Source organism: Cucurbita maxima, unplaced genomic scaffold (genome assembly GCF_002738345.1).
Source record: "Cucurbita maxima cultivar Rimu unplaced genomic scaffold, Cmax_1.0 Cma_Scf00043, whole genome shotgun sequence".
Taxonomy (NCBI): Eukaryota; Viridiplantae; Streptophyta; class Magnoliopsida; order Cucurbitales; family Cucurbitaceae; genus Cucurbita; species Cucurbita maxima.
The window spans coordinates 843,074-910,570 of NW_019272059.1; the positions used below are offsets into that span (position 1 = coordinate 843,074).

Below are 67,497 nucleotides of genomic sequence, written 5' to 3' on the forward strand. Positions count from 1 at the left end.
ACTCCTTGTCGACCTGTCGTCCCAACAATGCTCATAGCCATACCGTGACAACAGTCACAGCCCCTGCATGCAGCCAGTGACCGTACCCAAACCCAGTTTCTAATGGCCAATAATGAGAGATATTGGTAGTTTTTTTAATGAGAGATTGATAGTTTTTTTTTTCATTTTTATAGTACTATAATATATATTTTTAATATAATTTTTTTAAATTAAAAATTGAATATTAATGAAATAATCTTCTCTTCCTCCTTATGTTGTGACCCTAAAATCAAATAAAGAGAGTTATTAATCGTAATATTAAAACCCAATAATCAAAATTAAAAAAATATAAAAATATAATATAGATTATTTATTTTAAAATTAAATTAAATTAAATTAAAGTTTAATTTTTTTTAAAAAAATTATATTAAATTATAAGATATTTCTATAATACTTACCGATACTTCAATAACACTTGAACCGCGTAATGCAAATAAAATAAATCCAATATCATTTGTTAGCCGTTGCATCTATAAAATAAAATAAAATAAATATTAATAAAACAGAAATAATAGCATAATACAAAATTTATAAATCATCAAAATAAAATTAAAATATAAAATTTTACTCACCCTTGGAAAGGTAGCTATTAATGTAATAGAAACCCATCCATGCTTATTCATGTGGCTCCTTAAATGAGTATCTTTAATTAAATTTTTATCACTGCATCAATAATAAATTTCACTCAATAATATTCTTAATAATAAATTTTATTAAAATTTGAAATGTAGTTGATAAGTATTTTTTAAATAAAAAATCTAAACATATATTTTATAAATTAGTTTAAAATTTAAAATTATCAAATAAAAAACAAAATAAAAATTAATATTTTTAAAACTAAAAAAATATAAATACAAAATGGTTAAAAAATAATTAATTTAATTATAAAAATAAATTATATACTTACCTAAAATAATAATTAACTTGATTTATTATTCTCCAATATAGTCCTTCACAAAAATTTATTGTTTGATAGGACTGCGGTGGCGGCGGTGGAGGTCGTGAAGGATTATACATGTTATGTGAACAAATATAAAAATTCATCGGTAAAAATTCTGAGAAACAAAAAACATTAATAAATATATAATTATGAAATGAGAAAACGAATAATTATAATAAAATGAACTATTATTTGAGGAAAACTTACCTGGTCGAGGAGTGAAAGAATGACTAAATTGAATTGGTGGTATAAAAGATCGATGGGTAGTGGAAGCACCAATTCTATTAGACAATTCCATGACGATAATTTGTATATTGAAAGAATGAATACGAGTAGAGAAAAAATATTGTGAGAATGTTAATATGTCAAAGAACCTATTTATAGGGAAAAAGAAAATAAATTTTTATTAAATTTTAATGAATATAATATATTCAAAATATTTAAAGAGTAAAAATAAATCTAAGATTTAAAATTTAAAATGATATCTTAAATAATTTAAAATAAATGGATTACTCATATTTATAAATTTATTTTTTAAAATTTATTTAAATGAGAGTTATTTAATTTTTTAAAAATATATAACAAAAATTAGAAAATTATTTTTTATATTCTAAAATAGTGTAATAAATAAATAAATAATTTTTAATAATTTACTGATTTGATAATAAGAGATTAAATTATAATTATTAATTTTATGATTTATGTATAAAAAAAATTCTAAATTTAAAAATTATTTAAAGATTTTAATTGGGATATTTTGGATTTTAAAAATATATTTTTTTTCTAAGATTTTAAATCTTTAAAATATATTTTTTTTTGTTAGATATAGATTTTCGAAATTAAAAATCTTAAATTTATTAAATATATTTTTAATTTAAAATAATAATAATAGTTATTATTTTAATATATATTTTAAAAATTAAAATATTAGTTTACGACTTATATATTTATTTACTTCAAATATTAAACATAAATATTTATTAACAAATTATTTATTTTTTTATTTTTTATTTCGTGTTTTAATATTATAATTGTATCAAATTTGGAACATTAATATTATATAAGGAGGAGAATTTATTTCTTTTCTTTTTTATTGGAACTTTTCATCTAATTCACAAATTTACTCCCAACCATTTCTATCGGTTGCTGTTGCTGCCATTAAACATAGAATTTGCATCATTTTGTTCATACTCTTGAGTTGAGTGAGTGTTAGAACTATGATTTCTGCCAGCTACGCTCGGATCCTTCAAGGCCTTCTAGTCTCTTGTTCGGTAATGGAAGCAACTTTGGGTTGACTTTCTTAGCCTCTTCTTTGAGCGAGGGAAAGTATGGTGGATACCATCAGCTTATAGTCGATTGGCTTTGTTAGGTATGCATCCATTCCGACCTCCAAGCATTTGGCTTCATCAGATGACATTGCGTGGGCTGTCAATGCTACAATCGGAACGTGAAGCCTCGATCCCGCTTCTAGCTTTCTAATAGCCTTTGTTGCTTCATAGCCATCCATCCTTGGCATCTGTTTCAAAAAAAAGAAGGTTTTAGAAACTTCACGTAGCCTATATATCTCAATCTTGGTTCATGGAAGGTTATCTGTAATATGGTACTTACTTGGCAGTCCATTAATATCAAGTCATATCTTGCGGGGCATTCCCTTCTTTGCTCTTCAGCACTGAGCATGGCAGTTATAGCTTCTACAGCCTGCAGTCCGTCTCCGACAGCAATGGCCACGGCTCCCATCTTTTCAAGCATTATCGTCGTTACTCTTTGGAGAACCGGTGTATCTTCTGCAAGCAAAATGCGTAACCCTTCAAGAGATCTTTTACTCGGAACGTTCTTCGAATGTGATTCTCCTTGGCTTGTAGGATAGTTGCATCCCAAGTTCTGTCCACTGGATTCCGAACTTTGACATTGAGGCTTTGACGAATTCTGCCTCGTGTCACGTGGATCCCCAGTCCTCATATTACTCTCGTTTGAATGTACATGAGTTAGCTCAACTAAGCTATGGTTAACGGGCGAAAATGGCGACTGACATGGTTTCGCTATCGGTTCTTCTAGAGTGTCTTTGACTTGAAATTTTGCACACTGAGAGTTGCAATTGCTAAGTTCAGATATATCAGAATCATCGGAGCTGGCAGTTTCAAACTGAGTGGAATCAATTTCAAGGCATTCATGATAATTCCCTTCCTTTGATGCAATTCTTGAAGCGCTTTTCTTCTGCAACTCAAGATTTCTGTCCTTCATAGCAGCTTCCAAAATATGAACCATTTTTGCTTTGTACAATGGCTTATTGTTCAATATAATGTGCCCTTTTCCCCGGAGCTCCATCTTAATGGCGTTGGACGTATCGTGATTTAACATCCACGCGAATTTTGCTTTTCCAGAGTACTTATCAAGGAAGTAAAGTTGGTCCTTCCAAATATCCGTGCTCAAGTCGAGTATCCCAATATCGGCAACGATGATGAATATTTGGCTTTTCATATCTTTAATTCTCATTAGCTCTGCTCGTAATGGTTCACCTAGTGAATCCTGTGGACTAAATCCCTTTTTAGTTTCTGAACTTCTGGCTTGAAAGAGTTCCTGAAGGATTAGTGTTAGTTCATTCCACTCTGAAGCTTCTAATGTGAGAAGTCCGATTTTACGAAGCCACTGTGACATGATTAATCGACTCATGCTGCCACGGAGTGCAAGCAGTACCTGCATTTGTACGTCATAAACATAATACTAACGAGCAAATAATTTTTGTTCAAAGAAATAGATTTCTTCACTCACCACTGCATTATGTTGTGTGAAATCAAGCTGACAGTGATTATCCATCGAATCTACAGGCGTGCTAAGAACCAAATAAAGTCGCATCAACGTTCCCGGGCCGTTCTTCTTTACAACCTTGATTTCTCCACCCATCTTGTTAACCTGTTATTAGCTTCATAGTTAGTAGTTGTCTTTGTAAAAGCTCTAAGCATGTGTATTATGTAGCTGATGCTCACCAAGGTACGTACGATGCATAATCCAAGACCCGTTCCACCATGCCTAAAAAATGTAACGTTTTTAGAATCGCAAATCATATGATATATAACTTTCTGTTTTTGTGAACGGTAAGAACTCTTGTCAGCGTACTTGAAAGTTAAACATTATATTTAAGTGCATTAATTACTTACGTTCGGGTTGTCGAGGGATCTGCTTGCTCAAAGCTCTCGAAAACAGATTCCCATTTTCTTGGATCCATCCCTATACGGGGCAGGGAAATAGTTTTTCTTAGCATCTAGAAATAAACAAGAAATCACTCTTTATCTGAGTATGTTTCTGATTGGCTTTCGACATACCACATCCAGTGTCATCAAGTTCAAACCACAAGGTCATTTTGTTATCTTTTTCGTTCTTTGTGTGGTCTCCCTGTTGTTTCATCTTTGTCCAATTAGGAAATCGTGATTTCTTCCGATCGGTACAGAAATTGCCTACGTCGTTGAGATTATTCGACATCTCACACCACCCCCGAAGAATGATGTGGCCAGCTGCAAGATGTATGAGACCGTCAATCCAAGCACACTCTTCATAACACAACAATACGTCAATGTGATAAGCGATGCCAACGAAAAGGAGGAACACTTAACAGGTTGTGAATTTGATAGAATTGCTGATCAAGTTCGTGAAAATTTGAACAACTCGACCCGAGTCTCCTCGAACTAATTTTGGCATATCATCTAAGAAAAGAGTATCGTTTATTAGCACTACACACATTGTAGTCGAGTCACTCAGTGATGAGAAAGCGTACCAGAGAGATCCAATACAGTCTCCACATTATGGTTAATGCACTGCACAGAGAACACATCAACAAGCCCTTCAAGTTCTCGTCCCAGGTCAAACTCGGCATCTTCCAAAACTAGCTTTCCGGATTCAACCTGTATGGTTATTGGGGTAATAATAATTAGGCCATTATATTTTCACATTCATAACTGCACACTACCAAACAGATATGTGTTGGGACTCTCCTAATATCAATAGCCTTTCGAGAGGGCTACACCTTCCAAAGTCTCCGACTCGACAATAACCGAAACCATTCCTCCCCTCTAGCCAAGACAACCCGAGCAAATTATCACTATGACCTCGCTAATATCCTACTGGTAGAAGTAAGAAAATAAGTTTGAGTTACCTTGCTTAGATCTAGAATGTTGTTGAGAAGTCGGAGTAGAGCGGTTGAGCATTTTCGAATTTGAGTAACCGTTGCAAATTGTTCATTATTGAGACAGTCATCACACATTAGAATGTCCAGTAATCCAATTACTGCTGCCATCGGTGTCCTCAGTTCATGACTGCAGTACCATGTGGGGGGAAGCTATGGTCAGTAAAGTAAAAGCTGGAGATACTGTTTCGTGCTAAATAAACTCACCTCATATTCGCTAGAAATTGACTCTTGTAATTACTAGATGCCTCTGCTCTTCTTCTTGCATCAAGATGGCTTATTAGTTCTGCCCTTAGCTTCATTTCCTTAGATACTCCTTTCGTCAGAATCAAAATGCATAGACATCCAATAACTAAGATGCATAAGGATGCAGAAATCAGTATAACCAATGTTTTGACAGCTCTCTCATCTACCTTTCCCATTATGTATTGTCTAGGAATGATGACAACCCCCACCTACAGAAACCAAAATGCAGTCGAGTATCTGATTAAGTTTGTAAGTACTCTATGAGTCGATGGATAGATGGATAAAGATACTTACAATAGGAAGCCTCTTCAGATTAAGAAAAAACGAGTCGATGTAATATTGCTGATCACCAAGCTTGACGTTCTCTTCATGAACCTCATGTCCAGGAGGAAAATTGTTTCCATAGGTTTTCTGTAACCGCTCTGCTCCTAATCGAATCACATCGTCCTGGGAATCAACAGCCATCGTGAGCTTTGGACCACTTGACGTATTTCTTAACAGAGGAGCATTGGCTGAAGTAGCAAGCAAGTAGCCCTCTTGAGAGGTTAGATAAATATGTCCACTATGGAACTCAACAAGCTCCTTCATTAGTTGACCTACACTATAAAGTGAGGTTGTAACGCCCACCACCGCAACTATGCTTTCATTCGAAGCATCAGAAACAGGCAGGGCTGCAGAAAGCAACGGTGTATCCATGTACTTGCTCACAGTAACATGCCATGAGGCAACACCATCTGCTAATTGTGAAATGCCAGCAATACTAATCAAGTCCTCTGGTGGGATTTGCTTTGCTTTCCCGATCTTCTGGCCACTAATAGGATCAAGTGGTTCCCTATACCATTTTGCAGACATATTTCCGTGTATGTGTGGCTCTGACCACCCTTCACCCGACGAAAGCCGATTGATATTATGTGATTCAGTGGCACTAATGGTATAGTTTGTAAGATCTGAGTAAATATAAAACGTATTGTTGCTTGTATGATCTCGATGGAATGCCTGGACAAAGCCATTCTTGTAATTGATGGTTATGGCATTAAGAGCTTTTCGACTCGCAAACATCGCCCACGTAACATCCCTCATTGCTTCATACAGCTAAAGAAAAGAATTAACACTTGAAACATGGATTCTAGGCCAAAAATATGAAAGGTAAATCAGACAAAGGATAAGAAAAAAACCTCAACTTGCTCTGCTTGATTAGTAGGCTTGCTGTACTTCCTCATTACATATTCTGAGAGCTTAACCTGAGCTGTGGTTATTTCAGCCGTGGAATTTAAGACACTCCACATCCGTAAGATCGGGCGCTGCAGCAGTTCATGGCGAAGACCATACGCCAAGCTATGTAGTGACTCTGCTGTGTAGCTCTTTGTGAAATGCCATGTGAGAACTGTCAACAGCCCAATCAAAATAGCAAGCATCACCTGTATTTTAATGCAAAAAATCATCACTTCTTCTACCAGGGCACTGCCAAGACTTATAATTGAAAGCCACCTATATGTATAACTAGAACCCAAACAACATAAACAAAAAACTGCAGAGAATCACAAGTGGGTGAGAGAAAAACTTGTGTTTAAGGACTGATCAGATCATAAGTGGGTTAAGCTTGAATCAGTTTCAGATCATTTCTGAAAAATAAGACTAACCATTATGGCAAGACGAGCAACAAAGACACTGTAGTAAGAAGAGAGGCAATGAGAGTTAGCATATTGAAACTCTTGCTGCTCAACATCTCTGTGAAAGATTCTTCTACTGTGAGGGGCTGTGTTTCTTCTCAGAGAACTTGCAAGGCCTGAAATTCTACAGAACACCTTCCTCAAGGGAGTAGACATTGGAGAAGTGAGAGCTGAAGAAGACGAAGAAGATTCAGAAATTTCAGAGAGGGTATCCTCTTCTGCCATTAATACTTGAAGCTACAAAATAATATCCATTTTTTTTGCAGAAAGGGTCTGGTTTTGGTGTCAAGAAGAGAATATGTGCAATTGGGTGGAGGTTTTTAAATATACTGCTCCTTGTGTCACCTCCCACTTTTTCAAGGCAATATCTGCTAGAAAACTCTTTTATTATTACTTTTTTCTTCTGAAAGTGGCAGAGGAGGTGGTGGATTTTATCCGATTATTATATTTCAAATTCACACACCCATTATGAACAAAAAAGCTTGGAAAAATTGCAAATAATGGCCACAAGGAGATATAGCAGAAGATTTCATTCCAGCAATCAATGAAGAAAAAGGAATACGATCTGTTGAAAGGATTCTGTAGAGCTTAAAAAGGGCATTCCCTGTTTGAAACTCGATTAGCTATTGGAATTTGTTAGATTCCGGAATATCAACGAAATACGTGTCCGATTATCAATCTACTCTTTAAATCCACAAAAGAAAAGTAAAAGGAGAGTTCAATACTGTTTGATTCAGCTAACACAACTTTTGACTTCATAGAAAAAGATTGGGATGGCTTTGTGATGCTTAAGCATCGCCATTGGATCAAATTTGGGGAAAACTTCGAGCAACCTGGAAAGAATCGTACTAAAGTAAAGAGAAAAAGATGAACAAGTTACTTTTTACCTAAGATGACGATGATTGAGTTTTCTTCACCTCTGCCGCTTTTGTGTCGGCGAATGGTGAAGATTTGTATCTGCGGCGGCGATTCGTTGATTGAAAAAGTTCATCAAATACATTGAAGATATAGAACAATGAGAAGAAGAAATCTTCAAAGCTCTGGAAATGGATCACTAGAACTGCTACAAGGAATTTATGACATGAACATCGTTCGTTTCCTTTTGCTCAATTATCAATTTTTCATGACATTCCCACATGCACGAGGGACCTATCTTACAAGCTATCAACTTTCATGGGGGAAGAAATTGAGTTTTTCTTGTACTATCATAGCTTCAAATTTTATCTTTTTCCAACTACTCTCGTTAAAGTTGACTCGGGTATAAGAGATATTTCTCGACTTGACGGTTAGCCTTTACGAGTTTCAATCATACCATATATCAACGATGATATAGTCTTTAAGTTTCTAGTGATTTTTATAAGCTCGAAAAGACCGCACTCAAACCGAACATTAAACAGAATGTTATGATAAAAAAAGAGAGGATTAATATAAGTTACGAACCCATGAAAATGATTGATATAGGTTAGATTATGAACCTCTTAAAGAATCAGTCGAAGGTTGATTGTTTGGTTCTCACCCACGAGAGGACCGTTGTAGTAAAATACAAAAAACCAAAAAAAGAGTTTTGAGGAGTGAAGTAGAGATTTTTGATCTCGAGTGTTATTTCTGTTCTATACTCGAAATTTTAATTATACTCTTCAATTAATTATATCTTCAAACTATAATTTATTTAATGGTAATTAAATCCAATAATAATAACTTAGGAACGTTTGAAGCTATGGTTACTAATCAACATGACTATAGCTCAATAGTTAGATATTAGTAACATTTCTTTTTTGTAAGTTAACTGATTGAATATAACAACTTGAAACTCATGCTTCCTTTGTTAGACCTAATTGAAGATTTTTTCCCACTTATTTATCGCTTCATATCTCGAAAGGGTATATTACCATATTATATTCCACTTACTTTTTATTTAAATTAAATATTCAAATATTGTACAAACTTAGAATCTAAACCTAATGATAAAATTGAGTTCACATTACTCATATAACTTTTTGTAGTGAAAGGATAAGATTAATTAATTAGTTTAATCAAACTTTTTGAAATAATGTATTCATAGTACTAATATAAAGTGGTGGGATTACCATAAAAATATAGTAATGAACTCATGCTATGTGGGGTTGCATTAATTAGGTTACTTGGCTTGATAAAGTTGAGCCTTTGGACCCGCTTCATGTTTACCGTGTATATATTGTATATCTTTCCTGAACCGTGCTTGACGAACATGTAAGATATTAAAATTCAGGTAGGTGGCTACCATATATTGAATTCTTTTCCTCTTGTTTCTCGGAGACTCTTTCGATCACGAGACCAACTCACGATAGATGTCCACATAAGTACATCTTTTCTAGTTCCTTCCAGATACTAACGGGATAAAAAAATGACGCTTTGGATCATGGGAGAAAGGGATGTTCATAAAGTGTTTGATATCTATTTCCAAGCACGATTTACATCATCATGTTTCAAGTGCCATAAATTATTATTTAAAAAGTTACTTTTTGGATAAGTTTACAAATCGATCTTTCAAACTAAAATGGATCAAAAACATGTTTGTGAGAAAAAGAAATGAAGAGATATGATTCGAATACCTTTTAGTGGAAGAGATTTCACAAATCCCGGAGGAACATAACCTCATTTCTAACCCAAATTCTTCAAATTTCAACACAAAAAAGAAATCAAATCTTAGCTCTTTCTTTAGTGGGTAAGAATTAGTGCCTTTTCATTCAATGTTTCCCTCTTATGAGATAGCATTTGATTCCATATGGGCAAAAGATCTTATCAATATAATGCTACTAAATATAATACTTCTAAAGTGACAAACAGATATCTTTTCGATCCTTATAAGATTGTGCCTAATATGTCATTGCTACTAACTCATGTCATCGTAGTGACATCTATCCTTAATTTAGGTTTTAACAAGTTTCTAAGCTTTCATTTTTATGTCTAACAGGTCATTGTCATTAACTCGTGTCATATATTTCAAGATAGCCGGATGAACCTTCACACAATCCAACTAATTTTATAGGTTTCTAAATTTTCACTCTTATGTCAGATGGGTCGCTATTAACTCATGTTATATATCCGTGAGGGGGTTTGAACCAAATTGCGTGCAGCTCACACCGCAACTATTCTCACGAGCGGTAGGATATTAAATTCTAGGTAGGTATACAAACTCGGGCCTTTTAATTTCCAATAGAACTTGGCTATATAATTGGCTGGTTTAGTTGCTTTACCAACCTTAACCCACTATCTAACAGTGTCCTGCCACAATCCCAGATCAAGTTGTTGGAACAAGAAGACAAGAGCTCAATTTATTAACTTCAGGAAACAATAATAAAGACATTAAAGCTCAAAATCCTACCTGCTGATGGAGGAAGATCCTGTAAGATGTTCATCTTCAAGAGAATAATTTGGAAAGCTTTTGTCCTACCTACACACTGTGCTGCCCATCACGAAGTTGGCCTAATAATCAATGGGACCGTTAGTGGAATCAAATATCTTAAAAAGTCAGTGAATTCAGATCATGCTAGCCACCAATCTCAAACATGATTCAATGACATCATTCAAGGTGAACAATTTCTAGACATTGATTTTTCTTTTAGAGTTATAAGAAAATTCGAACTTCTAAAATCTTGATCCATGGTATATGTTTCTTGACAATTTCTAGACATAGAAATAGTTTTTCAAGGTTTATCGAGCTGAACAAAATGACCCGAACACTTGCAGATATAAAAGAGAAAACAAGGGGGTTGAATTTGCTGCAGACACCTGATTGGAAACTGGCAGCTTGTGACCATTATTTACAGACTGACTTGTATTATAACAACCCAAACCCACCGTTAGAAGACAGGACAGACAATATTTGCTAGCGGTGAGTTTAGGTCGTTACATGTATCAAGGGAGGGGCAAAGTTTATCCATTTTTTGGGTTCTTGATGGAGGAAGGGAACCATTGTTGGAAGGAAACAGAAACCAAACATATCATTCTTTTCATGATCCATGTAATTGTGTACAGACAGGAAATTTACAGTAACAATGATTTGGATAAGGAATCCAAGAGAAGCTCATACCTGATATTAACCAATATAAAATAATTTCCAACACTTTACTTGGAGTTCTTAGCCTTCGCCTCAGCAGCTGCGGCTTTAACAGCTGATTTTGTTAAAGTGGTTGGGTTGAGAGCACTTTTTGGATTTAGAACTTTTCGTATCTTCAAAGCAGCCCATGCTGTCCCAACAGCGTGTCCAGCAGCATCAAGGCCTTCATTGGTTGCATTCGCAGCTTGCTCCCCGTACCTGCAATAACAATATAAGAAATTCATTATAAAAGCGTCATAAAGCATGTGAGATTGCTTTCGAACTGCATCTTCTGGCATGAGAATTGAAGTGTGAGTGACTATAAACGATTATGTTATCGAGGTTTTTCCCTACAAACTGGTTGTGAATCGTGCAGATTTCCATTTGACCGAGATGTAAATCTTTCAAGCAAGAAGCAGGAAGATATCCAGAAATCTAGAAAGCAAGCATAGTAAAATAGCCTCCCCTACTTAAACCAGTTGCTAAGCTAGAAGTGTACCAAATTCAAAGTTCTGTTCAGTCCTGTCATAGACCTGGAAGGATATATGTCTTAACTAGTTGAGCCGTGCTTTAGTTGACTTATGATTCTACATAAACCGTAGTCCGGTAGGTACGAGAGATGGGAAACTCGGCGTTTCTCTTGAGCTGTATTCTTGATTTTCTTTTTGAAATTTAGTGGATTCTACTATCCAGTGAGTAGGTGATGGTTTACCTTTTGGTCACAAGTTCAGTTGTCACAGTGGAAGATGTAGCCATGACATTCTTTCCAGCAACTTCAACAGCATCAAAAACTTTGCCTGATTAACAGAAGATGAAATCAGTAATCAACCAAGCTAAGATTGCGTTCTTGTGGGAACAATTAAAGAGAATGAAATCAGTAAAGGATGAAGCAAACTGAAGTTAACAAGTCTCTCTCTCAAACACACAATTCTTTTGTAACATAGATACAGATATATCTAATTTCTTTCTAGACTTTTGTTGATTGGTTTCTATTAGGAATCACGACCTCCACGATGGTAAAACTCTCGCGGCTTTGCTTTGGACTTCCCCAAAAGGCCTCATATCAATGGAGATGTATTTCTTACTTATAAACCTATGGTCATACCCTTGATTAGCCAACGTCAGACTCTCTCTCCCAACAATCCTCAACAGTTTCAACCGACCCAGCTGTTCGTTTTCTTCGTTCTTCTTCTTCTTCGCTAGAAGATTTCATACAGATATTATCAAGTTTGATTAAAGAATCATCAGCTTCTTCACTTTTTTGGAAAGAAAAAAAAAAAAAAAGGTAGAGCTGATGACATACCAAACCCATCAAGAGAAGCTAGCACCATTTCCCCAGGGAGCATTCCAAAAAACTTCTTGCCAACTTTAGAATTAGCCACTGAACTTGTAAAGTATCCAGAAACTTTAATCATTCCAGAGAGTACTCCATTTGCTACTTTCTCCGACATACTTGTAACCCTCTTGACCCTAAATAAATGAAGGGTCAGACCAAGAAAGTATTTGGCAAGTGTTTCCATGCAGTTTGTAGAAGAGTTACAGCTCAAAAAACAAACCAAGCTACTGCCATAAATGCAATATGAAACCCATTTCAGAAAAATGCTCAAATATCTACTTTGGATGTAGCTTTCATGTCCAGAGGTGGCTGCTGCTGCAACAAAAGTATGCACCTACAGCGTTTCTTAAAACATGGGGTACAATAAATTGTAATAAGATAATGAATAGCTACAAAAATATAAGCATTAATAATGAAAACTCAAGAACAAGCGTGTAAAATTCTAAAATCTAGAGACTGAATGAAAACTAAACTCAAAACCTCAACGATGAGACTACATAGAAACTATACTAAAAGCTCTATAACGAGAAGGCTTATGCACAATAACTCCTTGGGTTTAAGCTATAGACCTAATTAAAACAAAAAAACTGAGCTTAGTGCAGAAAGGTCCATCTTCTTTTTCTAATATTCGTGAGGGTTCAGGCCAAGCTGCAACTGTTAGGAATCACGACTCTCCATAATGGTATGATATTGTCCACTTTGAGCATAAACTCTCGTGACTTTGCTTTGGGCTTCCCCAAAAGGTCTCGTACCCATGATCATTCCCTAAATTAGCCAACGTGGGACTTCCTCCCAACAATCCTCAACCGCAACTACATAGCCGCCTGACCTTACTATGTTGCAAAAGTAACTAGTATGATATTAAATCTTGAGTAGGTGACTACAATGACTCGAATCAATTTCCTCATATATGCAGATAGAGTGATGCATATGCCAATTACCATTGCCTAGCGACCTCGAAAAACTCTACATGATATGATACTAGAGAACTTGAATCAAATGCTAACAACATGATAGTGAGAGCAGAAAAACAGAGGAATTAGAGGGAAAAAGAACCTTTTAATCCTCCGGAGGGTTTCAGGGCTGATTTCTGTGTTAGAACAGGGGCTCATCCTCTTCTGCATAGCCTCATTCCCCTGTTTCAACCTTTCTACAGTCACATCACCACACCACAAAATCCCTTTAACCAATTGCCCTGATCCCACTGCAATCAACTTTGCAGCCATTCCATTGTAATCTTCCACATTTGGAGCCAATGTAGTCCAATACGCTGCACATTTGCCTTCCATTTCCTGTTTCTTCTTCCCCGTCTTCAAATCCTCCAGCGACATCTCTTTGGCCAGAGACTCATCCAGAACCTCCACTTTTTTTGCGCTCTCCGATACCTTCTGCAACGTAAAACTACTGTAATTCTGCAAAATCCCATCCAGATCCTTCAATAATCCCTCTTGACCTTTTGAAATAATCGTCAATCCATAGCTCAAATAATCATCCAACCCGTTTTTCTCATCTTCATCATCACTGGAATCGGAGTCCGGACCGCGTTCTTTTGGAGCCCGAAATGAGAAGAAGTAATGCGAATCGTCAAGCTTCACCGCTGCTAAATCCTTCGCCAATGGCCATTGAATGTCGTCAGCGACACGGGCAAACACCGCAACGGCACTCTCGCCTTGGCGAATGAGGACAATCGTCAAATCGCCGCAAGCGAGCTCAACACTATACTGTTTATCAATGAGGTTGAGAATGGCGCCTGGGATTCTGATGATTATTTCTTCCGCCGCAAGGGGAGGAGCCGAAGGAGAATGGCGGTAATCCACATCGACGGGAAACAGATTCTCCACCAAATCTTTCATATCAAGAGTTGGGTAAAGGTTCCCAGTTGAAGATGGATTGGGATTCGCAGAGGAAGGAGAAGGGCATTCGGGATTTGAATGAATCACTTGAGGGTAAAGGGAAGAATTGTTGGTATTGACACTGTTACGATATGGGTTCTGCGAATCCATTGCTACGGAAGAGGAAAACAGAACAAGAAGGGATGTGAAGGAATTGCAATGGATCACAGATTCACATCAATGAATTTGAGAGATGATGAGGTAATTTCCCGCGTCTTGATCGTGGGAGAAGACCCAAGAAGTTGACTAAATTGAATAAATTTATGATCGTCATCGTTTAGACGTCAGACACAGCTCCGTCGCCATGGTTGAAAAATTCTGAGAGAGACAAACAACAACTTCTGGTAGCCGGAGATTTAGCCGGAAGCCAGAATCTTCTCTGGCTTATCCAATTTTTCTTTTATTATATAGTGGGAATTGCGCGCTCTTTATTGTCTCCATCATTCTTTTTCGTTCACAAATAATTAATTGTTTGGTTTAAAGCAGTTTTTTAAAGTCCCGAATAAATTTTAAATAAGGTCTCGCATTTTTACTATATGATATCAATTAAATCGTTCGTCTCCTTTCAATTTTATTTCCTTTGCTTTCGATCTATGACCCAAACAATTCGTTAATTTTGTGTTTTTTTCCCTCGATTATTGAATACCATCTTCTTTAAAACTCTCACTTCTTATTTATTATATTTGCACATGAAAAAAAACGAGAACTCATTTTTACTCAAAGTTCTAATATATTTATATAAAGAAAAAAAGATAGCATAAAATAGAGGGATGAAAAAAAAAAAAAAAAAAAAAAAAAAAAAAAAAAAAAAAAAAAAAAAAAAAAAAAAAAAAATTGTTAAAGGTGTAGTCCAGTTCTTTTAGCCTTGATAAGATTAAAACGAAAAAACAAATAATATTACCAACGTGAGAGTGAGAATTGAACAAGTTTATAATCATACTAACAAAATTGACAAATTTATAATCATACATTAACAAATCAAAAGTAAACGTTAGGGACCTGATCAACAATTCTGAACAAGTTTTTTGATCAAAATGAAGTTTCATCAAAGTGATGCAGTCTTGTTTTCAGCCCAACCAAAAGCTAAGAAAGTGACTACTTTTGCAGATGAACGAACACAATGCAACACTTGGAGGAGGAGAAATACCTAGCACAATATTCAGCTTCGGAAGATGGATGGATGGATGGATGGATCATTTTTCCTCGTCTTCCTTGGGGGGGTTTTCTTCATTCTTCTTGTCCTTAAACAAGATTTCAAAACAATTTACAATTTTAATCTTCAGTGTATTTGTGTTTCAAGGCATAGAAGCACAAATGGATCAACCCCTGGTTAAAAGTAACTGCAACATCTCATGGTTTTTTTACTAATCACAAACTAACCTCTGGCTTTGACTGACTTTGCATGGAAGCCAGTAAATCTTTGACCGATGGATCATTTGGATCTACCCCTGGAAGCTGCAAAACATCTCCACTTGTGTCGATTAAACATAAACCATGTAGTTGGAGCCACTTTTTTGTTTCCCTTAGGGTCGGGTTGGAATGACTTTCGAGTTCAACACGTGGAAGTGAAAGATTCAAACCTTAAGTCGGTTGGTTGAGAATATATGTTTTAACTAGTTGAACTATACTCATGTTAATACCGGATATGAATCATTTGATAGTAATTCTATAAGCTCAAAGAAGTATTTGCGACTTGAAGAATTCATACCGATGCAAGAATGGAGGATACAAATGACTGGTCTGCCAGTAATTTACTCATATCAGGTTGGCTTGTTGAGTCTTTAGCATCCTCCTGCACAGACAACTTGAGGGCTGCAACCGCCCAAGCGGTAAACGAAGATGGAAAAGATAATTAGAACATACATTCAATACAAAGAATGGGTAAACTTAAAGTAAATAACCATACCCAGAGCTAACTCTGGATCATCTATTGTTGCATCTGACATTTCAGTATCCTGCATCTCATGACTCGAGACAGGATCTTCCATCGACATTGCAAGGGCTTGTTGTAACAGAGCATTCTCATCTTCCTGTAATCAAATCCAGATTGAATATCAAAACTTCGCATGTACTTTTATTTTCCATAAAGTTGTCAAGGCAATAAAAATGTCGCCATGAACAAAGTAGGAGCTATGTATGAACATTCTCTCCCCTCCAGAAAAGTGTGAGAAGAGAAAGCATAATAAGCAATGAAGCGAGTGTCACTGATATATTTGAAATAATGGACATTCTATTAGTCTATTGCAGCATTTGAACTTATGTAATTTAAGATAACCAACCATTGGATCACTTGTCTTTTGAGCATCAGAACATTCAGCACTAGCACGTTCGTTCATAGTTGTATCCTGTGCGCCAGATGGTTGTTCCCCTCCTTTTTCCTGCTTTGAAGTCTCCTCAGCAGATCTCTTAGCAGCTACCTCCTGTCTGGCCCTTTCCTCTTCCATTGAGACTCGAAGTGCAAGTGCTAGTTCAGGGTCTAGGTTGGGATCCACACCAAAATCAAAACCGGCCCCACCAGCTGAAGCTGCTGCAAATTCACTTCCTCCCTCCCCATCGCTGGTGAAGATTGGTGTACTGACATGGAAGGGGAGATTGTGAAAACAAATGGAGGGTACTATTTTACTATGTCCAACAATGGAAACAATAAGAAGCAACTGACCTAATAAGTACATCGGAAAGAGCATTTGGACCAGAGGGAACGTGAACAATGTGACTGGAATCATTACTATTTACAGCTGAAAGAAGGGCTTCCAGCTTTTCTGGCTTACAATCATCTTCTTCACCAAAATCAATGATATCAAGTGCCACATTGTTCTTCTTTAATTTCTTTCCAATCATCTCCAACAACTTTTTTTCATGTTTAGCAGGACTAAGAACACATAGGATAGGTACTTGAGAACAATCAATAACTGGGATGGCACAATAAACATGCATAAAGGGGATACAAGAGCCTACCTTCCCGCAAAAACAATAATTCTTTGTTGCTGCTTCTTATTCTGACGATGCTTGAGAGCCAACTGAGCTACCTGGATCCCAGCAGCCAAGTTTGTCTCCCCACCTATCTCTAAACCTAGTGTGGAAAAAATAAAAATGTTAAAAGTTTTATAGAGTAAGCGTAGTGAGAAATCTAGCAAAAAAGACTACAGCTCTTCACTGTAGATTAATTTACAACCCCCTTCACATGGCGTGTAATGTATCAAAAGTGTAAAGCCCAATAGTGTCAAATTCAAGAATTTAGGAGGATGTATACTTTTTTCGTAGGGAAAACTATTCAAAGAGAGGTGTATATATCATTAGTCATCAAAAATCTCATTATTCAGAAAAATTGACAGAACTGCACGGCAGAAATGAACAGTCTATCAAAAATAAAATGATCGATTTCTCAGGGATCAATGAAAAGGTTACATGTAATGCATCTAATAAGTTACAGAGAATGTACAAAATGCACTTTAAGATGTCCAAAATATCATTAGTCATGAGACAGAGAAAGTCACAATCCAGAAACGTGACAGAACTAAGGAGCTTGTTTAAAATTTTGCAACTTTTTTCAAATACAGAAACGATCACATATAAATATCTTGTGCCTAAGTTTTCATGTAATCTCCCATGGCATTTTAAGAAGCCTCAAACAAAAAAAAGGGAACTAACTTATAAGAAAAGGCAAGTAAAAGAACTAACCATGCATGCACCCTAGAATCTTGCCAAGATCACTTGTAGGAGTTACCAAAACCCGAACCCCTTTTCCAGCCATTGTAAGAACTCCCACTGTATTCTCTGGGTTAGACTGTAAGCAAAAAAGCAAACGAGAAAAGAATTTCCTCAAAACTAAGGAACCATAGCTTAAACAAAAAGAGCGAGACTAACAGATAATTCGAAGAAACTAATTACGATAGTTTCTATTTTGATAAAGACGGCAATGTGATATTGATTTTTCATAATAAAAGCCATTCACAGCTACTAACACAATAAATCTATCTAGTTCATAACCCCAAACGGCAACGGAGGCAAAAGAGACAGAAGAGCTAATTTCCCTCCAAACAGAACATAAAATGTAAAATCAAGACTCCACATTCCTTGATTTCGAAGCATCCAAACAATGAAATATAGTCAAACAAGAGAAATCAATCAATCACCTGAGTCTTCGCTCCGCAAATGAGATTAATGGCATCCGCTTGAGCTTGAAATCGAGAAGGAGCATAATCGCCGTTCCTCATCCATTCCGAATTGTCGATACAGATCATCGTCGCCTACCCAAAAGCCACAAAAAAAAAAGATAGTTTCATATCCATACAAACTCAAGGCCATTAAACTAAGTAGCGAAGAATAAAATTCCAAAGAAATGGGGAAAACTGGATGAAATTTGCAATCTGGAACAAGAGATCAGTAATCAGTAACTACCTCGAGCACCATTTTGAGAGATTGAAATCGCCGAGAAATCGAAGGAGTAGGAGAGAATCGCAGAGAAGGCAGAAGACTGAGGTTTCTTGCAGAATAAGCCGGAACGTCTGGAACTGAAGAAGCACTTCACCAGAGAAAACTCAATTTCCCTCCGTTTAAAGATGTGCATTTTGATAAAATAATAATAAATAATAAATAAATAAATAAATTGTTTATAATATAATAAATAAAATAACTCTATTATAAATAATTAAATTACAAATTTAGTTATATGCGTGCGTGTATGTGCGCGTGTGTGAATTCGAGGTTATTATTCATTTTTAAATAATATTATTAATAACATAGACATATGCTCAATTTGGTCATAATATTCAAGTAAGAAGTTGGCCACGTCTTCCTCGGATTTTTAGGGTAAAATGATCCCTGGCGCTATATGTCACAGTTGCACTCTTACGAGACAGGTAGCACTACGTAAAAAGTTTTAGCTTGAACGTCGAAGAGCAATCCACACCCATTGGAGGAATTTCTTTGGTTGATTCACCCCCATTTAGTGAGATTTGTGGCTCAAATCTTTCGGCTTCTTACTCAAAGAGACGAGGGGAAGAGATATAGACTTGAAATGAAGAAATTTCCACTCGGGCATCGGTGAAATCATTTGAAACAATATCCTTGAAGAAATGAGGGGTTGAAAACACTTAGAGGAAGGAGATCAACTTGAGTTACACATGAACACTAAACATTTGGGAAAGAAGTTGATAGGAAATAAACCGAAATCAACGTCATCAGAGCTGAGGAACGTTGTTGGAAACATTGTTGGTTTATGATATGAATTAGTTTTAGATAAACCACTAGTAGAGAAAGCTTTACTTGCGTCCCTTCATTCGTTGCTAAGCCATGGTCCCAAATCTTCGAGTTAGCCCATCTAGTTTGCACACATACCTAAATGATTCTCGCTCGTTAATACATTGAGTCCTTCAACTCATATGTTTGTACACAATATTGTTCCCATTGAGATAAGAATCTTCAATTCACTACCGGTTTCTCTCTCTCTCTGAGAGACACAAAAGCAGCAGTACAAAAGATGGGAAAACAAAGATGGCAGAACATAACTATCATACACGTTCACATGTTGTCTCAAAAACATGTCGTGGAGGCCAAATTCACAGGACACTACCTCCTTTTCCTTTTCCTTTTCCTTTTCCTTTTCCTTTCTCTCACTCTCATTCAACCTTGTTTTACCGTTTTTAAGCGCTCAAGCGTTGTTTCTCGAATGGTTACCGAACATATTTCTATATATATATGGATACAAAGCTGGAATATTTCGGTTAGAGATAAGAACAAAACCTTCTTTATAAGGGTGTGAAAACCCCTCCCTAATAGACATGCCGTGAAGTTGAAGGCGATACATGGGCTAAAGCGAGCGAACAATATTTGTTAGCGATGGGCTTGGGCTGTTAGTAATGGTATCAAAGTCAACCATTGGACATGGGAGACACTAGTCGGAGTAGGGCTAGATCTTTTCCATAGTAGACACGTTTTAAAACTGTGGGGCAGACAGCGATACGTAACAAATCATACTGGACAATATTTGCTAGTGGTGAGCATGGACTGTAACTAATGGTATCAGAGCCAGTCACTAGACGGTGGAAGGTAATAGTCGGAATAGATCTAAACTCTTTCCATAGTAGACACGTTTTAAAACCATGAGGCTGACGACAATACGTAAATGACCAAAGCGGACAATATCTGTTAGTTGTAGGCTTGAGTTGTTACTAATGGTAACAAAGTCAGTCACCAGACGGTGCGAGACACTGGTTGGAGTAGGGCTAGACCCTCTCTATAGTAGACACGTTTTAAAACCATTAGACTGACGACAATATGTAACATGCCAAAACAGACAATATCTGCTAGTATTGGGCTTGAGCTGTTACTAATGATATCAGAGCCGGTTGCTGGAAGTGCGAGACACTAGTAGAAGTAGGGCTAGATCCTCTCCATAGTAGAAAAGTTTTAAAACTGTGAGGCTGAACGGTGATTCGTGATGGGTCAAAGTAAACAATATGATCTACTAATAGTGAGCTTGAGCTGCATTATTGTAACTCAGTTTTGACGCTCTCTCTTGAACAAAATAGTATCGGAAAACCTCTCGAGTTGGATCGTAATAGATTCGTGTCGTCGGGTACTTAAAAAGAGCGGTTACTGCAAATAGGTACACTTAGAAGTGACCCATGCCAGCTTCTGAGTTGTAGAATCCTTACATCCTCCAGCTTGGGAATGACCCTCCATTCATCCCCCCCCCACTACCTCAATATTCCAATATCTCTGCTAAGCTATTAGCATGGGTTTGGCCCCGCCCCTTAGCACTCCAAAAACCCCACATCATCCACACACCCAAATGTACCATTCACTCAGCCTTCACAAACAACATCAAACTTAGGTTATTCAACATTAGGAAGCTTTTAAGTAATGGGGTTTCATCAATTTTGTATGAGATCCTCCAAGATCTAAGCTTCTTGTTGTTAGGTATATATTCAATGTGATATCATAATCTTCTTTTGTGAAAAAAGGCTATGATCTCACTAGCTATATGCTAGGTTTTAGTCTCGAAACCCGATTTACTACAGCTCTCCACGAGCCTTCGTTCAACTCGAACGAGAAAAATTCCTCTTTTTTTTGTTTCATTTTAAAGTACCGAGCAAATAAAGAGAGGAGAGAGTTTGAGATCCCACAGATCTCTCCCTAACATACATCGTTTTAAAAATCCAAGAAAGTTAAGAAAATAAAGCTCAAATAGAACCATATCTACTGAGTGTGAGCTTGAGTTGTTACTAATTGTATCAGAACTAGACACCGGAAGATAAGAAGAGACACATTGTACTTGAAGAGACATGTTTTCCTAGAATAGAGGATGAACAAAAATGTATGGTGTTCCTTTGATGTTTCAATTCAAGTAAAACCCTTTTTGTAGATCTGTCTTGTTTTTCCTTCGATTCCACAGAGGAATCTGAAATAATTTGATTTGAATTAATATTTAGCGTTGAATTAAAAAAAAAAAAAAAAATTGGTTGGATGTGATTCAAAGAGAGGTGGGAAGATATGGATAAGGGGGAAAAATACAAAATTAAAGAAATAAATATTTGATCGATCGTTGTTATTAATATACCCGTCACCGGCGGCCGGAATTTGTCGCATTTTTCCTTTTTTTTTTGGGCAAAATCAAATAAAAAAAAAGATGAAATAACTTCCATTTAAATTGAAATTATTACAGATGAAGATCCAAACTCACTTGCTCCGCCGTTTTTGCCTCGTAAACAAATCTGGTTTGGAGAGACCCGCCGGCTCCACCGCCGCCCACGGCGGCGGCACCGCGTTTCGTCATCTCATCTCCGGACAAAAGTGGCAACGGGTGCAGCGACGACCGCTCCGATACGTTATTTTGAACAGCAGAGATTCTCCACATCGCCAATGGGCTCCCGTTTATCGGCGTCGCTGTTGCTGCCGGAGAATATGACCCACCAGGGCTGCCGTAAAATCTTGTGGGGGGGGCGGCGGCGGAAGGTGAATTTCTATTCCAAGAAGGGTAATTGTTAAAGTGTAAGGTGGACGGAGCGGCGCCTAGGCGGTGGTAGTTCATGAGGCCATAGACATGAGCAGCATCGGAGAAGGGTCCAATTCCATGGACCATGGTGGCGGCATTGGACTGAAGGTGAGCCCTTTTTGCATGTTGGCGCTCTCTTTTGTGGGCGTTTTGGTGACCCCCTAAGGCTTGAGAAGTAGGGAAATTTCTACAACAAAAATGACATTCAAATCTCCGGTTACTTTCCCCGCCGTTGTTGTCGTTGTTATTATACTCCTTACCATTTTCGCATGCAACAATCGTGTCACCGGACTCCGAATCCTCAACCGACGAGGCAGTGGCAGCCGCAGCGTTTCGACTACCGAATTCTATCCCGAAAAGCCTAATACCCTTTTCTTTTGGCGCAGGACGAATGAAGGGAAGTTGAGAGAAAGACTCAACGTTCATGAAATCATGAGTCTCTCGTTCACTATTACTCTTGTCCATGAAAGTATGAAACCTGCGTCGATGTCAGAAGGACGGTCCGACTATTGATTATAGCGGAAGAGGAAGAAGAAGAGAGAGAGAGAGAGTATAGAAACGGTTGAGTCGGGTCGAGTCGAGTCGAGTCGATCGTAATATAAAAGGGAAAGGGGGAGAATGTGTGGGTCTATAAAGGGTGTGGGGGTGGTGGAGCTGACCCATCTGAGAGTGAACCCTGACAAAGCCACAAGTTATGATCAGAGAGGCTCTGGCTTCTCAAAGTACCATATTGGCTTCCTTCATTTTTTTCTTTATTTGATGTAGAAAGCTTCTCAAAGTACTTACTAGGGTTAAAGTCAATTTTATTTATCTTACCCCTTTAAACTATATACTAAACTTTACAAATTACGAAGCGACGAACCGAATATATGAATTATGCTTTATTTTTCGGTATGATTCGAGTGAAGAACACGCTCGAATTTGATATAAACCCTAGATTTAAAAAGATTTTGAGCCAAAATTTTCAGTTATTACTCATATGCTTTAAACCCAATAAAATTATTGCCCAAAAAGGAAGAAATTTATTATCTTTACTTCCTTTAGTTAAATAATAAATTATGTATTGAAGTTTATGAATCAAAAAGAGGGAGCATTGGTATATCTTTAGTTATTACCTTTGTTGGGAAGAAATCTATCATATCTTTTAAATCCAACCAAATATTTGGTCATTTAATTTCACTATTTGGTTGGTTTAACCTACTTTTTTTTCTCGACCAATTTGAACTTAACTCAACTAATTAAGACACTACATGTATTTATTTGTTTGGAAGCTCAGATGTTCAAGTACTTCATATTGTTGAAGTTGTAACACTCCATACCCAAATTTTGGATCAAGATTTAGAATTCAAATTTGGTATCTGATAGTCTCGAAGCATATTGTGTAGACAAAACATGCTAAAATGACATGTATTGGTCATTGGAGATAGTCTTCATTTGTAAAAAAAAAATCAAGACAAATAGATAACGTAACTATAGTGTAAAGGATGTACAAAAATGTCGAGACAATTAGGTGTCAAATCCTAAGTATAGACCGTTACATTATATTATGAATATATATAAAAAATTCAATTATGTTATTAGATTTAGTGACATCATGCAATGTCACCCATTAATCAACACTAATTATTAGTTGTCTTTATTTGATAAGAAAGACAGCTTCATATATATATAAAAGGATAACGTTTGTATGATTAACCTTTGTGTCTGATTGAGAAAGACCACCTCAATTTCGTAGTGATTGAGGTTAACATGGATAAGATATTAATATCGAGTTGAGTAATAACATTTTTACAATCTAGCTAGTTTTAGCCAAGTTTTACTATTCTCCAAACGTCTCAATCTCAAATAGGTTGGAGACGGGAATGAATCCTTCCTTATAAGGGTGTGTAAACCTCTGTCTAACAAACGTGTTTAAAACCATGAGACTGATGAAGAAGGGAACGAAATATTTCTTATAAGAGTGTGAAAACCTCTCCCTAACACATGTGTTTTAAAACCGTAAGGCTGATGACACTGCACGACGAACAAAAATGGACAATATCTGTTAACGATGGACTTGAATTGAGTTGACAATTGGGTTAGATGCATGTGTTGTACATGAATGAGTGGTAATGTTTAATATGAAATGTCGTTTACAGAAATAATAATAATAATAGTTGGTCGGTAATTCTGTAATTTGTGTGTCATGTTTCTCTAGAACTGTCTTGTTTCTCTCGCTCAAGGACCAGGTGCATACTGGCAGTTGGTGTTGGCTCTTTATAGCTTTGTTGGGTGTTTTATATCAGCTTCCACACCTCTGAACAAAGTGGTCCTCTTCCATAAACAACTTAAAATATTTTTCAAATGCATGTGAAACCCTACACGAATGGCCAAAAAAACCCACCTCTCATGAAAAAAGAAGTTCTTTTGAGTGCGATTGTGTTCATATAACCTGAAAATTCGATAAACCCGACCAACTCGAAAGTAGGGTTACAATCTAAGTTATATTAGTGATGCGTTATGACTCGTAAATGTTTGAAATGACAACCCAACTCAACCCAACCTAACTCAGAGTTAAGTTTTGACCTCCGTTATTCGAGTTGTTTGAGTAACAACTCAACTAATTCGAAATTTCGAGTTAATTCAAAAGATTTTTTTTTAACTTCCTCACGAGTCTCTCTCTCTGTCTGTGAGGGTAACAAAGTACAACTGATGCCATGTCTCTTTCATCCTTTACTTTGGTTGAGACATTATAATTACTCTTCAAGCTCCCTTTGCTTTCCTTCTCCTGTCCTACCTTTACATCTATCTCATCTCTCCACTCCCACATTTTACCCTCAACTTTCACTTTAAAAATTTACCGTTTATCGTTTTCCGTTGATGGTATTTTCCTTCTCATATCCTTATCGCTGTGACACTCGAGTAAAACAGTTGTACATGAATGAGCGGGATCCTAAAGATAAGATAGCTAAAAAAAACCTTAAAATAATTGAAAGTTACTACTTATACCAACAAGATACACTTATCTTCTCAGTGGTTCAGTCATAAGAACTCTATGGTTAAGTGTCTTTTGCTCAGAATAATTCTAAGATACATGTAAGTGAGGACAAAATATGTTGGAATGACTCATGTTGGTCTGTGACACATGTTACAAGGGAATGTTAAGGTCATCAGGTGTCGAATTCGAATATTGGTCATGAGTTGTGTTTCTCTGTCTCTATCATTAGCATTATCGATGGGTAGTGTTTCGAGTGGTTATTTCTCCGTCTCATTCACTCATGCCTCGAGTGACTTCAAATTCAAGGAACCACTCTATTATGATGTTTAAATTCATGAGATTTTAGGAGACTTAGAACACTATTCACTAGGAAATCAAACCTCCATTCATGCAAACTATTCATCTTTCAAATCAAAAGGGTTTGTTCCAATCATTTGTCTACCTTTTTGTTTACATTTAATTCAAACAACTACCTGAGCTAAGTCTTCACATCATACTTTTATTCCTATTACAAACATATAATGAACATCATTTTCAATGACAACAATGAACAAATTTGCATTTTAAAAGTCAGCATTTGCCTCTTTATGATCAAAAGGAAGAACAAATTGAAGAGTTGTTTTTTTCTTGTTCTTAGTGGGATGGGAGAAATTAAAAGGAAAGAAATTGCATAGGGAAGAGCATATTGAAAGCTACACAAACATAAAATGGAGAGACCCAAAATCCATGGATTTGAGCTCTTTTGGGTAATCTAAAAAGAAAGTCACGAGAGCTTAAGCTTGAAGTAGACAATATCATACCATTGTGAAAGTTCAGAAATCCACGAGAGTTTAAGCTTGAAGTAGATAATATCATAACATCGTGGAGATTCAAAAAGTCACGAGCGTTTAGGCTCAAAGTAAACAATATTATACGATTGTGGAGATTCGTTACTTAAAAGCGTGAAGCTGAATGAAAACTTTAAAAATAGTTTTTGGAGTGTGGGTTAACTCGTCTAGCAATTATTCTTGCTCAACTGCCTCCTGTTCATAATTCTACCATTCTATGCAGCCCCAAGACATGTCCTTTTCTTTCTCTCTCTTTCTCATATGCATCATTTATTGGGGGAAGGATGTTGTTATCTTAAGCATTAACATTTACTCTTAAAAGAGATGGGCGACGACTCGAATTCTCCCTCGAGGAACTATCAAGTGGGACGTAGGAAGCGTTAATTAGGAATTAGAGATGTTCATCTAAGTAAATGTCAACCAAATTTTCCATTTATTATTACGAAGATTAGGGTAAATAAACACTTAGTAAGCCGATATGTATATAAAAGTGGAGACGGGGCGGAGACTGAAGTTGGGTCGAGGTAAGTAATCCCTATCTCTAGTCCTGTTCATCTAACAAGGAGAAATCTCTATCCACTCTCTGTTCTATTTTCTGTTTAAACGGAGATTTTAAGAGAGAGATTTGCAGTGATCTCGGAGTGGACCATGCATACAAGCCGACATGGTCTCTCAAAAATCCATCTCTATCACTATGGCTGACCCAAAGAAAAGAAAGACAAGGAGAGACCACTAGGAGGTGTTTCAATCCATGGAAGAAAGCAGCTTCCTTCTTCTTTGCCATTAAAGTCACAGTCATAGGCCCTTTAGGGACCATTGCTCTACCTCTTCTCGATGCAACTGCACCACTTATCTAATTATTTTTAATTTTTTCCCTTCTTAAAACCCTTATCTCTCATCATGTGAATCTCTCTCTCTCTTCTCTTTAATTCATCTCGCACCATCATGCAATGAATTTGGGTATGAGAAACTCATGTAATAACAAAATTCATAAATTTTTCCATAACCCAGTTCAAATAACTTAATAATCTAACGAATTGGGTCAAATTCATCAGGTTCGAATCTTTTGAACCTATCGAAGGAAGATCCAATTTTCAAAAACATAATTAGTAAAGAAACATAAATAGTTTAGATGATTAGAAAGGTAAAAAGTAGGAAGAACACTCGATGTATCATCATCATATATATGATGATATAACGTGAGGAAGTTGCTCGGATTCACATCACAGGTCCCTCTCCCTCTCTCTATAGAGAGAGAGAGAGTGAGAGGCAATTAAGAAGGTAGCAAAGCAAAGCAATGGATTGATATTGTCTTTTGTGGCACAATAGAGAAGGGTCACTATCTTGTTGTTCCTTCTCTCTCTCTCTCTCTCTCTCTCTCTCTCTCTCTCTCTCTCTCTCTCTCTCTCTCTGTATGTCTCTCTCTCAGGGATTATGGCAATATGGCAATGGGCAATGAGGTGGGGTGAGAGTGACTTAGGCTTAGAGGAAATCTCCTGTCCAAAGCTAATAGCATGGCGTTGTTCCCACACACATACCCTTTATATTAATTTCCTCATTACTTTTGCATATTACAAAACACCCATTTTCTTCGCTGTATGTGGACCATAATGGATACATGCACCTTTGATTCATATCATGTCTATATCCCTTCTCCTCCTCCTCCTGTCTTGTCATCTCATCTCATCTCCCCTTTTATTAACCTCTTCTTCTCCATGCTACGACATTCTCTTATTCTTTGTCGCCTCTCTCTCTATCCTTTCACATTCTCTTAACCCTAATGTTTTACCAACCAACATATACTAATGTTTTTTTAAGGATGTATGTTTATATTTACTGTCTATACCATTGAAAGCGAAAACAAAGAAGTTTCAGGGGCGGAAAGAGGTAATGGAATTGAGAGACCGACAGGGAGAGGAGCTGTTTTGATTTGCTAAGATTAGCCGATCGTACGTACCTTCCTTTTCGATGACTCAATCATAGGAACTTTAAAGTCAAGCTCACTTAGCTTCGAGCAATTTCATGTTGAGTGATCTTCTTTGAATTTTCCTTGAAAACATATGAGTGAGACCAAAATAAGCTAAAAGAACCTATGTTGTTTTGTTGGGACAATCTCCACTCTATGCGTAGTTCAAAATAAGTAGATAATGTAGCCATGTCATAAAATAATGTTCAGAGACACAAATATTAAGTATGAACTAGATATTCATTACAATTACAAGTTCTAATACAAGTTGGTATCCAACCAACTCAATTCAATACCGTCTCGACAACTAAACTAGTCTCTCGAAAAGTCAACACTATGGGTAGCGTTTCAATTGAGTTAGTCTCCTACGCAAGAGGAATACTTCATAGGCCAACACCTCAATAGCATTATTTCCAAAAATTACTACATCTAAAAGAGTATCAATCCATAGCTTATTTAACTTAAAATAGAAAAAAAAAACAAAAAACAAAACATGTCACGTGTGTGAGTGATTAGAATACAAAAAGTTTAGTACAAAGTTCATTAAATTCTCCAAAAAGAGGTTTGAAGGGTTCAAGGCAATGGGGACAGAAGAATGGAAAGGTTTCATGGTCCTCTTACCACCTTTGTAGCCTACACTGTCTTCTGACCGACCTACTAAAGATTTCTCAATTAACTTTCTTTCCTCTTTTATTTATTTTTAGGACACATTTCCATCACCATCTCTTCATATCATGCATTAACAATTTGTCTGTGGGGACATCTCTCTTAAAACCCATTATTTCTCTATCAACCAAGTTTTTAAATCAATTCATCCTTACCCATTGATTCTCTTTCGTTCTAGCCGCTTGAGCTAGGTTAAAAACTTAGTAACCTTCGAACTTTAGGTACGAGTAAAATTGACTGTGTGTTTATTTAACCTTGATATGATCGATTGGAGTTGGTTAGGTTACTCAGAGTCATCGTGGGAGAAGATGTTGGGCTTGTTGACTAAATATTTGGAGGGCTCTTCTACCAACAAGAAAAATCTTTCGATTAGTCTCCATTTACTAAGTAGCTATCCTTTCTTGATCGTTTTCACTTTCTTGCTAGAAACATCTCTCTCTCTCTCCTATCTTTGCAATCGTGTTCTCTCAATCATCCAGGAGATCACCCACATGGTGCTAAGGGTATATGCAGATTGGGTTGGGTTGGGTTGAATCGAAAAAAGAATTGGACCAACACGAAAAACTACTTTTTTCAAGCCATTATCATCGATCAAACAGTTCACAAATAACTCATAAACATAACACAACCAAAATCCTTACTCGAATTACAAAAACGATGAACATTTGTTTATCCAAACATGTTTGAATGAGAAATAGAGAATCATTAGCAGAAACCCATGTTCTTCATGTTTTGACACTAAAGTGGGAGCTGAAATTAAGAGCCAATATAGTATCTGAATTTGGTAGTTGCTAAGTTTACAACCTCCACATCAATAATGTTCCCTCCATTTACTTCATTTCCTGCAATATTTGGTCCACATCCTTAGATCATAATGTTGACTTGACACCCCTCTTTTCAAATATCTTTCCTCAAAAAAATCAAAATTTACCCGTAAACTTGTCATATTGTATCAACTTTCACCCGAAACATCTAATTTCATCAAATTATTTAGAAAAGATGAGAAATTAGCTCATCAAGCATTCCCGTAGTAAGATATTTCAAGCAACAAAAAGCATCTAATCTAACCTTATAGCATTCTCGTAGTAAATCCACGAGTTTAAGCTAAATCTTTCTCGATCATATCAACCTAATGAGTACGAAATGATATAATGTACTTTCATTTACATATTGAAAACCAATGGAAATTCCATAGACAAGAGAATCTTTTTGTCCAACCCCCTCTTTAATTTCACATCTTTCTTTTACTGAGCCATACAATCAAAACTCTCTCTCTCACACAGCTCTTCTTTAATGGTGTAAATTTTTACCCAAGATACGTCAAGGATCGTTGGGAGAAGAGTCTCATATTGGCTAATTAAGAAGAAGATCGTGAGTTTATAAGGAAGAAATACTACTTCCATTGGTACGAGGCTTTTTGGGAAAATAAAAAAGTAACGCCACGAGAATTTATGCTCAAAGTGGACAATATCATATCATTGTGGAGGGTCGTGGTTCATAACATAATAACAAAACAGTTCTCAAAGTTGGGTATCTACTTTCCTTTCAATTCTTTGGCAGAGCAAACATGAGCTGATCTTATGACATTTCTTACAACTTTACCTGAGTTTCTGTGGTACTTCACTCAGGAACCCCTAAAGAGACTAAAAAACTGTGCTTTTTTTTGGCTTTGATGAACTTGTAAGACTTTTGTCCTTCTACCATTCTAAAAGTTATGTCATAAACTAAAACTCAGCAGTACTTATTACTGTGTCGTTCTTTCTTTCTCTCTCTCTCTATGGATCTTTTTAGCAATGCTCAATTCCTCCAAACACAGCTTAAGGGGAAAAACGTACTTGAGAGACCTTTTTTGATCTTGCTTTTGATATCAGTGTATGCTGTAGGGCCCTTTAGGTGATGCAAAGGAAATCTGCCAAAGATGAACAGAAACTCACATACTATCTAATGAAAAAATGTGTCAAAAACTTAGATAAGTATCTATCTACCTACCAAAGTACAAGTGTCTTAACTGGTTTTAATGTTGAAGCCCCAACTCAAAGTTACAAAGCTTTTGCTTTTCTGGTTTTGTGGTTATAATTTGAAATAGATATCTCTAGCTCTGGCTAGCCTAGCTTGTTTTGCCTTCAAAAGGGTAGGACTCATTGCCGGCCAAGTGGATAGTTACCCCTTTCATTTTTCCTCGCTCTCATTATTCCATTGCAATTTAATGGGATCTTGTGTTTTCCACCTCTTTATGGCCTATTTTGGACATTTTAACGAGAGTTGAATGAATAGAGTCCTGATTTGAAGGACCTATTCGTTAGATAACCCTAAGAAAACCCTTCTCTTTTATTGTAAACACTTTATCACTCTACAAAATCTTAACAGGGTCGTTTGGGTTTGGATTCGTGTAATTTTATCTGGGTCACTGTAGATTTACAAGAGTACTGAACATGGCAGCACATCAAGCCTAAAATTGTAGCATATCCCCACTTTTTAGTCGCCATATTTGACTAAAACTAATAAGTTAGCTACATCATCATTTTGGATAATGATTATTAGGTACTTATTAGCTAGATCATGGTGTAGGACAACTGTGAAATTCCACATTGGTTGGAAAGGAGAACGAAACCTTCCTTATAAGAGTGTGAAAACATCTCCCTATCAGACGTGTTTTGAAACCATGAGGCTGACTAAGATATGTAATATGGAAACCTCTCCCTAGCAGATGCGTTTTAAAACTGTGAAGCTACAACGATACGTAATGGGTCAAAGCGGACAATATCTACTATCAATGGGCTTGGGCTATTACAACAATAGTTTCCCATCCGAGAAATCTAAGCTAATTCATCAATAGACACCCCATAACAATAATTAGCTGCATATTTTTCTCTATCCTTAATCAATTTAAGGTTAAAACTAAGAGAAGATGGGGAAAATTTATGAGAAAATCTTGAAAGGGGAATTGTGCAGGCGACAGCTGGAGATGTAGCCAATTATGGATATGAGATTTATTGAGAAATTAAAGCAATCTGAAGCTCTATGGGTTCTACAATAATTGAATTTGATTCCTTCACATTTTGTGAGCCAATCATTTATTGATAAGAGGGTTTTCTATTATAGTGATTGGTCAATTCAGTGTTATTCTTCTTCAATTGTGTGACCTTGGAGATTTCCCAAATTCTCTATTTCCATTTCCATTATACAAAAATAAGTTCGGGTATGGCTTGAGATTTGATCTCTTTTAACTTTTTAGTTGAGAATGTAACGTGTTATCGGCTTAAAACTAAGAGCTTATTAATCTATAAATTTCCAAGAAACTTTCAACTTAAAGCTCTTGAAAGCGATAAGACGACAAGTCATGATGTTTAGGGCTTCCTCCTTATCTCTCACCCTACCCTTTCATTTCTATTTAAACTTTTCCGACTACGGGAATTAATTGATTGGATATTCATGAACCACAATCTTTCCTAGGAACTGTTTCTATGACAATAGACGGAGTACTCTGACCTCAGGTAATGATGCACCTAAGGACAAGCCAACAGCCAACTCAACAACAATTGACCCACACAAAGATGACACACACAAACTGGTAATGTCGTATAGAATGGACCATTTTGAATCAATAGATCCAGGTAACTTTACTCATCAGTAACGTTCACTTCACAATTATTGGAGTCATTTGATTCATACTGGTCCACACTTACGCCCACTTGAAATTGGTAAATTTTAGAAAGTTTGATTCCTTGAGCGAGTTTATCATCACAGATGAACAAATCTCGTATCAAAATTGCAGAGTTCTTATCTTCTCTAACATGGGAATAATATGTACTATTATTTCAGTTAATCAACACTCATTTGAGTTATTCCAAATCTTTGCTAGAGTGAAGTAATAATGCTACTGACTCTGTATATAGTCTCCTTAAAAGTGCAATCTATCTAAGATGATGACAACAATATCAGACATTTCTAGCCTTAAAAGTGCTAAGATCTTCCTAAACAGAGGATCTGATCAGCTGCTCGATCGATACAACCACCAGTTACCGACAACATCAAGCAGAAGCACAATATTTGATTTCAGAGAGAATGTGATGGTACCTACTGTAATCCGAGATGTGTTTGAAGCCAGGAGTTAAATTTGAGAAGAATGTCAAAACTGCTGTCAAATGTTGTGGGTTATTGGTTGCAAAAGCTGCTTGATGAATAAACAAAGAAGGCCAGACAGTGTCGACCTGCAGGACGTGTTTGATAAGCCATTAGCTACAATGAATGCCAAAGGGCTGTGTGATGAATTAAAGCTTAAACGAACAAAAATGGTACGAATGTACGAAGGGCCACAAAAATTGAAATGATAAACGTCAAACTTTCCATTACACTAGCACGCAATAATCTTGTTAAATTAAAGCTCCATGAATGTACAAAGCCACCAGCGTGGTATCAACTCTTCCTAATAGATCCTAATCCAAATTCTGAGTTGGTAGGGTATGTTTTTAGAAGAAATTGATGGGAAAAATTGAGCCAAAAGCAAAAAAGGGGAAAACATGACTGATTTACCTTAATCGGGCAGCATCCATTAGAAAGAAACTTCAACCAAGCTCACCATTCTGTGAGATGATACACAAACAGAGCTAACAGAGATGATCGATCAAATTTCCTTCTGGGTTTCCTGCGGTTCTACCGCCATCGAGTTGCTTGCCTCCCAATTTTTTTTATAAATTAATCAATATTACTTACTTCATATTAAATTTGCTAAACAACTTCAATTTCGCCATATTATCAAGAAGAAAAAAAAAAAAAAAAAACCTTTTGAAATTCCCTTTATATTTCAAAAAATACGTTTCAAAAGTATAATGTTGGATTTTCTTTAAATATCGAATATAATGCGACTATAATTTAGTGAATTAAACGATAATTATTATCTGAGATAGTTTATTAATATTTCATCTTGGATTGTTATAAATTAGTTGAGGTATATATTTCTTAAATTATCGTCACTAATCAACAAAATATTTTAACGAACTTATACCATCTAGAAGGTTAAAAAACAAGTTTAAATTTCAAACATTAATTCACCAAACTTTCTCAATAAAATTCATCGTCGCATAGTACGTTGATGGATTAAGTGCATATTACCATTTCCAAGTCGACATTCGATCTTGAGCTCTACCATTGTTGAACTAAAAACCGTTTATTTCTTTCACAACTCATCCAATTATACATCTTCAAAAATATATTTGATGAAAAAAAAAAAAAAAAAAAAAAAAACAGACTAGAAACCGATCTCTTGTTCCAGTAAACCTCAATAGATCATGACATCCCTGAGTATCCGTATAAAATTGTCTAGCAGTGGTTAAAGAAAAATTAGAAACTAAAGAGAATAATAAGATATCAACAAGTATAATAAGAGTTCGTCACTTGTTCGTCGCACGTCTCAGCGACAATTGACATTTACTCCTTCCTTTTAGGTCGGAGATTCAAATCCTCATTACCCCACATTTCTTATACAACAAAAGAACGTGCTTTAAACTCAACCTATCAGCTTCATTCACGAGTCCATATTTCGTATATGAATTGTTTTCTAAAACAATTCCAAATGAGAATTTGTACTCAAAGATGCGATCATATAAGCTAGTAGTAATGCCAACAAGAACATTAACAAAACTGTTGATGCAAATAAAAAAATATTACAGTATTACACAGTTAGCATGTTTTCCTTTCAATGTTCATCATTTCACTCACCCCCACGAAGTCTTCTAATAGGTAATAGTAAAATGTAGTGTAATGTTTCAACTAAAGAAGATACTTGTAGATTACAGATTTAGATAAGATGCTACATAAATAAACCCTTTCTCAAGTGACTCGTACGCATCAACTTTCACGCACCTCTACTATTCTCATGTGACAACTACTAGACCTTATTACATTCAATTGTCAAACTAACTAATACGGGATATTAAATCGACTATCATGACTTGAAACTATTCTCCCTCAATCTTTTATTGTTTATATGACTCTTATCGATCTCTAGGATAACCCATGTTAGTGATAAAATCAATCATATTTGAAACTCGACCCTCAACCCTCAACTATATCTACTGTACTCAAAACGGTTTGTAACAGTCCAAGCCCACCCTAGCAGATATCTCTTCCAGGCTTCCCCTCAAGATTTTACGTGTATGCTAGAGAGAGGTTTCCACACTCTTATAAGGAATGCTTTGTTCTCCTCTCCAACCGATGTAAGATCTCATAATCCACCCTCCTTAAAGGCCAGCGTCCTCGCTGGCACACCACCCAATGTCTAGCTCTGATACCATTTGTAACAACTCAAGCCCACCTTATCAGATATTGTCCTCTTTGGACTTTCCCTCAAGATTTTAAAGTGTGTCTACTAGGGAAAGGTTTCTCCACCTTTATAAGGAATGCTTCGTTCCCCTCTCCAACTAACGTGGGATCTGAAGTCACACTGTTACTACTCAAACTACACCAATATCGTCTATAAATTTCACCTAGAAACCATATTTTGGTTGACCCTCAACGAACCAATTGTACTTAGATCTGTAAGAGAATCATAACCAACAATTATATCACTGTTCTCACCTGTTCGATTACAAAACAGTGATTGCAATAGTCAGCATCATATTATAGACCACTAAAGCTTTGAAACTCTACACACTTCTAATGAGAATGATAGATAGATAGTGCAAGAATCCATGGTTCTACGGGTGCTCTGAAGGAGGAGAAATTACAAGCTAAATTAAGAAACCTCAAGTTCATGGAATGTCATAATGTTTGGTATGCTAGGAATTCTCAAACAGATAAGTAACTATCACAGCATACCAATCAAGCAAAGAAGGTTTGAATTGGATATAGAATGGTAGCTTAGCTCAAAATTTATTGATCAACAGCCAGCAGAACTCACAGAAGGCAATAGAATCATTGAATGTAATCAAAGTTTTCAAAGAACAAAAACTTATTCTGATCCCAGAAAAGATGGAATTCTTTCCAAATCTAATCAAGATTTCAAGCGAAGATTAGAACCAGAATCACCCTCTCAAATTTTCAGAAGCCATAGCTAAACTAAGTCCGATGAACTCACTACAAAATTAACATATAGAACCCTAATAAAAAGCCTAATCAGCCCAAATCAAGTACGAAAAATTCATAATCAAAGTGGTGGGAAAGGAGCATAAACTTGATTCAAGCCTAACCTAAATCAGTTCGTCTTAGGATCTGGCATCGGGAACAAGCCGGCGCCGGCGCCCCTTGGCGGCGAGAATCCCAAGAACTTCTGCAAATTGGTCCTAATGCTAATCGAACAGAGGAAGTACAGAAACGCCATAGCGCAATCGGTAGGATCATCGCCCTGTAAACCTCGGTGGCTCATCTTCATCACAAGTCCAAAAGGCTTAAAAGGCAATTTGGCAACAACCTTGCCTTCGAAGAGCGAATTGAGCAATCCAAATACGACGAACAGAACAAGGGCAACGACGGCGCCGGATTTGAACTTGAAGAGTGAGAGGTCGCGGCTGGATTCCTTGAGACTGGTCTCGACGCGATCGATCTTCTTGGTTTTGGACTTCTTGACGGTGATTTTGGAGCTGTCTGTCTTCATGGTCTCGAGCTTTTTGGCAGCCTTGTCGATGGAGGATCGTAGGGTTTTGTAGGAGTTCGTGCGGTAGATGAGAAGCCATGAGATGGCCTCGCACACGATGGCGGTGCAGACGGAGATTCCGACCACCGTAAGGCTGTCGGAGTATCGGAAGGAGGAGAAAAGGGGGATCGTGGCCATCACCGGAATCGGGAGGAAAGTGGGGAAATTTGAAGGAAAGATCAAAAAATTGTTGTGGAGAGTTGGATTGGATCTGAAGGGAAAATTGTGTTTGAATCTAAATTATGTGATTTCAAACAAAATTATCAACTTCGATCAATTATGAGGGAAAAGAACGGCCACACTCATTCTCTTACAAATATTTATTTATATATATATATGGCTGAGATTCATGTTCAAATCTAGTTGACATTTTTTCTTCTTTCCCCCGCATAAAATTTTAGATAGGCTACAAAGTTATGGATTTCGATCAATTATGAGCTAATACACTGTTCGGTGTCTTGTCTATGACACTATTTGTGATGATCCAAACTCATCGTTCAGTGTCTTGCCTCTAGCAATTATGAGCTGTCACACCGCTTGGTGTTTGCCTTTAACACCATTTGTAATGGTCCAAGTTCATTGTCTCGTACCTTGCCTCTGACATTGTTTGTAATAGCTCAAGTTCACCATTAATAGATATTGTTCGATTTAGCTCGTTACATTCTATTGTCCATCTTATAGTTTTAAAACTCGTCTGCTAAAGAAGAAGTTTGCACCTACTTTATATAAAGAAATGTTTCAAATAGAATAATAAATTAGGAATATTTTTAAAAAAAATAGTCTGGTCAAATTTGAAAAAATTAAAAGTTTAGGGCAAAAATGTAAATAAGACTTTTTGTTTTGGATCTTTGGGCCGAAGCTCGGAACGAGGGCTAATTTTCAACTCCCTCTTATCTGTTAAGTTGGACACAAAAGCTCACTTTTAGTCCATCATCGGAGCCGGAGAAGGTGGCCAAGCTCTGCAGTGCGTCGGCTCCTCGTCAGAAACTTGAGGTGCGTCGGCCTCACTCTATATCTGGCTGTTTTTCAAAACTCTGGAAATGTTTCGGTAGCATTACCTTTGAGTTTCGGTCAATCAAGGAGTTTTTGTTGTGTTTCTATCTCGTGTTTATGTAATGCTTTTATCGATAGCTTAATGGTTTTTTCTTTTGACGTTTATGAAGTTCAGATTTTCTGGAGTTTTAAGCCTAAAAACTAGGGCTAAGAAATTTGCAATTTGAAATGCTTTCGACATTTTTCTGAGTAAAGTAGCGTTAAGTTTGTTCTTGCATCTTCATAATAGTACAATTTCCTGATGTTTACTAGTGGTGAATTTGAACTTGCTTTGAGTTATCTTTAAGTGGAGCACGTTGTCCAAAATGTTCAGGTGTTGCTTGCTCCCCTAAATGCTTAATAGATTTTAGAAGTTACAAAACCTATCACTTTTAATGTTCTCAAAGAGATTGGTTTAAAAGGTGATACCTCTAAAGCTTTGAGAGTGACCTATTCTGGGTGGATATTGCTAACTTTGCTCTCACAGGTGTGGAAAATGGGGAGCAAATTGCAATAGAAGTAGTACTGACGGAGGAAGAAATTGTAGCATCATTGCAATTCACTGCAATTACGAACAACCCGAGACGATTCCCTTTTGACTTGCAGGCCAAAAAGAGAGGCAATATTTCTTCCATGAATTCTCTTTTCTTACATTCTTCTCTTGGTCCACCACTTGCTTGCAAGCCCCTGCCATGTCCTCTTAAGAGGCCTATACATATGCGTGCACTACTTGGCTTTCGTTGCAGTACTAGGATATTTTCTCGTTCGGAATTATCTCCTGTCAAATTATGTCCATCCTTACATATTAGCAGATCAATCACCTGTTCTTCAACTCCTTCAAATGAGGGTGTGGTATCAGTGATCAATTTTGAAGATTTAGTTGAGAAGGACTTTTCGTTTCTCGATTCAGACGATTTTGGTTCTATAGAAGAGCATGATGAAAAGATTAGGCGCATCATTTCTGCTGGAGAAATTGCAGAAAGTTCTCAGGTTATGGTTGCCATTTCTTCAGAAGGATTTGTTGATCGGTTGTACGACTCAGCTCCTTGCCGAAGTTTACTTGTTGTCCATGATGCTATTCTACCATTAGCTTGTATTAAAGAAAAATATGACAAAGTTAAGTGCTGGCAAGGAGAAGTTATATATGTGCCAGAAAAATGGGGACCTTTTGACGTTGTATTTCTCTATTATCTGCCAGCAATGCCTTTTGAACTCGACGCAATCTTTGGCGCACTCACACAACGTTGTTTGCCAGGTGATTTTTTTTTCTTTTTTTGCATAGTTTCTTACCATCTTTGTTCGATCTCCAGATTATAAGTTATGGATTTGAGCAATTGGTTTTTTCCTTGCCTCCAAGATATATCATTAGTCCTTGGGGCAATGTTGAGATATATTGTGACATAATCTGTTAGTTCCTTTAGAAAATAAAACCACATGGAAATGAAATCTTGCTTGTTTTATAGATTCTATTACAGCCCTAAGGTAATCTATTTCCTTCTTGCTCAATAGGGGGAAGACTAGTTATTAGTCATCCCGGTGGAAGGAAAGCGTTACAGCAAGAACAGCAACAGTTCTCAGATGTCGTAGTTTCGGATTTACCTGATAGGACTACTTTGCAGAAAGTTGCTGCTGATCACTCTTTTGGCCTGACTGAATTTGTAGATGAGGATGGCTTTTATCTTGCAGTTTTGAAGTTCAACAAGGATTGATCATGAGCCTGAATATTTCATCAGAGGCCAGCAGTTCAATATCTAAGTCCTGCTGCAAAATCTTACCAAATTTGGATAAACCAAATGTTGATGTTTTTGTCATTGATCATTGAGTATCATTTCCAGGTGGTAGTGCAAAGGATCAAGTTTGATATTCTCTGATCCTTGTTGGTTGCTTAAATTCCATCCAACAAGATTGTTACAGTTCTTGCTATTTTATGAAATCCTGAATCAGATAAAGTTCCTAACATGTATTTGGGTGAAAAAATGATGATGATAACTAGATGAGCAAGGTTTGGGCATCTTGACAATTTCCTTTCAACTGTAGAATAATGGAGTAAGATCACAAGTTACAGGGGAGATTACTGTGCTTGCACTAGTGCTTGTGCCTGTGCTGGCTGTATGTTAACTAAAATGTGTATTATCTCATGGACGAGGTTGAGCTTCAGGTCCTGGTGGTTTTGAAGAATTTAGAAGCGGCTGGAGAGCCTTAACCACAATTGTCATGTTTGGCCTGAAGTCAGCCTCGTACTGAACACACAAGGCCGCAACTGCTGCCAACTGAGAGGGATTCACATGGAAATTATTGTGGAATAAGTATCCTATCCAATCCAATCCGAAACATCTACGACAATGATGAAAACTAATATGCATTGGATCGTTGATTAGCGGGTAATCGTTGATTTAGTTATAAAAACATGTTCTATGATTTGAATATGAATGTGATTACACAGTTGAAGATACCTTTGCTATCGCTTTTGGTGGGTAATCGTTGTTTAGCTTGGGATCTACACACTGTTTCACCTTGTCCTCACTTAATCTTGGTGTTGCCTGCAGAACAATATGAATGGCTTATTGAGTCTGAGTATACTGCAGGCAGTAGGAAGAAAGTAGAGGAAGGGAAGACTTACCCAAGTAACAAGACTCTGTTGTCCCTTAGGCATCGTGTGATCTACTGGCTTTCGTCCTGTCAAAAGTTCGAGAAGAACTACGCCAAAGCTATAAACGTCACTCTTTTGAGTAATCTGTCCTGTCATAGCATACCTAAAAAGAGAAACCAAAGAAAGGAAGTTGAAAGAGTTTAGTCTTACTTTCAATTCAATTTGATGAAAGGCAATATGTAACCGTTCACACCTATTACTAGTAGATATTGTCATCTTTGGGCTTTTCTTTATAGGTTACTACAAATAGTATTAAAGTCAGTTTCGAAAAATGTGATTGCACTAGTCGAAGTAGGGTTAGACTCTCTCTATAGGGAAAGCCCAAATATAACAATATTGCTTAGATATGTGCATTTATACGCTGATATAGACCAGTACTAGACACAAAAGTTACCTGAGGTAAGTATTGGATAGCATGGACCAAAATGATTACTTTTTGAAAGGTCAAGAATCAAAATGAGACGTAATTAAACGTTTAGAGACCAAAATGGAATTAAACCTACGCTCCATTGCTACTTTTGGCGTAAAATTCATTTCCAAGAGCAAGACATACAGAAGTAAACACACAAAGAGCTTACTCTGGAGCATGGTAACCGAATGTTCCTAAGACCCTAGTTGAATGAAGTCGTGCTGCTGTATCCGACGATTGATTTGTCAAGTTGAAATCAGCAACCTTCGCGAGGAAGTCGTCGAAGAGAAGAACATTACTCGACCGGATATCACGATGAACTATGGAAGGCTGAACCTTCTCATGTAGATACTCAAGGCCTTTGGCTGCACCAAAGGCAACTTTAACTCTCTGGCTCCAAGTAAGCACTGGACCAGGCTCAGCACCTTGTACTCCTTTTCTTCCTGTACTAGAAAATGATCAGAAGAGACCAAAATCGTCAACAAAAAAAGGTAACTCTATGATTTAGCTCAACATACCATGTAATATATCGTGCAAAGAACCCATTTTTGCAAACGGATATATCAAGATTCGATTATTAGCCTCCAAACAATACCCAATTAACTCCAAAAAGTTCTCTTGCTTGAGCCTAGAAACAACTGATAGCTGCAAAACCATGACAACACATGAACACAAATGCATTAGATGAGGATACTGATATATTACCTTCAACATTCATACTGTTTCAAGATCGAACCTGAGCTGCAAAATCGTTGTCGGGCTCCGGTGAAGAACTGGTATCCAGTTTCTTTATTGCAGCAGCCTGACCGCACTTTAACGTTGCATAATAAACCCGACCGTAAGAACCTTCTCCAATGAAAGATTTCGCACCAAAATTACTTGTTAACCTGTTTAGTTCATCCAGTGTAATGACTGGTGTTTCAATAGGCAATATTTGCTGAGGAGGTCCACCTCTGACAACATTGGAGCTCCTAGGCTCTCCTCTCTCGCTGCCTACAATACAAATCAACTTTCATGATCCCCACATCACATCATCCATAGCCACAACAACGCGAATCCAGCATTTGAATTATAGAAAACAAGAACAACAACCAATATGTCTAAGAACAATGGCTAACAAACAACAAAAATCCAGCAGAATCCCATCCTCCGAACGAACAGGCATTTCAACAAACAGATTGAAGGCAATAACCAAATAATTTAGAAGAACATGAGAAAAGAGCATTTACCACCATACGTATTTCCCCTCGGTGGGGCTGAATATTGACTCGAAGGCGCGCCATAATTTTCCTCCTCCACACCTCCGCAGCAGAACATCGCTTCCCGTCAATTCGTAGTAGCCTCAAAAACCTATGAACAAAGGAAAATCCACCAAATGCATCAAGAATCAATCAATTCTTTCGTCGACCCATTTAATAAGGATCGAGATGATGGAGGAACAAACAGGAAAAATGATAATAATAATTGCAATGAAAGATGAAGAAGAAGAAGAAGAAGAAGAAGAAGAAGAAGAAGAAGAAGGGGAAATTGACCTGGAATGTGAATGAAAATGTAAGCGAGGCACAGAACAAAGAGATTGAAAGCGAGGAAAGACAGAGGAGGGGAGGGGGAGGAGGGGGAGGAGGAGGAGACTCCCTGCAATGGGTTCCTGAAATGGCGATTGGAGGAAGGTACATGTTGCTCTATTTAGCGGGAAACTCGGTTGGGATTTGCCTAACCGCTTAAACCAAACCCCTCAGACGTGCGTCCCACGTCGCACCTTCAATCTCTCCTCTACGCCCTCTCCTTTTTATTTCTAATTTGAACTCTTAAAACTATAAAATATATTTAATTATAATTCAATTGGTTACTGTGGTTCAGTCTATTGTTTAGATCACATTGCATGTATATATATATATATATATATATACATGCATGATCACACTATGTCTAAGATGAATAAAGACTCTATAAGAATTAGATATACAATTCTTCATTTTCCCGTCGATAATCAGTTAAGAAGAACTTACTTCTGGAGTCGTTCTTGCTGTGACACCAAACCGACCATGACAGGCAGTATCATTCTGTCTGTAAGCTTCTACCTATCAACAATCTTTTTTATCAATGGTCGGTATAAAGAAGTGAACAACTATTTTGGACTTTTGTGCACAAATGCAAGATATAATCACAGTACCACCATAAAAATTCAGCTCCCGTTTGTGGAGAAGTAGATTTCGGTAACTTGATATTCACACAGACAAACATTCAAACAGGTTGTGGGCATGTCTCCCAGAGACTTGGCATGCAAACAAATAAGCAAACAGGAGCTTCTCGTCCCCATTAACAAGCTAAATGCAACCCAAATCATATGGTGATAACAAAGAACGAGGAATGGCACCTCAGTGATCCGAAGAACAAGACCGTCTCTCCGGAGGAGCTTTCCAAGCAAGCGTGGGGCAAGGCCCCAAGCGTCGACGCGGAACAACTCTTCGGGGAGCTTTAGTGAATCACTCGAAAGAGGAAGAGGGTTAGAATAGAGCAATTTGGATTTGTGGGCTGATATCGGGTTTCGATTTGGCCCCAATGGTGTCCAATTTGGGGCCATGCCCTATTTTTTTCTTCTTGTTCTTCCTCTGTTAAGTTTGACCTTTCGCGGGTGTTGACTTAACTGTCAACGATATGTTTTGGTATTATTAAAAAATAAATTAATAAATGACGTCTAAATTATATTTATATATATAATTTCTGAAATTATAGTTTTATTCTTATGGTTTACCTCATAAATTAATGAATATTAAGCTTAATTAAATTGGTAATATATATTAGTTAGGAACCCTACGTTTTTGGAAGGAAGAGGATATGCCGCCATTGTTCTAGAGCCTTCCAGACCGAGAACCTTCCGAAATCCGCAGTTTCCCTTTCCCTTTCCCTTTTATCTCCTCCTCCGTTTCTATTTCCATTTCCCATTCGCCACGATCTCTCTAAACGCGCCACTAAATTCTCTCTCCGACCTACTGTTTCCTCTCCCAATCTCCGATAATGGCCAAGTTCGGCGAGGGCGACAAGCGGTGGATCGTCGAAGAACGGCCCGACGGTACCAATGTCCACAACTGGCACTGGGCGGAGACCGATTGCCTCGAATGGTCCCGCAATTTCCTCTCCAAGCTCCTCTCTGACCTCCTACTTCTCGACGATGAGGGCGGCCTTTTCATCAAGATCAAGAAGGTCGACAAGGTCGATGGAGAGGCCTATGTCAATATTCGTAAGGGGAAGATCATTCCTGGTTATGAACTCAGTGTCACTCTCTCTTGGGAAGGCGAGGCCAAAGATTCCGAAGGTAAATCTCTGCAGAAGGTCGATGGGCTTGTCGAGATTCCATATATTTCCGATGAGAACGCCGATGAGGATCCTGAAGTTAGGGTTTCTGTGAAGGGCGAAGGGCCGATTGGGAAGAAAATGAAGGAGGCCATGTTGGGGAAGGGGAAACCGATTGTGTTGGAGAAGGTGAGGTTGTACGTACAGAGTATGGCTAAGGGTGGGCCTGCGAAGGATGACTTAGAGGCTAAAAAGGTGGAGCCGAAGAGTAATCAATCGGCTCCACCTGCAGCAGCGATGGCGGCTGCCCCTGCGGCATCAAAGCCAGCAGTGGTGGCGGAGAAGAAGAAAGCCAAGAAAGGGTTCAAGACGATAACGATGACCGAGAAGTTTAGTTGTAGGGCTAACGTTCTGTTTGAAATTCTCATGGATGATAATAGATGGAAAGGGTTTACTCAGAGTAATGCTAAAATTAGCAAGGAAGTGGATGGAGAGATCAGTATATTTGATGGGTCTGTGACTGGGAAGAACTTGGAATTGGAAGAGGGAAAGTTGATTGTGCAACAATGGAGATTCGGAAGCTGGCCTGATGGCATTCATTCGACGGTGAGCTGCCTTCTCCTCTACTTATCTCATTCTCAATGCATTTCTAGTAGTGTCTCTTTGCCATTATGGAATTTCTTAATGAATTGTAGTGAATAATCGACCAAATCATGAATTACCCATGTGAATGATCAAGCTAAATTGGTTCTGAAAATGGTTCACAGGTGAAATTAACCTTGGAGGAGTCGGAGCCTGGGGTTACCATTGTGAAGTTGATACATTCCGACGTGCCGGAGGAGGACAGGTTCGCTTTTTACTTGAAAAGAAGAAACTCAAGATCATTTTGTGTGGTTCTATGGCTAATTTGTTCATGTTTTGATATGAATTAGATATGGGAACGCAACTGTGGTGGAGAACACGGAGAGGGGCTGGCGGGATCTTATTTTCAACAAGATCAGAGCAGTTTTTGGGTTTGGAATATGATAGGGTTAGTACAAAAGTCCCTTGGTTTCTGCATATCTCCATGAATGAAATAGAGATTTGAAATGCCTAATTTTCTAGTGATCAAATGATGGTGTTGTTCTTACAGTGTGTTGTGTTCCATCCATATTGATGAATCAAAATTCATGGTTTTGGACTGAGTCTTGAATTATACAATTGTCATCTAATCTTATTATCATAACATTGTCACATTTTGTCTTGTCTGCTGTATCTACCTAACATTATGTTGTCCTATGCAATATGCTTTACTGGCTGAAGGGACGCAGTCTCTTCTCACTTTAACTTTAGCTTAGCTGATTCATTATGAACTCTGCAAGCGTTTGGTATTTCTTTTATGATTCCGAAGCTTTCAACTGAGACCAAAGTTTAGGAAAGGGGATGTTAAGCTCACATGATAAGCATACACAACTAAAGGTTGTATAGTCATGGATACACACTAGTGGTGTAAACAAACTTGTAGGCACATTATATCAATCGTGTGGGTTATGTACTTTTACTCATGAGCAAAATATTGACATAGTGGTTGTTGCTCTTTAGTCCACCGTTAGTAGATATTATTTGTAGCCGTATGTCTTCAACCTCTTGATTTATGTTATTTCGACGGGTGCGAACTCTGGATTCTTGTAATACTAATATTGTGTCTAGGGACTACTCTCGATTCTAACATCCTATTCTATGTTTTGGGTTCCAATGTTTTTAATAAAAAAAGAATAAAAAAGAAAGGCCGTTTGAAAATCCATCCCATTCATGAAAATAGAGTAAATTATTGGGCCCATTTTGAAGCCTGTGTGCAGAGAGGCCCGTATAAAGCCTCTTCCGGTGCAAATTATACCAAACGCTAGGATATTTCAATTTTATCCAGGTGTAATTTTCTACTATTTTTTTTTTTTTTAATTTTTACTCTCGAAATTCAAATTTGTTTTTAAAATGTCCACAGAATCCTCTGAAGATGGTTTAAAAAATATTTATGTATAATTTTTTTTTTTAAAAAAAATGTATTTGATAATATCCAGAATAAACAAATTTAAAATCTAAGATTGTAATATGTTAACTTTATTTATATATTTTTTAAAAAAGAAATATAAATTAGAGAGTAGGAGAAAATTCACATAGCACAATAAATGCCACCAAATCTAACAAGGTGGCCGACGCGTAAACTACTTTCCCTTTCTCTTAATTTCCATGTGTTCCGTACGGACCCCATCTGGTCCCACCACCACCGCTCTCCATCTCTATCCTATTTTTAATATATATATATATTTTTTTTTTTACTTTTTATAAATAAAAATTAATTAATTAATTAATTAAATTATTTATGTTAAATAATTAAATAATCATTTAAAAGTCTGATCAACACAAAATAGTTCAAATCTTGGCACCAACTGCACTGCTGTCACGCACATCGTGTGACCGTCCAATGACAACACGTAGACATGGTGGAGTGATGGGCCAAATCAAATCCATCTCAACCGTCAACTCCAAAACCGACAGCCAGATCTAGCTCGTACGCGTGGCATCATACGAACCGAGTGATTATTAATTAACTAATTATTTGAGAAAATTATTGTTTGAAAGACAGTTATTTAGTAAGCAAGCAGCATGAAAGTTAGTGACAAATGTAAAGCGAGTTTAATTAATGTGTCACAAAACGGGATCCGTTAAGAAACGGGAAAAGCGCACGGAATTTGGATTCTTCTACTCGAATTTCAAGTGCCTTTTTTAAAAAAACACATAAACGTTGGGTTATTTACAGCTCTTGCCACTGTTATTCTAGTTACATTTATTTTTTTTAAAAAAAACTCGAAATTATTCTAAATCTCAATCACAAAAAGATTAAAAATTATTAACCGAGATTCCTGGATCGAAATATCTGGAATTATCCGATCATTCTAGGATCGTTTTAAATTTTTTAACAAATATAATTATTATACTCCCAAAAATATAATGGGATGACACGTGTCCTCGAGATGAAGTTCCCGAGGCGCGTACAAATATTCCTCAACGGCGTAACGAATTTGACGGTAGTGGCAATATCGTAATAAAACGCCAGATTATGGGAAAAATATAATTAATTTTCCTCTCTCAAATCCGTATGAAACAATCGTCGTCCTCCTCCACTCGCTCGACTCAAAGACCGTTTTTCCAATCACAGATTTCAATCTCACTCTTAAACCCCACTTCCCCTCTTTCTCTCTCCAAGAATCTTCTTCGTCTTCAAGTTGCAGAAACCAGAAACTGGGTGTTTTCGTTTCTGTGATCCGCCATGGCTGAAGCCTCTAAGTACCAGCCCATCAATGGCGGAAATCTGGTTTCAGACGTCAAGAGTCTCTTCTCCATTCTCAAAACCAAGAGAACTTTGGCGTTTGCATATGGATTCATGTTCGCCTTCGTTATTTTCACTGCCTTTTTGGCTTTTAACCCTTCTGCTACAACTTCCTTTTCTCCTTCCTTATCCAATATTTTCAGTGGGAGTAACTCTCTTGGTCCTAATTCCGCTAATGGCGGTTCTGGATCTCGATACCCTTATTTTATTTCTTACTTTCTCCCTAACGGTTCTGTTCAGCAGAGTAATCAACTGATCCCTCCGCCGGCGCCGGAGGGGAATCTATCTATATCTAGTAATGCGACGGTTCATCCTCGGCCGCAGATTTTCGAGAAAGAGCCGCTGCGTGGGAAGAACCGTACGGAAGAATTGGTGCCGGAAAGTAATCCACCGGCTAGGAATCAAACTCTGGATTCCCGAGTTTCGCCTCCGATTGAAACCACCTCGCCGACGGAAACAGTTAAGAACGACACTCAATCTACGCCGGTTTCTGAAGGTACGGAATCTAATAGAACTGAATCAGTGCCTGTGAAAGCAGCTCCTCCACTGGTGGATGATCAGATTCAGGGTTCGGGCATTAAATCGACTCAGTTGGGCAATGACAGTTCTAGGGTGGAGGATAAAAATGTATCATCGAATTACACAGCTTCATTGTCGAAGAAGCAGAAGGGTGAGATGAATTCTGCTTCTGGTGGATCGATGAACAAGAATGATTGGTTTGAGTCTTTGAAGAATTGTGATTTTTTCGATGGAGAGTGGGTGCCGGATGATTCTTACCCTCTTTACAAACCTGGTTCTTGTCCGCTTATTGATGAACAATTCAATTGTCATTTGAATGGCAGGCCTGATAAGAATTATCAGAAACTTAGATGGAAGCCCAATGGATGCGATCTTCCAAGGTATGAATAATTTTGTTTTTGCAACTTTTGTTAATGGTTGAGCTTTTTTTGGCCTTTTCTATTCAGGTTTTGCGTAACTCTTACTGAATTGAATTGTTTAATCTGAAACTTGTTGCCCCTTTACTCTTTGGACCGTTCTTTTTTGATGACATGTTTGGAAAAGACGAGAAAGAAAAAGAAAAGGCAATGTTTGTTCTGAATTTGATGAATTCAAAGCAACCATTTGAGTTTTATGCTTTTGGGTTTTGTTCTTCTGCCTACGCATTCATTGTTGTGTGCTTTTGAGATATCTAATCTAGTTTAATCAAATTGGAATTGTATTAAACGATGGTTTGTAGCTCAATGTTAAGTAGTAGCCTATAGTACTCGTAAGAATTTCAAATAATCTGTTTCTTGTTCCATAAGTCCTTTATAATTACGCTATGGTGTAGGCTTGATGGAGGTCGAATGTTGGATATGTTGAAAGGGAAGAGATTAGTTTTCGTGGGCGATTCGCTGAATCGAAACATGTGGGAATCGCTTGTTTGTATATTGAGAAACTCAGTTAAAGATCGAAGTAAGGTGTTTGAAGCTAATGGCAGACAGGTATTCAGAGGGGAAGCAGCCTACTCTTTCATATTTAAGGTTGGTTTTGTGTTCTTCTTGTTCTTTCAAGGATTTGTTTTTGCAAACTATTGCGCAGCTCTGTTTTGGTGATGTTTATTCATTTGTTCCTGTTTTTTGTCATTGGTTTGATGATAGGATTATAACTTCACCGTAGAGTTCTTTGTGTCTCCTTTCTTAGTCCGAGAATGGGAGGTGCCAGACAAGAACGGTAAGAAGAAGGAAACGTTGCGTCTCGATTTGGTCGGGAAATCGTCTGTTCAATACAAAGGAGCTGATATAATCATCTTCAACACTGGTCACTGGTGGACTCATGACAAAACTTCAAGAGGGCAAGTGTGAATTGTGTTGTGTTTTTTTATGAGTGAAATTCAATGCGTGTATTTCGAAGTTTGACGAGTTCGGTGATGTCGAACAAACGCAGGAAAGATTATTACCAAGAAGGGAGCCATGTTTATGAAGAATTGAATGTTCTAGAGGCGTTTCGAAAGGCGGTAACGACATGGGCGAGATGGGTTGATAAGAACATAAATCCAATGAAGTCCATTGTTTTCTTTAGGGGCTACTCTGCATCCCACTTCAGGTACAAAGAACATAGAACTGAATGAGAATTTTATTTTGCACACTGAAACAATCAATCAACCTTGGGTCACATGAATCCATCTTGTGCTTCACAGTGGAGGACAATGGAACTCCGGTGGGCAATGCGACAGTGAGATCGAGCCAATCAAGAACAAGACGTTTCTGAGACCGTACCTGCCGAAGATGATGATACTGGAGAAGGTATTGAAAGGGATGAAAACTCACGTAACATATCTGAACATCACAATGATGTCAGATTTTCGGAAGGACGGGCACCCGTCGATCTATCGAAAGCAAAGGCTAACAGAAGAAGAGAGGAAAACACCTTTGAAATTCCAGGACTGCAGCCATTGGTGTCTTCCGGGTGTTCCTGATGCATGGAATGAGATGCTATATGCAGAACTGCTACTGAGACAGCATCAGCAAGAGAGAACATAGAGAGCTACAAAGAAAGAAACAAATAAACAAAAAAAGAAAGGTAAATATTTTATTGGGTTTGAGTTCATATCGTCAAGTTCTTAGAAGATTTGTGTGTTTTTGCTTTTCTGGAAATCGTATAGAAAAGATCGATCAAACAGCAAGAGTTAGGCCCAAAGAATTGATATGGGTTCATTTTTTCTTCATTCTACAATAATTTATGAGAGAGTAGGGCATAGATAGGAGGCTAGTTTGTGTTTCTTGAGGATGATCTGCTTCTGTTCATAAGGGAATGCTTTATTGCAAATATTTATGTTATATTTTCAATATAAGTCTATACGTAGATATTGTTCGTGTTAGCTTATTACATATCATTATCAGTCTCACGGTTTTAATTGTGTTTGAGAGAGGTTTCACACCCTTAGATAGTGCAGGTTTCACACCCTTAGATTGTGTTTAAGTCTACATGTAACAGTCTAAGCTCATTGTTAGCAGATATTGTCCGTTTTAGCTTATTAGATATCGCCATCAGCCTCATGATTATAAAAGGTGTCTGCGAGAGGTTTCCACACCCTTAGATAGGATCTTACGCTATCTATTTTCTAGGGAAAGAAAAGAGTGACCACTAATCATTAGGATGGAGGGGACTAATAAATAAAACTTCAAGATTTGAGGGACTAAAAAAGTAATATAGTTTTTGTAGTTGACGTTGAGTCTCAATTCATAGACGACCTCCTAAATGTGGCATTGTGAGTCAGATTCTTATTAAGTATGACAATGACTAAGAACCACCTTTATTTTTGGGCTCATATTTTTCTTGGCTGGTCCTTTTAATTATTCCATTGTTTTTGTTAATTTATTCCCATTCACCTCCTTACTCCATTTATTAGCTTCAAAATTATTGAGTTTTGGGTGGGCCCATAAAACGTGTTTGAAACTCGAGTCACTTTATTTATTAAAAAAGAAATTTATATTTTTTATTATTAAAGAAATGAGCATGCGAATTAAAAGAAAGAAAAAACGAGTTTCAAACTCGGCTATAGCTATATGATATGAGGGCGTTTGGAATTAAGAAAGATTGGGATGTTTAGTGGGTCGGATATGAAATTATGGTTAAGAAAGTTTTCAAAAAAATTGATAGTTATTACCTATACCAACTAAGTGCATATTTCTTTTAGGTGACTCAATTGTAGAAACTCCAAATTTAAACGTGCATGGCTCGGAGTAATTTTATATCGGGTGACCTCCTAGGAGGTATGTGAGTATGGACAAAACTTGGGTTCGTGTTGGTTTGTGGGAATAGTTTTCATTCTTAGAAATATTTCTAGATAAATAGGTAACGTTGTTATGTCGTAAGAGAATGTTAGAGCCATCCGGTGCCAAATCTAGAACTTTGAGTTTAAGTTGAAATTACAATTATAATATTTATGAAAGTATAAAGTGTTCTTAATGAAATTTTATGCAAGGTTTAGGGTTAAAACTCCAATTTAAGCTTAAACATGAAAAATAGATTTAAATGTAATGGGCCTGTGAAGTGAAGCGCTGTTGGATTTGGGCCTTCCACCATCTTTTTACGGGCTTTATCAACAGCCGTGGCCCAGCCCATACAATATTAAGTTAATTTTCCGATGTCAATTAAATAATAAATTGTTTTATAGAAAGGTACTTTTGGTTGAAATTAAGTTTTTAAAAAAATGTTGATATCGACCAAAATATCGAACATACAGATGTGCATCGTCTTAGCTAAGGTTGTTTGGATTGAACAAAATTTGGGCGCTTTAGGGTGCTCGACGACCTATTCCCATTTTCCCGAACTCTTGATTATGAAGCCACAAGATTAGATTTTTTTTTACTTCAAACTTTTAATGGTTTGACTTATTTTTGTTCTTTTTCTATCAAGTGTTGGAGAAGGACATGAGTTGACAATTCTATCTTCAGATTTTTTTTTACTTCAAACTTTTAATGGTTTGACTTATTTTTGTTCTTTTTCTATCAACTTTGCAATTAAAAAGTGATCTTTATTCACTGATTAATTCTATCTTCCACTCAATGCATATCATGGATGCCCAAGTTATCATCTTCCATCAAATCTTAGGTAGATGGGTCATTCAATTTAGATTAGGGTTAGAAATATTTGTCCAGAAGCGATTAGGATTGAAATTGAAAGTTCGACCTACCTACTTACTATCGAGATTCATTTTAGGTGACCGTACAAAAAAAAGACAGCTATGAGATCTCACATTGGTTGAAGAGTGGAACGAAGGATTCCTTTTAAGGTTGTGGAAATCTCTCTCTAATAGACGCGTTTTAAAACCATGAGGCTGACAACGATACATAACGAGACAAAACGGATAATATCTACTCGTGGTGGGCTTAGGCTGTTACAAATGGTATTAGAGGTAGACACTGGGCGGTGTACTAGCAAGAAAGCTGTGTTTCCAAAAAGGGTGGATTGTGAAATCTTACGATGGTTGAAATGGAGAACGAAACATTACTTGTAAGAGTTTGGAAAATCGAAAGATTAACGATGATACGGGTTAAAGCAAACAATATCCGCTAGCATTTTGACTTCCAATAATAAAATCAAATGAACTTAAAAGAAGATCAATTTAATCATTTTAGCATTTTGACTTCGAGATTTGGATTAGTATGTAATCTGATTTTGATTTTGGTTAATGATTTTCAAAGTAAAATGATTGTATAACTTTTTTTATTTAAAATAAAAGGTCAACCTTGAAAAGTCAACACCATGGATGAAAGTCGCACCATATTTGATCAATGTCCGTTGGAGGAGCCTAGAGATTGGCTCTGAAATTCATGCTTAGGGTTTTATTATTATGTCCATTGGCAGCCATGGCTGCATACCTTAATGCTTTGCCTTGCAAGATGTTAATAATTATAATCACTAATATGCAAATATTAACAGATCTCTTACATGAATAACATTATCAATATAATCTCTCTCAAAACTCATTTAAAAAACTGACCCTTTTGAATTCATATCAATATCCTTGGCGGGGCTGCAGTGGTGGTGGAGGTGGTGGCGATGGAGGCGGCGGGAGCGGTGGCGACGACCCGCTCGCAGGACGGGCACATGGTGAGGGTGGTGGCTGGGAGGTGACTGTAAAACGGCTGAGAAGCTTTGAAGGCTCTTAATTCTTGAAGTTCCTTTTGTAATCTTCTGTTCTCTTCTGTCAATGTCTCACACCATCTCTTTAAATACTCACAATCCTCTTCTGTCTGCTTCAACTTTGTCCTAAAATCCATCAATTTTTCGGAGTTATTAATGATTTTTCAGACAAAATCCATTTTATATATTTATTTATTTGTGTGTATGTATATATGTGTGTGATATCGTCCGTTGGGAGTAGAAAAACACTCCTTATACGGCTTTGGAAATCTCTCCCTAGTAGACGTTTTTTAAAAACTTTGAGGATAAACTCGAAAAGGAAAGTCCAAAAAAAACAATATCTACTAGCGGTGGGCTTAGACCGTTACAAATGGTATCAGAGCCAAACACTGGGTGATGTGTCAGAGAGGAGGCTATTCCTCGAAAAGGGTGTGGCTGGAAGGTGGTATCAGACACGAGGTGATGTGCCTGCAAGGACACTGGGCCCTGAAGTAGGGTGGATTTGGTGGAGGTCTCACATCGATTAGAGAAAGAAACAAGTGTCAGCGAGGACATTAGACCTTGAAAGAGGGTGGATTGTAATATCCCACAGAGTGCTCGGGAGAACGCTGAACCCTGAAAGAGGGTGGATTGTGATATCCCACATCGGTAGGGAGGAGAACGAAACACCGTTTATAAGGGTGTGGAAACCTCTCCACGAATTTTAAAAATTTTGAGAGTAAACTTGAAAGGAAAAGTGTAGAGCGGACAATATCTACTAGTCTTATGTAAGTATGTATGTACCTTGCTCTTCTGTTTTGAAACCAAACTTCCACTTGTCTTGGTCGGAGATTTAGCTGCTTGGCCAGTGCTGCCTTCTGCTTCTGTAATTTGGATATGAAATTATTAGGGTTTATATATTACAAATAAATGATTTGCAATTATAAAAAAAAAAAAAAAAAAAAATATGGGATTTTGAAATAAAAGGGGGACTTACAGGATTGAGGGTGCTGTGTTGTTTGAAGCATTGTTCGAGAAAAGCGGATTGTTCTTTAGAAAGTCGGAGCTTTTTCCGAGCAGATGCGTTTTCTTCATCGTCGCTGATTCTTGACGACGACCTTTCGGTCTCCATTTCCATGTCTGATGATCTCTTGCTTCTTGTTCTTCCTCTTCCTCCTCCATTTCTGACCCCAAAATCCATCTGGAAAGATGTTACCGTACTGTTCGGAGACTTGTCTTCTGTCTCCTCCGCCGGTATCATTGCCACGGCTGCCGCCAACGCCGGCGGCCGGCTTACGTCCAATACTTTGTCCGTACAACCCAGTTCCGGCATCACTGCACAAATAGCACCAGAGATTCACCTCAAATTGCCCCAATTCCCCAAGTCTTAATTCTTGGATCATCAAAAATTTAATCTTTAACAAAACCCATAAATAAAAATAAACTAAAGAAGAATGGTAAGGACTCAAATTCACGGCTAATAGATATGGTTCTTTACAGGGATGAGGAAGGCAGGAAAATGGAAGGGGAGAAGAAGACTGAGGAGAAGAACGAGGAACCGGAGCCAAAGGAAGAAGATCCAGCTGAACCGGCGGATCCAAACCATACCCAGAACCAGGAATAGTTTTTTCATCATCCTTCTCATCTTCATCTTTTACATCTCGTCCATCTTCATCACGAACCCGACCGGATCCGGAACCAGAACCAGAACCAGAACCAGAACCAGAACCATGTCCCAATCCAACACAAAACCCTAAAGCCATGAGAGAAGAAGAAGAAAGGTTATGAGAAGGAATAGAGCGAACCCCAAATGGGTTATTTGAATTGGGAGCATCACCAAGCCTCAAACCCAACTCCATTCCCACAAACAACAACAACAACAACCTTAAAACAATACTCCAATGGATGTCCCCTTTTAAATACGACACAAAAATTATTATTATTATTATTATTATTATTATTATTACTATTATTATTATTATTATTATTATTATTATTATTATTATTATTTGACCGACAAACCATATTCAGAAGTGCACGTGAAAATATTTAATCATACACGAGACTTTAGACTTTAGAGACACTGAAAAAATACCCAAATAAACCAAAGTTAACGAAAATATTAGTTTTATTTTAAAAATGATTATTTGCTTTAGTGGTTCATAAGATAATTTCTGGGATGCTTGGTTCCTAAGCTACTAAATGTGTATATAATGATGAAATCAATGCTACAAAAACATTATTAAAAACATTATTATTTCACCATTTATTCAATTTAATGAAATATAAATTTTAAAGTTTAATTAATTATTACTGTCATTAATTGCTAAGTGTGATTATTAATATTATTGTCTTTCTCACCAACCCAGCCACCCCAATATCATTACATAAATATTTATTTTATTATTTTTCATCCAGCCCTCTGTTCTTTTCGATTATTTTTATTTATTTATATATTTTTATTATTATTATTATTATTATTATTATTATTATTTAAACTCATTAATTGCTCTCTTACCAAACACTCCACTAATTGTGAATTTATATATAGTTTTATAATAAAGTTGTTATTTTCATTATTCACTGAAATATTAATACTTTTAATGGTTCAATTCCTAAGTTTTCAATAAATAATTGAACTATTTATTCAAGGAGATATATATATATTTTTGTATATTTTCATTTAATAAAATAAATTATTTTATACGTCATAACTTGTGATTTCAGCTTTGAATAAGTTTTTGATAATTATTGAAATATTATTTCCGAATTTATTAGATAGGACGGAATAATTTTGAGCTATAATGTTGACGAAAATAAATAAATTTGGAACTTCAATATTTTTATTCATTTGATAATTATTCTCGTTGCCTTTAAATAACCCATTTATAGATTATTGAAATTATTAAATCAAAACGTACTAGGTTGTAGAATAAAATGATATAAGCATGCTTTTTTTTTTTTTTTGGGTAAATGTCACCGTCATCAAAGACTTAGCAGAGGTGATTAGGGTACAATAGAAAAATGACATCTGACAATCTACATAGTGTTTAAAAGTGGCCACAGTCAGAGTTGAGCTAGACCATCTCTACAGTAGACAAGTTTAAAAACTGTGAGGCAATATCTGTTGGTGGTGGACTTGAGCTGTTACAAAGGATATTACAACCAATTATGGAGCGGTGTGCTAGCGAGATTGCGAGATCTCACATCGGTTGCAAAGAATGAAACATTTTTTATAAGAATGTAGAAATCTCTTCCTAACAAACACGTTTTAAAATCGTAAATATTTTATTTATTAATTAAATAGTTTTAGAAGAATTTTCTCCATTTTGATATTTATTTATTATAAAATAATAAAAATAAAAAGTAGAGAGAGTAAGATTAGCACGAGATTTGACCAAATAATAAGATGTTCGACTTGACGCAGACAAGGCGACCACGTCATCACAGTGTCCAAGGAAAGTAGTTTTTTTTTTTTTTTTTTTTTTCTAAATAATATTTTTTTTATGAGAAGGGTATTAATGTCTTTTCANAAAACCCAATTGTGGCTATATTCCCAAATTATTGCTTTCACTATAAAACAATTATTATTTATTTTACCCTTTTAAAATATAATAATACTATTTATCATCTTAAAAAATAAAGAAATAAATGAAAGGATCCAGAGGATGTGACGAGGTCAGATATGTCACGCTTTTGGGATCATTGCAATAATTGAACTCATGCAGGCTTTAATGATAAGCTTTAGATACAAAAATTAAGAAATTAAAATAAATAAATAAATAAATAAGTGAATTACGTGGGTCCGAGTCCGTCGAAAACAAGACAAACAGTGCGATCTTAGCTTCGGTTAGTAGATATTGTCTGTTTTAATATGTATAGTTATCAGTCTCACGATTTTAAAATACATCTGTTAAGAAGAGATTTCCTTTTGAAGTATTTAATAAATAATTATTTTATGTTCCCACATTCCCTAATTAACGTTTTGACATCGAATCAATCATAGGGTTATGGGTTTGTCGGTGATTTGGTCGGCCCAACTACTCCCCTATGGGCCCTACTTTTTTCTTCATTATTTTTATTTACTTTTTCTTTTTTTAAAAAATAATTATGGAATAAACTTGAGGAAGAATGATTTAATAAATTATCAAAATTAAGGTTATAATAACTAGTACAATAGTGATACAATATTACAATAATAGCCATAAAAATAGATAAATAGATATTAGCAAAAATCAATGATTATTGTCATTAATAAGTTTTTAACATAAACTAATGATTATCCCTAAGATAAGAACATACATATTATCATTATAACTTAATCAATGATTAGAATACATATTTTTAATTATTTTTTTTTAAAAAAATTAGTTACCCATTAAAATATTTGTTGGGATCTTTATATATTTCTTATAACACCCGAGTAAAGGAGGAGTATATGAATGAAACGAGACTACGTTCGAATAAGAACGCACATTTTTTTTTTCGCTCGTCAAATATACTGAGTTAATGGTAGACTAGCTTTCTTAGCCTCAAGTTATACGGAGTATAACTCATGAGCACTAGACATCATGAATAACTTGATTTAGAGTTTAGGGTTTGATCAACGGGGTATAACGTTTAGTAATCGAGTTCGGTATCAAAAGCTCGAGAATAAAATACTTATTTGTGTTTATAGATGGTATGAGAATGAGATTATTAGACCCGATTCCATAAATTCATGTTTGAATATCAAAGTATTCAAAATACTTGATACTCGGGACATTGTAGTCTATTCACTCAACAACGCTTCTTTAAACGGTTTGTTCGTTGCTATGAACAGCTGATCAAAAGATCCCCATAAGACAGTCGGCAAAGATCACTTTATGGAAAAAGTGAATGATTGTGTTTGATTACAAATTTTAATAACTTAGGAAAAGGATTTAAGAAAAAGGGAAAATGTAGGAATTGTAAAGGACAAGAAAGCATGTAACATAGGAATTGGAGGGATCTTTGTCCCCTTTTATCCTATCAATGTCATTTCTCTTTCACTTCTCCATGTTTTCTTACCATAATCATACATTATTAATGTACGCTTCAGGAAGCTTTATAGACGAAAATTTAAAGTTGAACAGTGGAGAGATGAACATGATTATAACTTCTGTCAATCTAAAACTAAGAAGATCTCGGATATATAAGTAAAAGACAATCATCTCTATATGCATGAGATCTTTTCGATAGAAACCCTAAAATCAAAACAGTGAAAACTAAAACTCGAAATAGCCAGGTTTGTACGGTGTCGTTAAGAACATCTAAAAGTTTCTTCGGAGAACATTTTCAAACAACAAAATGGGAAACTTTCAAAACCCTAGAAAAGTAAAAAAGTAAAAAAGTAAAAAAGTAAAAAAGTAAAAAAGAAAAGGTGTTATAGTTGGTTGACCCAAGAAGAAGAATGGAAGAAAAAAGAAAAAGGAGGAAGAAGAAGAAGAAGAAAAGAGATAATGGTGTGTAAGGGCCTGGCTTGGCTTGGCTTGACCACCAAATATAATGGATAAACAATGTCAATCCCAACTTCACCAATTATGGGCGTGCATGCCTTGGGCCATACCCTTTCATTATTGCCCCTCCTCCCCCTCTATCCCAATAATGATATTAATAATTATCACCCGATACTGTCTTTTCAATCGTCTCGAATACTCTTTTTAGTTGATTTTGTAGAGTATATTTATAGTTGGAGTTCGGCATTTATGTGGGAGATTGATAAAGAATTATAAGTTAGATCATACCGAAGAAGACTGTTCTTTTTTCAATTATATAGAAACTCGGAGAAAGTTGAGACAATCTTTTCTATTAGCTAAATGAAGATAGGGATGGAGAATTTTTTCTATTAAAGGAGAGGAGAACGAAACATCTAGTATAAAGGTATGAAAACCTCACCCTAGTAGACGCGTTTTAAAACCGAGAGGCTGACGACGATACGTAACGAACCAAAGCAAATAATATCTATTAACAGTGGGCTTGGATTATTAAAAATGGTATTAGAGCTAGATATCGGGTGGTGTGCTAGTGATGACACTGGCCCCCAAAGAGGTGGATTGTGAGATCTCATATTGGTTGGAGAGGAACACGAAACATTTCTTATAAGGGTGTGGAAACCTCTCCCTAGTAAACACATTATAAGAGTTAAAGCAGACAATATCTATTAACAGTGAGCTTAGGCCGTTACATTTTTCATTCTCCACTCCCAGTTTAAATTTTTTAGTACACAAATGTAAGATCTGAACAAAAACATGTCTCAGCCAATAAATGCATTTGAAAACAAGGTTTCTGGTAGACAGTTGCAAGGAATTTCACTAAAAAAAGACAAGGAATAACTTTACATCAACTGGTGCAAATTATTAGAAAACATTGCAGAGAAACATTGTGTGTTATAGCAGAGTAAATTGCCTTTTCCACTCACCTGAATATTCAAGGGATATACAATAGAGAAACATACATCATTTTATGCAATGAGTTAGAGCTCCACTTGATGATTTCTCATCATGATTCATCATGTTTAAACAAAAAGCTCAAGCTAGCTACATATTTCAATACTACTGGTAATCATGGCTTGTAGCTTTGAAACAATGGAGATGGCTTAGATTTCACTCAATGTGTTCACAAAATGGGAATGGGATAGACAATCACAGCAGTCATTGATTATAATGAAAAGCATGGGTATTGTATTGTAGTGGAGACATAAATGGAAATATGGGTATTGTAGCCCAACAAGACAAGTGGAGGGAATCCATGAGGATCAAAGTAAATGATCATGATGAGCCTTCTAAAGTCAACAAGCTCCTAGAAGAATAGCCTGAATGTGTTTCTTTACGTGAAAAAGAGTGAAGAAAGTCGTTCTAATCCTAGGATTCTTTGTGTGAGTGACCTAATGTAACATTACAAGCCCACCACTAGTAAATATTGTTCTCTTTGGGCTTTGCTTTCTAGGCCTCCTCTCAAAGTTTTAAAACGTGTTCGCTAGGAAGAGGTTTCCACGCCTTATAAAGAATGTTTCGTTCTCCTCTCCAACTGATGTGGGATCTCACAATTCACAATCCACCCACTTTGGGGGCCAGCGTCCTCTCTAGCACACTGCCCATTGCCTACCTCTGATACCATTTGTAACAGTCTAATCTCACCGTTAGCAGATATTGTCCTCTTTGGGCTTTCCCTTTTGAGCTTCCCCTCACGGTTTTAAAACTCGTATGCTAGGGAGAGGTTTCCACACCCTTATAAGGGATGCTTCGTTCTCCTCCTCAACTGAGGTAGGATCTCACACCTAATAACCTACAAACTATTTTTGAACTTCAGGCTGTTACTCCATGGGATCTTGTGATTTTCATACAGGAGTGTATGTAGTGGAAACCATAGCCTTCAAGATTTCTAACCTATTCTTTTGCATGATAATAGTTGATGAAGATGAAAGAGAACGCTAATTCGTTACTGATTCGCTATGCTCGTCTCTAAGTGGTGGATTATCTAACTAGCTTTTAGATGATGCTAACAGAATCAGCAGATGAGCTAATGGAGAATAAAGCAAAGCCAAAAGGTGAAAAATCTGCCGGATGATATGCTCATCATTGTTGCAATGATCAGTCTAAATAACTCAAGTCAAAATAGAGCAAATTCAACAAGAAATTCAAAATATTTCACATTGAATTGCTTTGAGGTGAACAGTCAAATCCCATGTTCGTTTAATGGGTAATAATAAAACAAAACCAGAAAAAACTTCCAGTTCAAAGCATGGATGAACTTATGATTGCACTCTCATTAAGCTAAAACTACCAGAGAAAAGCTAAAAATGAACATAATATCCTCACAATTAGATAAAATCACTCGTCCTTATGGCTTGCTTCATAAATAGTCTCCATAATTAGATAAAACCCTCACAAATAGCTTGTTCTAATTCTAACATTTAAAACTATAGGGACTAACTATGTAACCAAATTTTCGATTTAACCTAAAGTAAATTAAACACATCAGATATGGTCAAGGGCTGAAAACACCAAAGTCAAGAAGATGATAGATATAGATTTGTAAGAAAATGTTGAACTGGGTTTTGATGCATGAAAGGATACATATGGAGGAGATAAAGGAAAGTACTCTCTACTTGATTTACTAATTATTTGCTTCCCATATGTTCAAGAAGTATGCCTACATTTCAATTCACGTACAATAAGAGCAGTAAAACGAAGAAAATTGAATATCGACCATGTAATAGTCCGTTGTCGAAGCAAGAGCCAATGCTTTTTTCTTAATGAAAAAGTAAATAAATGCAAGTAGAACTTACATAGGTGTGGAAATATTAGTCATGATTCATTTTCCCAATCTTGGGATTCAGATAGAGGCCCTCCTTTCATGCCAATCTTCTCCGTCTGGGCGCCCGAGAGTTTCCACTGTCTACATCGGAAACCTGCAAAGAATCATTTCTTCTTCTGGATGATGATGTTGAATGGGAGACCATGGAATCAATTTCTACAGCGGTGTCCATTTGACTCTCAGAATTGATAACAGCAGCAATGCTAGAGAAAGAATCTCTATCCTCCACAGGCGGAGGAGGCTGCTCTTGATGTCTAGGAACGAGCGGATCGGTGTACAAAAAGCCCTCTGGAAGCCTATCAGCAGTATTAAACGCAGAGGTAAGAGAAGAAACTCTTGTCCTGTGTAGTAATGATCGAAGCACTGGGAGAGATTGAAGACGGGTATCTCCTGCCTCGGTGCCAGACGCATGAGGGAGTTCTAAAACTCCTACATCATCATGGGGGTGTAGTGAAATTTGTTCTCTACGAATTCCCCTGGACGTTAAAATCCTATTCAACAAGGTTGGAGATCGACCAAATGTTTCATGTGAACCGTCTGGCTCCGGCGGTTGGTCTAGATCACGATTGAAATCAAATCTATTCCCCAATCGACGAATCATCTCATCCATAGGGAAATTAAGTGCAGTCCTCTGAATGGTTTGTCTCAAACTTTCAACCTTCCGAGCATGAGGCCTTAGAGGAATCTTAAGTGCAGCATCCTCCTCTGTCATAGGCGTGTTGCTGCCACGACCATAAATTGGCGTCACAGTCTTCATGGTAACCTCTCCTTTACATACAGGGCATTCCTTGGCATCTGAATGTAGATGTAGCCATCGATAAAGGCACGGCCAGCAGTATAGGTGACCACAACAAGTAACAACAGGGTCCCTAGCCAAGTCCAGACATATATTACAATCAAAGAAACTCCCATCAGAGTCACTGCCCTTTTCAACATCACTCTTATTCTCTGCCTTTTCATCTTCCAAAGCTTCATTGTTAATTTCACAAGTTTTCCCTGCTTCATTTTTCCTTTCCTCAGCAGTAATACTACCCTCACCAGCCTGTAATGGCTGTAATGAATTCCCATTGACTGAATTGACCATAATTTCACTCAATTCCAATGAAATATTCTGAGTCCCAGAAGGAATTTGGACTTGACGCCTTCTCCATCGATGTCTCGTCCTAAACCTGATAGCGTCTCCAAATCTATGTACAGGGTCCTCAATCAAATTAGCTAAATTCACATCTTCATTTGGAGAGTTTGAAGGAGGCTCTGGAATAGGACCCAGATTCAAGTCAAGGTTCATGGCATCAAAGATTTCGTCACCCATTACAAATTTATTCGAATAAAAGTAAAAATAAAAAACCCCCAATTCAACCTGAAACTTAACGGCCTCTGGTTAGAAGAAACCCCAATGGCACCATGAAATTCAAATTACCTCAAAGCACAAGATCAACTCTGTCCCAGATGAACAATCCACCCTTCTCCAACAGAAAATCCCTCACAACACATTACTTAAATTTATCACAAGCTTGAAATCACCGAAGAATCCGTACAGAAAACCCCAATTCTCTCAAACGAAACTAACCTAGTCGATATACAATAATAAAAAACAATAAATCCTCGATCAATTTGGTTACGCAGGAAGTGAAAAATCACGAAATTCCGTCGAGCTTAGCCTTGACCCCGTCAATCCCAGTTCATCAAACGATAAACTAATCCTAATAATAATAATAATAAAAAAGTCGAATTGAAAAAATCCCAATCCTAGACTCGCAAGGAAAACTAGGGTTTAACGCGACTGCAGCCAAACAACAAAATTCTCACGTCGATTCAGAAGAAGAAGAACAACAAGAACAAGAAAGCTGAACACCTGCCTCAGACAACTGCTCTGGATTCCATATCATTCAGTAAACCCGAAATGATCTTCCCCTTAGCTGCGCTCGAGCTGATTCGCCATCAAAGGTCCGCCATCGATCAGCGATCTGGTCCACACACAAGCAACAGAGAGAGAGAGAGAGAGAGAGAGAGAGCGAGAGCGAGAGAGAAAAGGGAAAACGGAGATTAATCGCACAGAGAGACAACAAAAAAAAAAAAAACTAAAAAAATGAAGCATACAACGATCAGGCGATGGATAGGATCGTGCGGCTGATGAATGAAAATTGGGTATTATTGGATCGAGCGGCTGAGATCTGAAGAAGAAGGCATGTGTGGCGCTGTGGGATTGGCGGCAACAACTGAATTTCTTGTTTAGTGAGGAGTGAATTGAGTGATGATGGCGGGAGAAGGGAGATTAGATTAGAGATTTCCCACTTTTTTGGCAAATTTTTTACAGAATGTGTAATCGATTTCAACTTGTCGTTTCTAAATTTGAAGAACGCGGCTGTCATTATGTAAAAGGCACGCTTGGATTTTTGGCAATATAAATGTAACATAACAACATGTTTCTCAATTTATGCTCCAATAACTCTCCCACTTTTTATATTTATTGCCAACATTTCCTACTCTTAATTACTATATCTATCTTTCTATTTTATTAATAAGGACCTCGGGCTTGGGCTTGGGCCTTGGCCCAGACAAAAAAGAAAGAAGATGGTCCATTTAGGCCCAATCCTAGGACCTTGGAGGGTTCAAGAGGCATCGGCCAGTTATCCTTCCACTGCAAAGAGAGAGAGGTCACGTTGCTCTGTGAGGCCAGCCTGACGCGTTCCCCTCTACTCTAAGGACTGTGACGTATGGGCTTTCGCCCAAACCACACGGCCCACTCCTGGCTTGAAATGGGCTGACGATATATATTTAGCCAACTTGAACCCGGCCCGAATAATTGAACAAATGTTCTATCTCCCTTATGCCCTCACTCGAGTTACAAGCTTACGCGACCAAGCTCGGCGATTGTTTCGCTGTATGGCCAGAAATTAATAGTGCAAACTGTGCTGAAAAACTAGCAATGTGGGACTTTGTCAATAAAGCACACCATTTATGGCCAAGAACAAGACAAAATGCATTTCTTTCGAGGTTAATTTGATTTTTTTTTGGCTCAATTGACAACAAATGGAATATTTTATTAAATTTTGTACAGTTAAAAAAGGTTTTTCTTATAATTTAATTAAAAATAGAGTTATGTATCACCGAATAATAGAACTTAACGTCAAATATTCTTAATTTTTTATAACAATATTAAAAGTAAAGTAGAATTGAGCAATGCCCCAAGCCTATTCGCTAGTAGAAACTATCCTCTTTAAGCTTACCCAATTTCCCTTTGAAGTCTAACGTTCCTTTCTCCAATCGATGTGAGACTCCCACAAAATCCACCCCGTTCGAGGCTTATAGTCTTTGCTGGCACATCATCTCATGTCCACTCCCCCTTCAGAACTCAGCCTCCTTGTTGACACATAGCTCGATGTTTGATTTTGATATCATTTGTAATGCCCTAAATCTACCATTAGCAAATCATTTTGTTGCTTTTCCTTTCAGCTTTCACTCAAGGTTTTTAAAACGCGTCTACTATCGAGAAGTTTTCACACATTTATAAAGAATATTTCATTCTCCTTACCAACCAATGTAAAATTTCACAAGTAATTCTATGGATAGAATCAACTTGTCGCTAAGGATTTAAGGATTTGTGGAGGTGGATGGAACGAAAAAAGCTAGTGGGACCCACCATATTACCAAAAAAAAAAAAAAGAAAAGAAAAGTAATAGAAAAGATAAAATTACCCACTCCCATCATATGGTATTCCATCACCATCACCATCACCATCACCCTCACCCAATAACCTGTCCCCTCCACGCTGTCATCCCTCCTCCGATTCCCTCCCACCGGCTACCTCCTCTTCCGGTTGCCCCTTCTCTCCAGTGGTGCAGCAACTGCAAGTCATTAAATCCAAAGCCAACAAGAAAGATAAGAAAGTTCTTGGTCTTCTTCTTACACTCCTTCCCTCTTTTCCTCTGTGTTTGGTTCCCATTATTACAGTTCTAATTAGAGGCCATGAGAATCAGAAAGCGGCAGCTCCCATTAGCCTTCTCCTCTGACCCTCGCCCTGTCTCGGATCCCCTCCACGCCCACGCACACGCTCCTCCAAATCCCCACACTAATGCCATGGTCAGTAATCCAATACCCATCTCCTTCCTTGGTTTGCTCTTGATTTGGAAGGATTGACCCTCAAATTAAGGCCAACAAACGCCACAAATGCCTATCTACCACTCATCGCCTCTCTTTCTTTGTGCAGGAGAAGGAACAACAAGAAGACATTGAGGATAATACCAGGTAACAAAATTTATTGTTTTTTTTTTCAGAGGAGCACAAAGGAAAAACATGGCAAGTGGAACCACTGTTTGGATGTTTTTTTTAATGTGTTTTTCATTGCCTTTTGCCTCTCTATATGTTGTGCGCCCATGGGCTGCATGTTCTTCGCTGGTCCACTGCTCCTCTTTCATCTTTTTCACTTTTTTTCTTCCTTTTTTGTGCATTTTTTTTGGTTTTTGGTTTGGTTTTAGGGAGAGATGCGAGTTTGATTCGGAAACAAGCAATGGGGTTGTTCCACAATCCACCTCTTCACCTCAAGGTCTCACCTTTTTCTCATCATCCCACTCTTCTTTGTTCTTGTGTTGTTTGCCTTTCATCATTTGATGCACTAAATCATATCATTATCATTAGTAGATAGTAACTTTAGATCTCATGGAGTAATGTAACGAGAGCATCTGGGTTATTCTCGACTTATCGTTTTGTAGTGATTTGACATAATATCGTGGTGTAAAATCCTATATTTAACCTCGTGGAATGTTGTCGTTTTTTCCATAATTGATGTTAAGAGTAACTAGCTTGTTTCTATTATTTCTCTGCAAAGGCTTGACTTGTAGAGGGTAGTATTTCAAATCTATGTCGGAATTAGCCAGTGCAAAGATGATCATCGATACTGGGTGTTCGGATAATTCAGAGTCCACGGGAATTGTGGATCAGTTAGGGTAAGCTATGCGAAAAACCGTTGATTTTTGTCGGTTTCATAACAACTTGGACAAAATGGGGTTTTACAAAAAATGGTCTAGTATTTCGGGACGTGAGTTGTATCGTGATAACTTATAACGTTACTCGTTGGAGTACGTTTACTCATCTGGGTTTTGTGTTGGCCTATCAAAGTTCTAACCTTTTTAGAAAATTTGTAGCGTTCGTTTTGATTTGTTTTCGTGAGATCTCGTGGGAGACTTCCTCTGATCGCGATACATCATCACTTAGCTCATTTGAACGTGTGATCAAAAAAATTTATTTGTTCGAACTTGACAATTAAATCGAACATATCATGAGCTATGAACTTTAAGGTTTACAATTGAGTGATAGCTGAATTGGTTGTTTGTTGTAGTGGTGGGGCGGTGGGGCGAAAGCGAGAAGGAATTTCCATTAAAGAAGAGAAGAAGTGATGATCACAACAACAATGGAAACAAGAAGATGAAGAAGAAACAAGAAGAACACCAATCCAAAATAGGTCTCAACCTCGCCGGAAAAAGGAAATCGAGAGGCGGCGCTTTAATGGAGGGATCTCGGTGCAGCCGCGTCAATGGAAGAGGGTGGCGCTGCTGCCAACAGACCCTCGTTGGTTACTCTCTCTGTGAACATCACTTGGGAAAAGGTCGCCTCCGCAGCATGAACAGCGTCCGCAGCCGATCCTTGGCCACCACCGTCGTCGAGAAAGAAGATAACAAGAAGCCTTCTTCATCGCCATCCCCACGGCCACCATTGACATTGACTAGTAAGAAGAGAACGAATCTCGGTGTAGTGAAAGCAAGGTCGATAAGCAGCTTGCTCGGCAACCCGATGGCGTGATGGCGGTGGCACCACCTCCGCCTCTACCTCCTACACCGCCGGATGACAACATTGACGGTAAGAAATTATAATTTACTATTTAATCGATCCTTAATTTTTTAGGTAATTTCGGTTTCTGTCTTTGTTGTATTTTTAAAATTTTCAATTTTTACCGGTTGAAAATTTTCAATTAGATTTTTTTTTTTTTAATTTGTTGAGGAAGAGTTGATAATTATTAAATTATGATTTTATTAATATATCTAAAATTGAGGCTCTATTTAATTTTTATTTCTGATTATTTAAAATTTTATTTGTTTTCTAGTTATTTCTTTACAATTAATTTCATCTTTTTGTAATAAAATATTAGTATTCTTGTAAACGACACTAAATTGTCAGTGTCGTGGTCGGACCCACTGATTAAATCCTCGTGATTAAGAAGCTTATTATTATAATTAGTAATTAATGTAGTCAATTAACTCTAACAAAATTAGTTAGTTAATTAATTAACTGAGTTTTGAACACTAATCCCAAGCTAAGCATGCGTGGAGTAAAAGCCAAGAACATTCGTCCCATATTATTT

At 37.1% G+C, this 67,497-nt stretch overlaps 11 protein-coding genes and 1 pseudogene across 23 annotated transcripts; 4 read left to right on the forward strand and 8 right to left on the reverse strand.

Annotated features, from left to right (window-relative positions):
- Positions 1-2,116: 2,116 nt before the first annotated feature.
- On the reverse strand, positions 2,117-8,143 carry LOC111470187 (histidine kinase 1-like). 4 transcript variants are annotated; one of them, XM_023115715.1, is made up of 14 exons: positions 7,960-8,143; positions 7,043-7,242; positions 6,578-6,820; positions 5,697-6,494; positions 5,364-5,611; positions 5,127-5,286; positions 4,749-4,875; positions 4,588-4,677; positions 4,300-4,488; positions 4,135-4,204; positions 3,964-4,006; positions 3,749-3,889; positions 2,588-3,673; positions 2,117-2,495 (listed from the first exon to the last, which is right to left on the reverse strand). In XM_023115715.1, the coding sequence occupies exons 2-14, from the start codon at positions 7,226-7,228 to the stop codon at positions 2,280-2,282; spliced, it is 3,597 nt and encodes a 1,198-aa protein (XP_022971483.1). In that variant the 5' UTR covers positions 7,229-7,242; positions 7,960-8,143; the 3' UTR covers positions 2,117-2,279. The 4 variants fall into 4 exon arrangements, with proteins under 4 accessions (XP_022971483.1, XP_022971482.1, XP_022971481.1 ...); XM_023115714.1 differs by having other exon boundaries at positions 7,953-8,143; XM_023115713.1 differs by lacking the exon at positions 7,960-8,143 and having other exon boundaries at positions 7,043-7,374.
- Positions 8,144-9,908: 1,765 nt separating this feature from the next.
- On the reverse strand, positions 9,909-14,820 carry LOC111470033 (protein EARLY-RESPONSIVE TO DEHYDRATION 7, chloroplastic-like). 4 transcript variants are annotated; one of them, XM_023115488.1, is made up of 5 exons: positions 13,543-14,816; positions 12,454-12,620; positions 11,863-11,947; positions 11,145-11,369; positions 9,909-10,537 (listed from the first exon to the last, which is right to left on the reverse strand). In XM_023115488.1, the coding sequence occupies exons 1-4, from the start codon at positions 14,487-14,489 to the stop codon at positions 11,180-11,182; spliced, it is 1,389 nt and encodes a 462-aa protein (XP_022971256.1). In that variant the 5' UTR covers positions 14,490-14,816; the 3' UTR covers positions 9,909-10,537; positions 11,145-11,179. The 4 variants fall into 4 exon arrangements, 3 of the variants coding, with proteins under 3 accessions (XP_022971256.1, XP_022971257.1, XP_022971255.1); XM_023115489.1 differs by lacking the exon at positions 9,909-10,537 and adding an exon at positions 10,825-11,005; XR_002714970.1 differs by lacking the exon at positions 9,909-10,537 and adding an exon at positions 12,256-12,349 and having other exon boundaries at positions 11,238-11,369; positions 13,543-14,820.
- A 476-nt stretch (positions 14,821-15,296) lies between these two features.
- LOC111470034 (26S proteasome non-ATPase regulatory subunit 4 homolog) lies at positions 15,297-18,931 on the reverse strand. Its single transcript, XM_023115490.1, has 10 exons — positions 18,777-18,931; positions 18,512-18,625; positions 18,057-18,162; positions 17,334-17,448; positions 17,038-17,247; positions 16,658-16,952; positions 16,285-16,408; positions 16,087-16,190; positions 15,759-15,833; positions 15,297-15,619 (listed from the first exon to the last, which is right to left on the reverse strand). Exons 1-10 carry the CDS (start codon positions 18,786-18,788, stop codon positions 15,572-15,574), a joined length of 1,203 nt encoding a protein of 400 aa, XP_022971258.1. The 5' UTR covers positions 18,789-18,931; the 3' UTR covers positions 15,297-15,571.
- Positions 18,932-21,999: 3,068 nt separating this feature from the next.
- LOC111470038 (zinc finger protein 8-like) lies at positions 22,000-23,070 on the reverse strand. The gene has a single exon (XM_023115496.1). It carries the CDS (start codon positions 22,837-22,839, stop codon positions 22,039-22,041), a length of 801 nt encoding a protein of 266 aa, XP_022971264.1. The 5' UTR covers positions 22,840-23,070; the 3' UTR covers positions 22,000-22,038.
- A 6,356-nt stretch (positions 23,071-29,426) lies between these two features.
- LOC111470039 lies at positions 29,427-36,752 on the reverse strand (annotated as a pseudogene).
- A 553-nt stretch (positions 36,753-37,305) lies between these two features.
- LOC111470036 lies at positions 37,306-39,431 on the forward strand. Its single transcript, XM_023115495.1, has 3 exons — positions 37,306-37,433; positions 37,960-38,727; positions 38,982-39,431. Exons 2-3 carry the CDS (start codon positions 38,106-38,108, stop codon positions 39,179-39,181), a joined length of 822 nt encoding a protein of 273 aa, XP_022971263.1. The 5' UTR covers positions 37,306-37,433; positions 37,960-38,105; the 3' UTR covers positions 39,182-39,431.
- A 43-nt stretch (positions 39,432-39,474) lies between these two features.
- Positions 39,475-43,079, reverse strand: LOC111470035 (probable protein kinase At2g41970). 4 transcript variants are annotated; one of them, XM_023115492.1, is made up of 9 exons: positions 42,705-42,882; positions 42,541-42,612; positions 41,761-41,881; positions 41,268-41,524; positions 41,050-41,176; positions 40,701-40,974; positions 40,093-40,225; positions 39,926-40,012; positions 39,475-39,742 (listed from the first exon to the last, which is right to left on the reverse strand). In XM_023115492.1, the coding sequence occupies exons 3-9, from the start codon at positions 41,846-41,848 to the stop codon at positions 39,608-39,610; spliced, it is 1,101 nt and encodes a 366-aa protein (XP_022971260.1). In that variant the 5' UTR covers positions 41,849-41,881; positions 42,541-42,612; positions 42,705-42,882; the 3' UTR covers positions 39,475-39,607. The 4 variants fall into 4 exon arrangements, with proteins under 4 accessions (XP_022971260.1, XP_022971262.1, XP_022971261.1 ...); XM_023115494.1 differs by lacking the exons at positions 42,541-42,612; positions 42,705-42,882 and adding an exon at positions 42,909-43,079; XM_023115493.1 differs by lacking the exon at positions 42,705-42,882 and having other exon boundaries at positions 42,541-42,629.
- Positions 43,080-43,348: 269 nt separating this feature from the next.
- Positions 43,349-45,083, forward strand: LOC111470098 (activator of 90 kDa heat shock protein ATPase homolog). Its single transcript, XM_023115577.1, has 3 exons — positions 43,349-44,431; positions 44,593-44,672; positions 44,758-45,083. The coding sequence occupies exons 1-3, from the start codon at positions 43,550-43,552 to the stop codon at positions 44,849-44,851; spliced, it is 1,056 nt and encodes a 351-aa protein (XP_022971345.1). The 5' UTR covers positions 43,349-43,549; the 3' UTR covers positions 44,852-45,083.
- Positions 45,084-46,968: 1,885 nt separating this feature from the next.
- LOC111470097 (protein trichome birefringence-like) lies at positions 46,969-50,025 on the forward strand. The gene is made up of 5 exons (XM_023115574.1): positions 46,969-48,091; positions 48,523-48,715; positions 48,833-49,026; positions 49,119-49,277; positions 49,372-50,025. Exons 1-5 carry the CDS (start codon positions 47,133-47,135, stop codon positions 49,712-49,714), a joined length of 1,848 nt encoding a protein of 615 aa, XP_022971342.1. The 5' UTR covers positions 46,969-47,132; the 3' UTR covers positions 49,715-50,025.
- Positions 50,026-52,526: 2,501 nt separating this feature from the next.
- Positions 52,527-54,668, reverse strand: LOC111470099 (homeobox-leucine zipper protein HOX11-like). The gene is made up of 4 exons (XM_023115578.1): positions 54,301-54,668; positions 53,800-54,137; positions 53,607-53,686; positions 52,527-52,949 (listed from the first exon to the last, which is right to left on the reverse strand). Exons 1-4 carry the CDS (start codon positions 54,659-54,661, stop codon positions 52,691-52,693), a joined length of 1,038 nt encoding a protein of 345 aa, XP_022971346.1. The 5' UTR covers positions 54,662-54,668; the 3' UTR covers positions 52,527-52,690.
- A 6,164-nt stretch (positions 54,669-60,832) lies between these two features.
- Positions 60,833-63,489, reverse strand: LOC111470133. 3 transcript variants are annotated; one of them, XM_023115631.1, is made up of 3 exons: positions 63,240-63,489; positions 62,995-63,106; positions 60,833-62,393 (listed from the first exon to the last, which is right to left on the reverse strand). In XM_023115631.1, the coding sequence occupies exons 2-3, from the start codon at positions 63,026-63,028 to the stop codon at positions 61,177-61,179; spliced, it is 1,251 nt and encodes a 416-aa protein (XP_022971399.1). In that variant the 5' UTR covers positions 63,029-63,106; positions 63,240-63,489; the 3' UTR covers positions 60,833-61,176. The 3 variants fall into 3 exon arrangements, with proteins under 3 accessions (XP_022971399.1, XP_022971400.1, XP_022971398.1); XM_023115632.1 differs by lacking the exon at positions 63,240-63,489 and having other exon boundaries at positions 62,999-63,220; XM_023115630.1 differs by lacking the exon at positions 63,240-63,489 and having other exon boundaries at positions 60,833-63,221.
- A 1,366-nt stretch (positions 63,490-64,855) lies between these two features.
- On the forward strand, positions 64,856-67,048 carry LOC111470285. Of its 2 annotated transcripts, none has more exons than XM_023115843.1 (4): positions 64,856-65,202; positions 65,348-65,387; positions 65,618-65,685; positions 66,478-67,048. In XM_023115843.1, the coding sequence occupies exons 1-4, from the start codon at positions 65,109-65,111 to the stop codon at positions 66,936-66,938; spliced, it is 663 nt and encodes a 220-aa protein (XP_022971611.1). In that variant the 5' UTR covers positions 64,856-65,108; the 3' UTR covers positions 66,939-67,048. The 2 variants fall into 2 exon arrangements, with proteins under 2 accessions (XP_022971611.1, XP_022971610.1); XM_023115842.1 differs by having other exon boundaries at positions 64,858-65,222; positions 65,350-65,387.
- Positions 67,049-67,497: the final 449 nt, after the last annotated feature.

Coding starts and splice junctions, on each gene's coding strand:
- LOC111470187 (XM_023115713.1), bottom strand. CDS start 7,297: ATGGCAGAAGAGGATACCCTCTCTGAAATTTCTGAATCTTCTTCGTCT. Junction 6,495..6,577: donor ATCAAGCAGAGCAAGTTGAG/GTTTTTTTCTTA, acceptor TCTTTTCTTTAG/CTGTATGAAGCAATGAGGGA. Junction 5,287..5,363: donor CAATTTCTAGCGAATATGAG/GTGAGTTTATTT, acceptor ATGGTACTGCAG/TCATGAACTGAGGACACCGA.
- LOC111470033 (XM_023115488.1), bottom strand. CDS start 14,489: ATGGATTCGCAGAACCCATATCGTAACAGTGTCAATACCAACAATTCT. Junction 11,948..12,453: donor AGCTTCTCTTGATGGGTTTG/GTATGTCATCAG, acceptor TCTGTTAATCAG/GCAAAGTTTTTGATGCTGTT. Junction 11,370..11,862: donor ACTGAACTTGTGACCAAAAG/GTAAACCATCAC, acceptor TTGTTATTGCAG/GTACGGGGAGCAAGCTGCGA.
- LOC111470034 (XM_023115490.1), bottom strand. Junction 17,449..18,056: donor GATTCTAGGGTGCATGCATG/GTTAGTTCTTTT, acceptor TTTCCACACTAG/GTTTAGAGATAGGTGGGGAG. Junction 17,248..17,333: donor ATTATTGTTTTTGCGGGAAG/GTAGGCTCTTGT, acceptor ATGTGTTCTTAG/TCCTGCTAAACATGAAAAAA.
- LOC111470038 (XM_023115496.1), bottom strand. CDS start 22,839: ATGGACAAGAGTAATAGTGAACGAGAGACTCATGATTTCATGAACGTT.
- LOC111470036 (XM_023115495.1), top strand. CDS start 38,106: ATGAATTCTCTTTTCTTACATTCTTCTCTTGGTCCACCACTTGCTTGC. Junction 38,728..38,981: donor CACACAACGTTGTTTGCCAG/GTGATTTTTTTT, acceptor CTTGCTCAATAG/GGGGAAGACTAGTTATTAGT.
- LOC111470035 (XM_023115494.1), bottom strand. CDS start 41,848: ATGTTCTGCTGCGGAGGTGTGGAGGAGGAAAATTATGGCGCGCCTTCG. Junction 41,525..41,760: donor GAGGGGAAATACGTATGGTG/GTAAATGCTCTT, acceptor TTTGTATTGTAG/GCAGCGAGAGAGGAGAGCCT. Junction 39,743..39,925: donor CACCAAAAGCGATAGCAAAG/GTATCTTCAACT, acceptor AATCCCTCTCAG/TTGGCAGCAGTTGCGGCCTT.
- LOC111470098 (XM_023115577.1), top strand. CDS start 43,550: ATGGCCAAGTTCGGCGAGGGCGACAAGCGGTGGATCGTCGAAGAACGG. Junction 44,432..44,592: donor CTGATGGCATTCATTCGACG/GTGAGCTGCCTT, acceptor AATGGTTCACAG/GTGAAATTAACCTTGGAGGA. Junction 44,673..44,757: donor GACGTGCCGGAGGAGGACAG/GTTCGCTTTTTA, acceptor GATATGAATTAG/ATATGGGAACGCAACTGTGG.
- LOC111470097 (XM_023115574.1), top strand. CDS start 47,133: ATGGCTGAAGCCTCTAAGTACCAGCCCATCAATGGCGGAAATCTGGTT. Junction 48,092..48,522: donor AATGGATGCGATCTTCCAAG/GTATGAATAATT, acceptor GCTATGGTGTAG/GCTTGATGGAGGTCGAATGT. Junction 49,278..49,371: donor TACTCTGCATCCCACTTCAG/GTACAAAGAACA, acceptor TGTGCTTCACAG/TGGAGGACAATGGAACTCCG.
- LOC111470099 (XM_023115578.1), bottom strand. CDS start 54,661: ATGGAGTTGGGTTTGAGGCTTGGTGATGCTCCCAATTCAAATAACCCA. Junction 53,687..53,799: donor AACACAGCACCCTCAATCCT/GTAAGTCCCCCT, acceptor TCCAAATTACAG/AAGCAGAAGGCAGCACTGGC. Junction 52,950..53,606: donor TTTCAAAACAGAAGAGCAAG/GTACATACATAC, acceptor GATGGATTTTAG/GACAAAGTTGAAGCAGACAG.
- LOC111470133 (XM_023115630.1), bottom strand. CDS start 62,451: ATGGGTGACGAAATCTTTGATGCCATGAACCTTGACTTGAATCTGGGT.
- LOC111470285 (XM_023115842.1), top strand. CDS start 65,109: ATGAGAATCAGAAAGCGGCAGCTCCCATTAGCCTTCTCCTCTGACCCT. Junction 65,223..65,349: donor ATCCCCACACTAATGCCATG/GTCAGTAATCCA, acceptor TTCTTTGTGCAG/GAGAAGGAACAACAAGAAGA. Junction 65,388..65,617: donor GACATTGAGGATAATACCAG/GTAACAAAATTT, acceptor GTTTGGTTTTAG/GGAGAGATGCGAGTTTGATT.